Source organism: Spinacia oleracea, chromosome 2 (assembly GCF_020520425.1).
Source record: "Spinacia oleracea cultivar Varoflay chromosome 2, BTI_SOV_V1, whole genome shotgun sequence".
Classification (NCBI taxonomy): domain Eukaryota; kingdom Viridiplantae; phylum Streptophyta; class Magnoliopsida; order Caryophyllales; family Amaranthaceae; genus Spinacia; species Spinacia oleracea.
In genome coordinates this window covers 111314567-111384377 of record NC_079488.1, presented here as the reverse complement: position 1 = coordinate 111384377, position 69811 = coordinate 111314567, and the positions used below count along the sequence as shown (strand labels likewise).

The window sequence follows — 69811 nt, the reverse complement described above, 5'->3', positions numbered from 1 at the left end:
AAAAAGCAAATATGAAGTGCCTAAATGCAGCCTGAAGTAGATATCTAAGCTCATTTTAGACCCGTTTGATAATCTAATTTAATTTTTACCAAAAGCAAAGCAATTTTACAACTATATAAATCTTGAGTCCCCCTGTGGGATACAAGATAAGATTGACTTAACACCAATTAGGCTAATGGTCAAGCTGTAGAAGGTACAATATTAAAGATAGTAAAATACTGTGCAAGATTGATATACAAGTAGTACGAAACTAGACTTGTTCAATGGGCTGGAGGCCCGTTGACAGCCCGGATCCAGCCTTTTTTAATAAAATGGACGGGCCCGGCCCGGCCCGTTTAACCTTATTCATTGAAATACATACAAACTCAAATTAAGCCTAGTTTGTTACAGCCCGTTTAATATCCGACCCGGTTCGGTCCGACAATATTGTAAGCTCGACCCGACCCGGCCTGTTTAATTTTGACCCGGCCCGGTGAACAGGTCTAGTACGAAACTCAGCCACTCAAACAGTCAAGAAGTTAATAAGCCTGCACTATTCATGAATAAATCAAAGAGATAGTGATGTTTAATTCACCACCATGGTTACATTGATATTATTGAGACAACGTCTCTTACATGAGAAAAATATAAGAACCTTTTGCCAACAAGAAATAAAACATCACAACAAGTGTAGGGTTTTGTGAAAACAGGGAAACTAACCTGAAAACCTTTCCCATCCAATTCGATAACCTCAACATTGCAAAACCTCTTCAATAATTTATCAACCTCGTGAATGATTTCGGAAGACCTAATGCAGACTTTGCAAAGAGATGAAACATCAACCACTTGTAGACGTGGCTTGGAGTAGAAAATAATATTCAAAATCTTTAGGTTGGGACAATCAAGCAACAAATCACTTTCAACCGTTATAGATAACTTCTCAATGTTGGGAACAGAAAAGCGCAGCTCCTTTAGTCCATATATATCCGCTAGAGCCAACACTTGCAATGAAGGGCAACCGGATATAATTTTATTCAACACCTCTTTCTCCACTTTAACATATTCAAGTGATAATTTCTTTAGTGATCTCATTTGTACTCGACTGAGCTGTCCGATTACACAACTAACTAGTTTCAGCTTTACAAGAAACCGACTTGTGAAAATACAACGAGGCAAAGTAGAATCAGAATCTATAAATACAAATTCAACATCTAGTTCCTTTGACATCCCTATCAATCGCAAATCTTATCCATAATCTTATATCTGTGATTAATGACTCATCACCAAGCACATCAATATCATAGAAATGAAGCAGGAATTTATCAATGGAAACCCTTTTGTGAAACATTAGCACATTGCGCATTAAACTAGCAATGTGACGAAGTCTTCCCCTGTAATCTATTTTGCCACTAGGCCAATTTTCAGTGTCCTTAAAATTAAGGGAGGGAAGCAAAGTCCAAAGATTATCAAGTCTGCGAATCACTACGGTTCTAACAACATCTAGAATGGGAAGAAAAGATAGGATGTGCACCAAAATGTCATCAGGTAATTCACTCAACCTATCTCTGCCATCGTTTGTCTTAGAATTCATACTCTTTTTTGAAGTAGAGCCCATGGTTATTGACTTATTGAGGTCATAATCTAGCAGCAAACAAAATGTAAAAGCTTAATTCACAATATGTACAAAATAGGATAACAAATTAGGTTGAAATTAGTGGTACAATTGGAGAATAACAAAAACAAAAGGTCTTGCGCGCAAAAGGTATACAATAAATTTATTGTACATCAAGATAACTTTTACCCATGTTTTCGTAACTTTAACCTAGTTTTGATTAACTTTTATATTAGTAAAAAAAAGTTGATAGAAATGATTAAATGATTAATTTTATAGATTATTAGTGGTTTTGAAAAAATATGTTTTTACTGAAATGAAAAAATTTATCACTAAAAAATAGATAACTTTTACATATATAAGCTTAACTTTTAAACATTTTGAGTTAACTTTTACTCCGGTGTATAATATACAATATTTATTGTACACCCTTTGTAAATAAGAATTTGTGTAACAAAAATGAAAAGCTTAATTTGGAGCTTAAAATTAGGTCAGAAATAGGGGAGCAATTCAAAAGAATAACAAAGTTTAAATAGCAAAATTCAGAGAATAATTACATCAATAATAAAATTAGGTCAAAATGAGTGGAGCAATTGAAGAGAGTAACAAAATTGAAAACGTTGTTATACTTTGAAGCATATGCCATGATGTTTCACACTTTCACGTCATACCAGTGGAATCTAACAGCAAAATTAAATTGAAAAAATTGAATCAGAAAAAAATATATGGTGTTGAATTTACGGCTTAATAATGAAACTTAAGATAAATATTTACCTGGGTAATTCAGAGAAAGGGAAGGCTGAATGGTTACAGACTAACAGCTCACAGAGTAACATGTAATATTTTTGAGCATAACATGGAATTGAAATAGTTTATGCTACGCCTTCTGAATTCTAATTTCTTTTTATATCCTACACTATGTAGGTTTCCTAGGTCATATAGACTACTATCTCCTTAACACCTATTTCCCTCCTCTTCCTTTCCCTTCTATCTTATCCAAACACACCGTACACGCTAACTAAAAAACTAGGAGTCTATTTAATTTGAATTGACTGCAACCGAGTGAAATTTACATTCACCTTAATCCAAACATTTTGAGTCGGGATGCAATCAAATGCAGAAATCATTGTACACTATCGTTACTAGAAGTATTTAGAATTGAGTCATTACCAGTAGTTAACAGAGTATGACCAACCACCATCACTGATGCAAACGCCGAAATCAAGATTGAGATGATACTGTGCAACTTCTTCCCCTAGTATATTTCAGAACCAAAGATTACCCTTGCATTTGTTGAGGCCCTTGGAAAACTTAATAATTGCTGCACAAACATAAACTCCTCTACTGCTACTGGTTGATTCATTCTGGGAAAAATTACCATATTTTCCATGTTGACAGAATTTTTAAGCAAAAATTCTGCAAGTCGAAGCAGCCCTTGAGAAGGTAACTTGTGTCCACTGATGGTGACAGTTTTGAGTTGCAGCATCACACAAGGAGAGAACTCTAAGGAGAGCACACTGCAAACACGTGTTACACGCCTTCCCTGTACATCATTAGACGAAAGCACTGTTACATGGAACTATGGAAGTTAGCTAATAATTGACCTTAGATAAACTTGATACACAAAATACACCTACCAAATCCCAACTATTATCACTTCTTGAATCTGTGTATATTATGAGTTCTTCCAATTGAGGCGAACTTCTCAAAATTGTACAAACGCTTAAGAAACGATCTTCACTAAGTCGTGATTTAATATGTAAACGCTTCCATCTAGTTTGTGGGAAATCTTGCTCCTGAAAATATGCTGGCTGGACGAGAATAAAAGGTAAGTCAATAACCTCTCTTTCTACTTTCTCCTATGACAACACAGCAATAAACAACTAGAACACCAATAAGAGATCAATTTAAAGCACCTTATGACCCGTTTGGTAGCCGGTAATAAATGGTGGGAATGAGAATAATCGAAGTGTTATTTGACAAGAAAAATACAGAGTAACATCATAACGTCAATGGTAAAACATATCTCAAACTTGGTGTCTTTCTTCCTAAATCTGCAGTCCCACCCAATATCACTCCCCAAGTGGTAATGATATTCATGAAGACAAAATAGATAGTTTTGAATTAACTAGCACTACCACGGACGACGTGATTGAATGTTGCTTTTCGTTACAATTTATATACAAATCCATTCCCATTGACACCATTTATGACCGGCTACCAAAAGGACTGTCATTGTCCATTAGTAATAAATGGACCGTCATGTCCATCTATATACAAATTCATTCCCATTGACACCATTTGGCTACCAAAAGGACCGTCATTGTCAATTACCAAAAACCTTGAGTGGATCTCTAAGCTAATTTAGTAATAAATGTCAAAGCAAGTTATATATTTTCAGCCCTTGGATGTTAATATGTAAATTGAGTCCCCATGTGGGATACAAGATAACAAGATTGACACCGGTTCACTAATGGTCTAGTTGTAGAAGGTATGGTATAAAAAAAAGATGCCCAGGATCCCACATGGGGACTCGATTTACATATTAACATCCAAGGGCTTAGGGTTATTAACATCCAAGCTATGAGGAGGTAATTGAACAAATTAGCAATCATCACATAAATCTCGACTTCAACAGCAAAAACAATAAATCAACCATCACATGTCTCTACCCAAGTAAACAATGCATTACAACCAATTATATCAAAGTGACAAATTCACCTCCTTTATTTACCTACTACTTCGTACTAAAAATATTGGGTTAATTTGAATGCAAAATGACTTTCCATTCCAAACCCCCACGAACAAATACTTCAAGCTAGAAAAATTCTAATCATAAATTACAAAATAAAGACCATATAGTTGCATCGATCATTATCAAGACAACACCCCTATATGATAAGAATTTGGACATATGTTGCCAATAGAACAGAACATAACAAATCAAACAAGTGTAGGGTTCTTGTGGAAACAGGGAAGCTAACCTGAAAAGCTACATCAGAAAATTTGAAGACTTCAACATTGTGAAACGTCTTCAATAATTTATCAATCTCGTCAATGATTGTGTAAGCCGAAATGTTGACTTCACGAACAGATGAAACATCAACTATTTCTAGACGTGAATTGTGGCGATTCTGGCGAATATTAATATTTAAAATCTTCAGGTTGGGGCAATCAAGCAAGAAAAATACCACAAAAGTTAGATCTAACTTTTCAATGCTAGGAGCAGAAAAGCGCAGCTCTTCCAATCCACGTACATACTCTAGAGCCAACTCTTGTAAAGAAGGGCATCCGGATATAATTTTCTTCAACACCTCATCCTTCAACTCAACATGGGAAAGTGATAATTTTCTTAGTGATCTCATCTGGAATCCACTTAGCTGCTTGATTCCACAGTTTGTAAGTTTCAGCTTAACAAGAAACTGACTTGTGAAAACACAACGAGGCAATATTAGACCAGCATTACAACGGAGTTTGATTTTTAGTTCCTTCACTTCTCTATCTACTGCAAGTCTTATCCATGTTTCCATTTCTGTAACAAATGATTTATGTTTACCACCATACAGATCCATAAGGTGGAATTGAAGCCGGAATTTATCAACAGGGATCCTTTTAAGAAGAATTAGCACATTGCGTATAAAACTAGTGATAGCCGACATATATGCTTTTGTATTTATGTAAATTATTCTATTAATTATGTATAGCTTGACTTAGTCCAAAACCCTAAACCTAATGTATCATGTATATATGCATTTACGGTTAATGAACAAAACACACAATTGAATTCTCTCATGGTATCAGAGCCCAGAGAAAATAAATAGCCGTCACATCTCTTTCTTCTTCCTCCTTGCTTTTCTTCTTCTTCCATGGCTGAAACAACCAAGTTTCACCCGGCCCTTGCCGTCAACAATGTTAAAAACTTCATCCCTGTAACCCTAGACATGGAAAGCTCCCAGTACAACTCGTGGGCTACCTTGTTCAAAATTCATACACGAGCCTATCAAGTGCTCGACCACATCATCCCAAGCAAGAACCAGACGGCTAATACCGAAACCGATGAAGCGGATCAAGGCCTTTGGGATCGCCTTGATGCGATCGTGTTACAGTGGATATATGGAACCATATCCAACGATGTCCTTCACACCATTCTCGAGCCTGACCTCACCGCCATGGACGCGTGGAATCGACTTGCTGACCTTTTCCATGACAACCAAACCACAAGGGCCGTCCAACTTGAGAACCAACTGTCACATGTTCATCTCGACGATTTTCCAAGCGTCACCACCTATTGTCAGCGTATCAAGATGCTCGCCGATCAACTTGGCAATGTCGGAGCTCCGGTGTCCGATCAACGTAAGGTACTAACACTTGTTGCAGGTTTGAATGAAGCTTATGGTGGTGTTGCAACCCTCATCCAACACAGCAACCCCTTGGTATCGTTCTCTAAGGCTCGTTCCATGCTTGTCTTGGAAGAGTCTAACCTTGGTAAGCGAGCAGCACGAGAGGCTGCCTTGATTGTTGGGGCGAATCCACCGGATGATCCTGCGGCTCCGGCTCGTGCCCCTGCCACCAACAACAACAACCGAAACAACAACAACAACAGGCGCAATGGTGGTGGTCGCGGACGTGGAAACAACAACAATTATAAGGGCCGTGGTGGAGGTGGCCGCGGTCGTGGCTCCAATTCTTCTCAGCAGCAGGCGCAAACTCAGCCACCACAATGGCCCCCTGGCTGGCAGTATCCACCGTGGGCTGGGTGGTCCCCTCAGCCCTGGGCCACCCCGCCTTGTCCCTACCCCACAACATGGCAGCCACGCCCTCCACACAACAAGCAGCCGGGTATCTTAGGTGCTCGACCTCCGCAAGCATACCAAACATCAGTCTCTCAAGGCAATGGTTATGCGCCAACTGACATTGAGGCAGCATTACACACACTCTCCCTCAACCCACCGGATGACAACTGGTACATGGATACCGGCGCCACGTCTCACATGACCTCCAATCCAGGTACTCTCACGTCTTATTTTAATTTGAGCACTAATCGTGAAATTGTTGTTGGAAATGGCCATTCAATTCCTATTTGTGGTTATGGAAGCACTTCCCTTACCCCCCCCTAACCCTCCTTTGCACTTAAACAATATCTTGCATGCCCCTAAACTCATTAAAAACCTTGTATCGGTTCGAAAATTCACTAGTGATAATGCTTGCTCTATTGAATTTGATCCTTTTGGGTTTTCTGTGAAGGATTTACGGACGGGGAAGCCACTAATGAGGTGTGAGAGCTCGGGCGATCTCTACCCAATCACAAAAAATCGGGACATCTCTCCTTCTGCATTTACTGCTTTATCACCTAGCTTATGGCATAGCCGCTTAGGGCATCCCGGGGACGCTATTTTAAGCTCTCTTCGTCGTAGTAATCTCATTCAATGTAATAAGGGCCATGATTTTTTCTGTTCTTCTTGCCCTCTTGGGAAGCATGTCAAACTGCCATTTAAGAATTCCAAGTCATTTACTTATTTTCCGTTTGAAATCATTCACAGTGATTTATGGACTTCACCTATATTAAGCTCATCGGGCCATAGATATTATGTTTTATTTCTGGACAACTACTCAAATTATTTGTGGACATTCCCCATCTCTAATAAATCCCAAGTATTCTCTATTTTCCAGAAATTTAAAACGTATATCCACACTCAATTTGAAAGGGACATTAAAAATTTCCAATGTGATAACGGGCGGGAATTTGACAATGGTCCCTTTGCTAAATTTTGTGAAAATAATGGAATGCAATTCCGTTTCTCATGCCCACATACTTCCCCTCAAAACGGAAAATCCGAACGCAAAATCAAGTCCATAAATAACATCGTTCGGACCCTTCTAGCTCACTCTTCCATGCCTCCTACGTTTTGGCATCACGCCCTTCAAATGGCCACATACCTTATCAACATCACTCCTACCAAGGTTTTGGGGTATAAATCACCCACACAAATTCTTTACCAAAAAGATCCTTCATACTCTCATCTACGTGTCTTTGGGTGTCTTTGCTATCCCTTATTCCCCTCAACCTCTATTCATAAGCTACAAGCTCGATCCACACCATGTGTATTCTTGGGCTATCCTTCCAATCATCGGGGTTACAAATGTTACGACTTATCAAACCGGAAAATTATTATATCCAGGCATGTACTCTTTGAAGAAAATAGTTTTCCATTCTCTAAGCCTCATACAGCCCATCCATCCTCGTATGACTTTCTTGACACTGGTCCATCTCCCTATTTGGTGTCTAAAATGCTCCAATCGGCCCAATCTGATGACCCCAATCAACCACTCTCACTTACTCGTGCAACGGACCAGCCCACTTCCCCTACTGCTCAACAACACGCCAACCCGCCTTCTCCCTCCACTGTTTCCCAGCAGGCCCAACACGGGAACTCGTCCAGCTCGACCAGCTCACCCACACCTGCTACGGCCAATCCACCTACAGCCCACCCTCTCACCCGAATGTCCACAAGAAGTCAGCATGGCATTTATAAGCCCAAAAAGGTTTTTAATTTGCAAACTTCATCCGCTCCGTCCATTTCCCCAATCCCAAAAAATCCCTTAAGTGCTTTAAAAGACCCAAATTGGAAAATGGCTATGATGGATGAATTTAATGCTCTAATTGAAAATGAGACGTGGGAGTTGGTCCCACCCCCGGCTGATGTGAATATTATTCGTTCTTTGTGGATCTTTCGTCATAAAAAGAAATCTGACGGTTCTTTTGAGCGCCATAAAGCTCGTCTTGTAGGTGATGGCCAATCTCAACAAGTGGGCGTTGATTGTTTTGAGACCTTTAGTCCGGTAGTAAAACCAGCTACCATTCGATCAGTTCTGAGCATCGCATTATCTCATTCTTGGTCTATCCATCAGTTGGATGTCAAGAATGCCTTTCTCCATGGTAATCTTACTGAAACTGTTTATATGCATCAGCCCATGGGATTTCGAGATCCTAACCACCCTGATTATGTATGCTTGCTACGGAAATCTCTTTACGGTCTTAAACAAGCTCCCCGGGCGTGGTATCAACGGTTTGCAGATTATGTTGCCTCTATTGGTTTTGTTCACAGCAAATCTGATCACTCTTTATTTATTTATCATCATGGAGCTGACACTGCATATATTTTGTTGTATGTTGATGACATCATTATTACTGCTTCTACTGATGCTCTTCGCAAATCGATAATGTCTCTCCTCAGTTCTGAATTTGCTATGAAGGACTTGGGTCCTCTCAGTTATTTTTTGGGAATTGCAGTCACTCAACATGCAGGCGGTCTTTTCCTCTCTCAGAAGAAATATGCTGAAGAGATCATTGAACGAGCTGGGATGACCTCTTGCAAACCATCTCCCACACCCGTCGACACTGGCTCCAAACTCAGTTCTGGTGCAGGTTCTCCTTATGAAGATCCTACCCATTATCGCAGCCTTGCCGGTGCCTTACAATACCTCACATTCACCAGACCTGACATTTCTTATGATGTACAACAGGTGTGCCTTCACATGCATGATCCGAAGACCGAGCATATGAGCGCGCTTAAGCGCATATTGCGGTACATTCAAGGTACCCTTACATTTGGTTTGCATCTTTACAAATCTTCTGTTGCCTCTCTTGTCACATACACAGATGCAGATTGGGGTGGTTGCCCAGACACCAGACGGTCCACTTCCGGTTATTGTGTTTTTCTAGGCGACAACCTGATTTCGTGGTCTTCTAAACGCCAACCTACCTTATCGAGGTCTAGTGCAGAAGCTGAATATAGGGGGGTGGCAAATGTCGTCTCTGAGTCTTGTTGGATCCGTAACCTTCTCTTGGAACTCTCTTGCCCAATCCGCAAGGCTACATTGGTTTATTGTGATAATGTCAGTGCGATATACCTCACCGGCAACCCTGTGCAACATCAACGCACCAAGCACATTGAAATGGACATTCACTTCGTTCGTGAGAAAGTTAACAAGGGTGAAGTCCGTGTTCTTCATGTTCCTTCTCGCTATCAGATAGCCGATATATTCACTAAAGGGCTTCCGCGCATACTCTTCAATGATTTTCGGGACAGTCTAAGCGTTCGTGAACCTCCCCCTTTGACTGCGGGGGTGTGATAGCCGACATATATGCTTTTGTATTTATGTAAATTATTCTATTAATTATGTATAGCTTGACTTAGTCCAAAACCCTAAACCTAATGTATCATGTATATATGCATTTACGGTTAATGAACAAAACACACAATTGAATTCTCTCAACTAGCAAAGGAATTACTTCCTCATGACTTATCATGTCACTAGAACTTACAACTTTGATAAACTCAGTGTCTTTGAAATTAAGGCAGGGAAGCAAAGTCCAAAGATCACCAAATCTGCGAACTGATACGGTTTGAACAGCATCTAAAATGGGCAGAAAAGACAGGATGTGCACCAAAACTTCATCAGGTAATTCACTCAACCTATCTCTGCCATCGTTTGTCTTAGAATTCTTACGCTTCTTTGAAGTAGAGCCCATGGTTATTGAGGTCATAATCTAGCGGCAAAACAAAATTGAAAAGCTTAATTCACAATATGTACATCAAAAGCATAACAAAATTAGGTTGAAATTAGTGGTACAACTGGAGAATAACAAAAATGAAAAGCTTAATTTGAAGTAAGTACATCAAAAAGGGAGCAATGGAAAATAATAACAAAGTTTAAATACGAAGTAGCTAAATTCAGAGAATAATTACATCAATAATAAAAATTAGGTCAAAATTAGTGGAGCAATTGAAGAGAATAACAAAATTGAAAACATTATTTCATGGAGTATTAACATACACAATAAAATTAGGGAAGAAATTGAAAAGAATAACAAAAAAAATGAGATCGACGAAGGGAGAAATCACCTGAGTATGAGAGAAAGGGGTTTAATAGGAAGTCTTGAACAGCTCAAGTTCTTCAGAAACACGCGAATTCTGGATTCGAATTTGCAGTATTTCTGCAAAAGAACGAAGTGAATGGATTTCCAAAGAGGCAAATGCAGACTGACTGAACTTCAAACTCGGTCTTTGCACAACTGTGAATTTGAGAACCGGAATAGAATCCCTTGGTCCGTTTCGGATTCGGTCCATTCTGTCCCAACGACCCGGAAAATGAGTAGTAGCCTATTTATTAAGATTTATTTATTAATAATAAATAGGCCAAAATATCATTCGGTTATAATCGCACCAATGATATTTTGGCCTAATTATTAAGATTTATTAATAGCCTGTATATGATAGGTCACGGGTTTGAATCCCTCATTTCTATTTGTTTTTGGTACAAATGTTTGAGTCACAAAGGGGAATAGAAAATACAAACGGGAAATGGAGAAACCGAGATCTATCATACACAAGCCATTTCATTAGTCTTTACCGGTCACTAGACCAATACCTCATTGGTCCTCAATCTTCATTTGTAGTTTGTATTTTCCGTATAATTCATTTACGCTAGAAAGAAAATAATGTGATACATGTAAGCTTTGGTTATCCAAAAAAAAGGAGGGTAACAAAACTACAATTGCTTAAATTTGGGGTACAATCATACATAGTTCAAGCTACATAATCCCTCTACAAAACATGCAACAATAATCTGAAATGATTCTTACACTTAATATGTAATTGAACATTTAATATGTAAGAAACTAAGAATCATCATGAATTAGTTTACACAAACAAGTTTAATTGAATGAAAGTGAACTAATTATATGGCGATTTCCCCTTCATTGCCTTACGTACGCCCACCACTTGTACAACCCAAAGCTGTAAACTATAGCGTAGATCACGGTTCTGATCGGGTAAAACCGAAACCTGCATGTTTTTACCATCAAATCATAACGAAAGGTTGAAAAATGTAGTGAAAATGTTCTTAAACTTAAGAAAAACAAATTACAACAAACCACCAAAAACTATTACAAAAATATGCCATTTCATATTTGTTGATGGAGACCCTATATGAAAATAAAAAGCCATCAATCTTGATATAGAAAAGAGGGAAAAATTCTTGAGAAACTACAAATCTATCTCAAATTTCAAATTGTTTTTACTTTTTATTTTTTGACATGAGCTTAAAGAAATTTCAAATTGTAAGAACACTTATATAGCAAACATAAACCCCATTATTCCCAAAAAAAAAATCCATCAACATAAAACAAAAATTTACAAGTACACAAACATATGAAAAGTCAAATCATTGTCTAGCATATAGAACAAATGCTTTCTATATACGATTCACATTACTAACAGAGAAAAATCTTAGACACTTTTACAAAGGGGGACAGTAAAAGAATTAAGCAATATCATATGCAATTTATACAATTATCCACAAAAGTTTAGGAGGCGTAATTAAAAATAGACTACCACAATTTTCCGTCAGTAGGGCAGGCCAACCCGAGTCATATAGAACATCTGCCCATATTATTACTAATAATGTGACAACTAATTTCGAACAAGGTAGTAAAATTCATTGATTCAAGAACACAATACATAAGTTAATGGCACACTAACCTTGTAGATCCGGCCCTAAGAACATCGGAACGTGTAATTTCATCAACACTAACAGGCTGAGTCCACTGAGAAAAATCTCTATCAAAGAAATCCCAATCCGGCAAAAGAACACCACCTATACCACCAAGTCCAACAAAATATGTAACCATCATTTTCCTAAAAGAATGAGTGTAAAATCCCACCACCACTATCACCACCGCTAGCCACACCAAACACCGCCTAAGAGCCGCGTCTTCCGCCATCATTCTAGCTTTCCGGCCACCTAGTTTGGTTGAGAGAAAAGGAAAGAGCTAGTATTGCAATATTTTTATTAGTAGAATGGCATGAAATGCATGAGGTTGAAATAATGAAATGTCATTTGCATTGGTAATGGTAGTTTGATTTTTTGTTTTTTGTTTTTTGTTTTTTTACTTTTTTAAAATGGGGAGTATTTTCTTTTGTTGTTGTACCAATTTAATGAGTTTCTTTTAAGTCTCAACTGTCCCCTAATCTAAACTTTAATGCACTTGGTGTAGTGTAGTGAAGGAAGTTAATTAGGGAGGGATCTTGGAATTGAATATAGGGATAGGAATGGTGGGTGTGGGTCATACAAAGGGGCACGAAAAAGTTTATCTTTTTTTTTTTTTTACGGGGAAGAACAATTTCATTAATAATCAGCCATACGGTATCTACAATAATAAAATAGATCTGCATACCACAGATTCAAAGAAAATACATAACTGTTACAATCAAAACAATTACTATTCTGCATCCTAAAGCACATCTCGTACTCCACCGCTTCTAGCTTAACGCGAGCAGTGATTTTCGATGTTTTCGCATCTTTCCAAGTAGGGCCCTTCGCAATATGCGCACGGATTGTTCTGATTGACGAGTTGATAATAAACCCTAAACCTGTATGAATCCAAATCTCCTTCCCAATTATTGAAACCCTAAAAACCCTAAAAAAATTCTATCCATGGATGAGAATCAAGAACCTAGAAAATTCTAGGAAAAATCCAAATAAATTGGGAACAACCCAAGAAGAAATTGGGAACAACACAACGGATAAAACAAAACAAGACAATACATAAAGAGAAAACAATGAAAAAACAAGAATAAGGGTCGAAAATAGTCTAATTTCCGAAGAAATTAGACTATTTCCGGCCTAAACGGCAAAGAAAATTGAAACCCTAAAAATGAGAGAGAAGAGAGAAAAGGGGGAGAGAGAGGAGCGGCGTCATCACAATTTAGTTAAATGATCAGATAATGATCAGATACGAAAAAAGTTTATCACTTTATCCCTAATTCCCAGTTTTTTTTAACAAAAGGTCTTGCGCGCACAAGGTGCACAATAAATTTATTGTACACCAAGATAACTTTTACCCCTTTTCTCGTAACTTTAACCTAGTTTTGATTAACTTTTATATTAGTAAAAAAAGTTGATAGAAATGATTAAATGATTAATTTTATACATTATAAGTGATTTTGAAGAAATAAGTTTTACTAAAATGAAAAAATTAATCACTTAAAAATAGACAACTTTTACATATATAAGCTTAACTTTTAAGCATTTTGAGTTAACTTTTACTTCGGTGTACAATATTTATTGTACACCCATTGTAAATAAGAATTTGTGTTTTTTTAATAAAAGATACAACAAAAGTTAGAATAGTACTCTCTCAATACTGTATCATAACTTAACGGAAGATAAAAAAATAAAAAAATAATAAAAAATTATTAACTATATATGGATCATTTTCTTGGTGGACCCCAATTTCCCATTTAACTTATGAAGAATCTTCTAGAAAGGCTCTATCAATATCTACATTGCGTACATGTAGAGTTTTTAGACAATACACACAACTTACTTGTACAACTTAGAAGATTCTGAACAATTAAGGCGTCTGCCTATATATAGGCTTAAATATTCATCATTTGTTAAGGCATCCGACACTAATAAACTCCCTTCAAGCAAAACAACTCTTTGTTCTCTAATTCTTCTTACACACAAAGTATTAGAGTGTAAAACTACGTTACTAGGCTTTATGTTCGACTTGTTACAAAGAGTCATCATGTTACTTATCCTCTACTTAAGATTATTACCTGCAAACTGTGGGTAGAGAAGAGTGTGGGCGAAAAAGTTTTAATATCTTGTTAATGTCGTTAGAATCAGACAAAATATAATAATAACAATCACAATTTAAAACCTTATTAAACTATGTTAAAATAAACTTTGAATTTATCTGTGTTGAACACTAAGTTCATCATTGTAACTTTTCCTTATTGTATTTGAGATAAGAAACAAATCACTATTGATGCAAAAAACACGAACATATTCAATAACAAGGCTGATCTACCCAAGTGGTTAAGGGAGAATACTTAAGATCTTATGCACATAAATTGGCTTGTTGATAAAGAAAAGAGATAAGCGTACCAAGGGTAATGGCATTGCAATTAACCTTAATTACTTTTTTAATCAAGTTTTAAAAATCAATTCTTAATTGCTGAAATTAGAGGAAATTTCGTTAGAATTTTGTTGAAATTAGCTTTCTAGTTCCAAGAGGTATGTTAGACTCAGTTGCGTTGAATAGTTGTGCTTTAGAACTCGAGTGCATGTTGGATAGACAATGAGTAATACCCATCTTATGAAATGATCAATAATTCCTTTTTATTCTTTCTCGGTTAGAATTCTCCTAAAATTCTATTTCTATTTTTTGTTGAATACGAAGTATATATATCTAAACAACACCATAAGTTTTTAGATATTGTTTAAGCTTTCTCCAAGCCTCCCATACATAAAATTATATAACATCAATAAGGCGATCTTTTCGGTAAGGCGGTCTTACACAAAAGTTACCGCATAAATTTAGTACATTAAATGCTTAGAGTTTGATGGATTAATATGTAACCAAAGTCGGTTACCTCTCATTTTCTGTTGCGCTAAGCTAACAAACAAAAAATGTACTCATTAAACTCGGTGCACCGTGCATCTCCTCGCCTGATATATAGGAATCATCAATGGGCATAAAAATATCCTTGAGTGTACACGGTGCCTCCGAATTTTTCTTGTTAGTACTTAGAGTACTAGTAGGACTCTAATTCATAATGTGTACAAACGATTATATAATACGGTTTTATACAAAATACCACATTGGTGTCGCATAAGTTAAGCAATGGAATCAATTAGTTAAGCATTGAAACTAATTAGTTAAGCAATAAAACTAAGTAGATAAGCACTATAACTAACTAGTGAACCTTAGAGTGGTCTTTGCTGTAAGCCGGCATTACACAAAAGTTGTCGCATAATGTATGCACTCTAAGAGTCTAACACCCACAATTCTAACTAGACATGGCAAACTCGAAACCCGAAAAATAATCCAACCCGAAAAACCCGATCCGATATGAACCGATCTGATAAAATCCGATCCGATATTGACCCGAACTAGACCCGACCCAATTATAAAAAAACCAAAGTTATTCGAAAATCGAATGGACCAGACCCATACCCGAAACCGACCTAAAATAAAAATAACCCGAAATAATCCAATTAGAATGAATCTGAACCGAATCTGATCCAAACGATCCGCTTGCCGGGTCTAATTCTAACTACTAACGTTGTATTCTACTCATATTAGAAAACTATTTACTTTGTAATCTATCGCATCAACCACGGTCTACCAGGGGCGGCGCTTGGGGGGTGCGAGCGGGCCGACCGCACAGGGCCCCCCAAAAAAAGGCCCCTAAAATATATATATATATACATATATATGTATATATTATTTAAGAAACAAAAATAACAAATGGGCTATCGATGGAGTAGTGGTAATGAGAGTGTTACTCCTTGCAGGGGTCCAGAGTTCGAATCCTGTTTTGTTTTTGAAAGTTTTGATTTTAATGTTTTGTTTTACTTTGACTTTGTAATACTTCGTGTTATTCTTGTATCCCGTGCTTATATTTCAAAACTTATACTTAGTAGGATTTTTTGTCATTTAACACCTTAACAAAATTAGTTTTTGTAATTAAACACCTTACTTATTTTATATTATATTTAAACACCTTAAAAATCTAAAAATTTATAAATCAACACCGCTTAACGATTTTCATAAGAAAAAAACGTTGATTTTTAATCATGCTATAAATTCCAAAGCATAATTTGATGGTAGAAGGAGTTGTTTACCACCATATCATGCCTAGGGAACTTTAGCATAGTTAAAAACTAATGTTTTTCTAAAAAAAATTGTCAAGTGGTGTTGATTTCTAATTTTTTTTTGTTTTTTAAGGTGTTTATAAACAATAAAAAATAAGTAAGGTGTTAAATTACAAAAACTAGTTTTTTTAAGGTGTTAAATGACAAAAAATCCTACTTAGTAATACTCCGTATATTTTTGCCCAGCGAGTATGTATATTACAATTATACCAGATGTTATACTTTCTAGTCAAATAGTTACACATAATAAATAAATATATTGGACTATTTTTTATGTTGACTCAGTACGTATGTATTTAAAACAAAACACATGCCATTTTAGCCAACCGATAAGGTCCATTTAATTAAAGAGACACCAGCCCTTACGGTTAAGATTATTCCCGTTAATCTAGACCCGAGATTGTTTTAAGAAAATTGATTAAAGTGAATTTTTAAATCAAAATTTCCTTTTAATTTTCGAAAAGGGCCCAATTTTCGAGTTCGCACAGGGCCCCCATTTCCTTTGCCACGCCCCTGCGGTCTACTGAAGTGTACCAGAAGAAACAAAACCGAGCAAAAAGTTCTACAGCAAGGTTGAGAGAAATTGACACAGTAATGAGGTTGTTAACCCACAACATGCTATCCTCCACCATCAAGGGTGTTTCCAACGGCTTTCCGTTAACAATTGAGGCGGCGAAAGTGGTGGAGAAACAGGTGGACATGAACTCCGATTTTCTCAAGAACATCTTCAGCAAGATCGAATGGAAGCCCTTTGTTGAAGCTGCTAAAACCTTGGGATTCTCCGAATTACCTGAAGAAGATGTTCAACCTAGTTTACTCGATTCCCATGAATTTCTTACCAAGTTTCACCATGCTCTCCTTGAGATTCACCTCGAAGAAGGCGCCCTTGTTTGCCCTGAAACTGGGCGCAAATTCCCTGTTAATAAGGGTATTCCTAATATGCTTCTTCTTGAAGATGAAGTATGATTTTGTTAGAGCTTGAAATTATGGATTGTAATTCTTAGTTTTTGTATTTTGATTTGATTTGATTGGAAAAGGATGCATATTAGGTGTTCGACAAAATGTTTCAATGAAAGGTGTTATTTTGATCTAAGTTGAATGTTGGTTTTAACTTCGCCTTAAATCACGTTTTTTTTATTCAAACACGGAGAATATATTATATTAATCGAGTTTGTTATAAAACGGGCATTAAAACTAAAACTTTGCTACCCGACATAATGCTTAAATCACTTAAACATGCATAACAGTACGATATAATGCTTAAATCACTTGATTATCGTACATTTACATTGTTTTTGTTCCTTGATTGTCATTCATTATAATGTTGAGACGAAACAATGGTTTGAAGATTGAGAATGAGCATAAAATTTGATAATACATCCGTTCCTTTAGTAAAGAAACTTACTATTTTCCATATATTATACTCCCTTCGTCCCTTAATATTTGACCTGTTTTTCTTATCGGACCGTCCCTTAATACTTGACATGTTTATAAAAAGGGAAATATTTAACAATATTATATTATTTCTCACTCCCCTATTAACCCACATACCCCCTACTCCATACAAAAAATAATAAAAAATTCAACCCATGCGCATACTCTACCCCTTTACACATTTCCCAATAACTACATTCAAATAATACCCCAATATCTATTAAACTAATAAGTCAATTCAAGTCCATTAAACTCTGTGCCGGTCAAACCGGGTCGAGTATTAAGGGGAGGGAGTAATGTAATAGTTGACCACTAATTTTTTCAATTCTGTATGAATTTTTTAATAAATAGTCGATATACCGAAAAACTAATAGAATTTTATACGACAATATTTTGATGTAATACGTATATAATAGTGGAATTTACATTCAAAGTTCTCATACTTTGGACACATATTTCAAAAGTAAAGAAGTTTCAGGAACAGAAGTAGTACATACCAATACTTGAATGACGGTTATAACTTACAACTTGATGGCAGTATAACTTAATCTACAACTAATGACCTATTGCTAATAATGTGGCTAGTACCATATTGTTGTATTGATGGCTCTCTAGTGAATTTGGAAGGAAAACTTGTAGAGTTGTAGGGGAGAAAAAATGGTAATTCTCTAATGCCTCAAATATACTCTGTCTACTTGTTTTTATTGCGTGGAGTGTAGCAAGGTGGTGGAGGCACGCCAAACACCCAATCGAAAACATTTAGGTACTTAAATAAAATCAGATCATATCAGATCAGTTCATATCATATCATATAAGAAAAAATAAGGTGAACTAAATGGGGCCTAAGGCGCCTGCCTATATATAGACTTAGATATTCATTATTTCTAAAGACATCTTTAAATTTTAGTCTATATATAGTCTTAAACATATAAACTAATCAAACTTAATTACACAGATTGTTGAGTAATTTATCAGCATTACTAAGTTAATTAATTACTAGCGGACACACTAATCATGCCCATTTACCCATTTCGCAAGCCATCACGAATACAACCCGAACAATGACATGAATCATATGTTATTTGGGTCGTAATCCACTAAAATTTTTCAAACCAACACTTAACTCAAGACGGGCGGGCGATTAATGACGGCCCAAGTAAATACAAGGCGAGACAACTATAATAGTAAAACGTCTTACTTTCGACTTGGTATTATTTCTACTCCCGTAGTTGTTTTCTTGACGAGATAATTGGTATTATTATTTCATTACAATAAATTGTTAAAAAATATTATACTAATATAGTTTAATTTTACATAAAGTATATTATTATCTATCAATTAGTATATACGAAAAGACACACTAGAAATGACACGTGTCACGTCCTGGCGAGTTCTTAGTTATTTTTTTTTTCTTTTTTTTGCCGAAAATGTTTCACTATATTTTTAAGAATCTTATCATTCATTTATTTTTGGATAGAAAGTCAATTGGTGTTGATGAACTCATTTACGAAATATATTTTATTTTATTAACCTTTCTGTAAATAATTATTAAATGATGAAAAATATTACATAAAAATATTTACGGAATACTAATAATCGTGCGTTACGTTGCATGAGTACTAAACTAATATTACCTAAATTACACTTTTCTAATATTACCTAAAAATATTTACGGAGTACTAATAATCGTGCGTTGCATGAGTACTAAACTAATATTACCTAAATTACACTTTTCTATCGTAAAAATATAGTTAACTAATAAAGTATATTACCTAATTTATACCGAGTGCTTAGTACTATATACTAATATACTCGCAGTTCATATTACACAAAGAATATTATTGCTTCGTATTACAATTATTTCATACTAAAATTCTCATTTTAATCAAATTTCTTATTATCTGAAAATTCGTAGTAAATTTGATTCATGAAAACACTGTAATTATGTACAGTATTATTGTTATATTTGGAACATATTGATATGTATAGTTGAATACACTCCTATGTGATGTATATATATATTGGCCGATCGGGTGAATATTATTCAAGTTTTTCTCAATTATATTGTTTTCCCTAAAAAAAAACTTTGTTTTAAAAATGCAACACTATCATCAATTGTATGTGGTAGATGCGGTTGTAACCGGGCTATCATCGTCAAAAAATCCATTTCGAGTATGCTAGTAATAATTCAACAATATGATGATCTTAAACTATATTTTAAGGTATTTTATAGAAAAAATGAAATTAATAAAAGTGTTATAATTCGCATTCTACTAAATTGTCTTTTGTTTCTTTAATAAATTTAGTAATTTTCCCTCTAAAAAAAATGGAGTAATTTAAATTTTCTTTTAAATTTTGAATGTCCATATATCATTATATCCCATATGGAGTATTCTAGAAACGTTTTATATGGGCGATACCCCGGTTACAATGTTGTCTAATATACGAAATGTTTACGCATTATTTACATGTGTTGCGAATGCGAGTTTGACCTTTTTTTAATAACTATTCGGAGATCGTTTATTTGATTTGGATGTGATGTATTGTATGTAGTACATATCAATTTTCAGTAGTAATAGTTTTCTTCCCTTTTTGGGTTGTTAATATCGGTAAGTCATGTACTCCGTACAATATCTAATAATTTTTTTGTGTATATGTTATGATCCACATATGCTAACACAATTATTGACTAAAATTAAAAAACATGTTCTATTATATGTAGAAAATGGACAAATTAAAAATGCAGTCATTATTCAAAACCATTTTCAATAATGGTAACAAAATAAAATTTTCTTGCAATCACTAATGTGGTGAAATTAGAAAATTAATAACATAAACCATGTGAAAAAATAGTATAAATACCCTTGCACTAATCCTATCCCACTTAAATATATTTAAATAGAGTTAAAAGACATAAATAATAGTATACTTAAGATGGTAAGCTTTCTAATATATTTCTTGTTGGTTCCATGTTCGAACCTTAACAAAAATATTTTGTGTATCAATATAGCAAAAGCACATCCTCCATGTCATTGTTGATATGACGCCTTGTAATATTTAGAGAGGGTGACACATGGCGGCGTGACATGAACTGCCTAAAAGATTTAATAACTGTATAGATTAGGTACAAGTACAACAGTACATGTCTCTACTCTTTACTTTTGCTATCGAGTATTCTTTCCTCTAATGTTTGCACCATATCATTATTTTTGATTCAAAAGTTAAACTGTTTGACAAATAATTCCCATTAAACTATAAAAGATAATAAATAATATAGTCACGAGGAAACTTGTTAGAATTGGTTTAATGCATATTTTAGAATATCAACATTTTACAATTTTACATGTGCGACTAAAATTATAGATTCAAATTGCGTTTCAAAAATCGTAGAAAGTTAAATAAGCAGACAAAAAGGACATAAAGGTATGTTGCTAAATCACACTCCCACTCACATTTTATTTAAATCGCATACACTAGAAGATCGGCTACGAAGCCTACAACGACGCACATACTTCACAATTCATCTTTGCATGCATGAGTCATGACCATATCATATTTTATGCAATTGATTAATTATTTATCAAATTTCATTCCAAACATGCTAATTCATTCGTGTAGAATCGATTAAATCTTGAATCGATGGTAATATTCGGTAAGTTTACTGGTTAGTGGAACGCATGCAATCGGTTAGCTAGGTCATTTATTCTCCATATATATTATCTATCCATCAAAAAAGTTAATTAAAGTACAAATTCCATACGAAAACTTTCTAATACAACATACAATATAACAATATGCATGTAATAATACTACGTTTTAAGTGACACGTTTCTAGCTAGTCAGCGACCAATGATTTCTTGGCCTGATGGTTAAAACTAAGGGTCTGGCTGTGTAATAAACATTTCAAGGTAGCTTGCTAGATCCCTGTAAAACCCACCAACTTTGTCAACCCAAAAGTGACCCCCATGGCTACCCATCCTCCTACCAACACTCTTACCGATGACCTAAAAGGCGGAGCCTTCCCTAGGATAGCCCCTATCCATCCGAAGGCGAATAGCGCTACGGTCACCGTGACAAGCACTGCCGCTAGCCTTGCGTTGTACGGTTTTATGAATGCGGCCGCCAAGAGTGGGACCCCTCCCCCGCCTGCAAATGCTGCGGCGGAGGCCAACGCCGCACACATCGGGCTTGGTAGGGCCCTCTTTCGATCCTCCAAGGCACGGGCCGGGCTAGGATGAGCCTCGTAGTCACGGAGGAGTTGGGCTAGCTCAGCATCACGTTGGGCCCACACCGATACGAGCTCGCCTAGGGCCATGCTGCATGCACCACCAAACAAGCCCGCAAGCCCGGTCAACGCCATCGTGCCCGGGTCGGGCCGAACCGCCCCGACCCCAATCATAAGAGAGGCAACAGAAAGGAGTCCATCATTCGCCCCGAGTACCGCAGCCCGGAGCCATTGGCCCCGTTTAGAATAATTCGTACCCTCGGGCTCTAGTTCGATATCAACAACGCTCGTAGAAACGCTAGGCGTCACTTGGTTGAAGGAGGGTTTGTTATTGTTACTTGAGAGATCACAAGCCATAACTAGCTAGGATAAGTTTTTGTTTTTGTAAGGAGGGAAAAATGATTAGAATTGAAGTAAGAAAATGAGGAAAGACTCAATAGAGTGTGGAGGGCACATCTAGGTTGTTAAGGGTATATATATAACTATATAAGGTATGACAATTAGCGTGTGGAGGGCACACTTCTTTTCCCCCTACTTTTGAGAAAACTATTTCTAAATTCTTTTCATGTGTGTACGTAAAAAAAGATAGCACAAATATATATTCTCTTTAAATAAAGTATTTACAAAGATAAAATAAAAAAAAGTATATAAAAAGATGCTTGTTGAGTTGTTGTGTTGGAAAATTGACGCCACTATAGGAGATTATAAGGCGGTGTTTGCATTTGCATGCATGAGAGAAAATATATGAAGTAGAATCTCGAGTGTGTTCACACATAAAATTTAAAGGATTAATTAATTGAATAAACCAATCAATCACATTTTAATTACCACCAAAGTTTTATTTCTACTTTTAGTAGTGCTACTAACACGTTTTTTGCCTATGGAAAATCATAGCTAAAAAAATGGGGTCAGGGTTTGAAACTCGATCAACTTCTTGTTCGATATAAGTACTCTCAAATACCATTTTTGTAAGTAAAAAAATATTATAGAGCACTACCGACTACGCTCATCTTATAGAGATCTTTTCGGTTACTATTTGCATAAATATTAAAATAAAAATAGGAAAGTTGGTTGAATATAATTAAAAAAATATGGATAAAGTAAGAGAAATGTAAAAATGTGGGTAGCTGTAAGAAAAAATGAATAAAGTAAGAGAAAGTGAGTGAAAAATCGTAAATATTGTAGGATTAGATTAGATCCCGTGCACGCACGGATTTTGATCATTTTTTTTACAAAATACTTAAATGAATATCTCCGAAACTACTGCATAGTTATAACATTTTTAGCATACTCGTTTAAATTTATTTATCTAATATGCATATTTAAAATCCTAATATGTTAATTTGACTAAAATATTGAGTGATATATTTTCCAGTATTAATACAACGATTTGACTAAAATATGTACTAATTTAGAATAATTATTATTACGTCGTATCTATTATTGCCATAATTTATAAACTAAATTTTATTTCCATACATAAATAATTTATAAAAAAAGGTAGAGAATAAAAATAAAATAAAACAGATACACGTTTTTGGGAAAGTGATTTTTGGCGGGAAAAAATCGCACCAGTAATTGATACGTGTCATTCCTGGCGTCTCTTTTAGTATATAGTAATAGAAATAATAGATAAGAACGGTAAAGTAGTAAATATTCATGTCTAAAAATAGAATAAATTAAAATGTAAATAACATTATGAAATGGATTAAAACGAAAAGTCGAAAATTGAACAAATTATTTTGAACGGATGTAGTAATAATTAGAAAAAAGTACTGAAAAATAATTAGAGTTCAGGTTCCGATGGATCAGCTGAAGTGAAAAATCCTCTCATGCTTCTTTTCATTAAAAACTAGTTTTTGGGCCCGGGCGATGTCCCGGGTTACTACATTAATAACATTCACTCCTAGTTATATGTGTTTTTTTTTCAATAATAACATGAAACATGTAATTGCTTAGTGGTAAAGAGTTTTATTGTTTAAACTCTAGGTCAAGGGTTCAAACCTTAGCAAACTATATTTGATTTTATTTTTAATGTATATGAAGATTACATGGAGCGAACTATCCATAAGCAGAACGCCACGTGTTATGTATACTTTCTCATAGACGCCTTTTAATATATAGTATAGATTAATGCCTTTTTTAATTTTATTAATACATGGTGACACCTTGACATTTTGGATGACAGGATGAATAAAGAGCTTAACAAAGGAGTACTCCGTATTGTGTACGTCTCTATTATTTTCTGTTTGGCTTAATTATGTTTGGGATTAATTTCGGTTACATGATGGCGTAACTCTATTTGTTTTTGTCTTATAAAACTTTGGTTTTCTTTCTTTCTTTCTTATGTACTTGGTAAAGCGTTTTTTATTTGTTTTTTATGTTTTTTTTTTTCTATTTGATATAAAAGAAATTAAAAATCTTCAAATTTTAATATTCGTACTATTAAGAAATTCAAATTGGATACACCTGATTAACTCTTGTTGGTTCTAGGGATTGGCATCATTTTCTTAACCAAAAGTATCACGTAAGCTTAATTTCTTTATGTTTTTAAGATTTATAATATGCATAGTACAACGTATGCCATAGCATTCGGAATTGAAATATTAAAATTGACGGGAGAATCAAGGAGGAAACAAAATCGAAGCTCACTAACACAATCTAAGTGAGGTTTCATACTAAAATCAATTGACAATAGTCAGAAGGAGTAGTGTGAAGCTTATGATGTTGCCATATAGACGATTGTCTAGAAATTTGTTACAACAAACTTTATGTAAGTGAAACATTTACATTTTAACTCAAACTCTACTATACATTGACAGCTGTCCAGAAGTTGAATATTGGTTTCAACTTCGTCTTAAATAACTTTGTTTAACTCAAACACGGAGAATATAGTAAACTGTAAATACTATTCGAGTTTGTTACAAAATGGGCATTGAAACCAAAATTTGCTACTCGAGTATCAACAAGCATAACTAACATTTCGATATTATGCTTAAATCACTTGATTATATAGTACATTACATTGTTTTTGTTTTTTAATTGTCATTCATCATAATGTTGAGCAGAAACAATGGTTTGAAGAAGACGAATGAACCTAAAATTTGATACTACATCCGTTCCGTTAGTTAAAAACTTACTTCGTATTATTATGCACGTATTCCAACGTAATAGTTGATCACTAATGTTTCCAATTCTGTATGAATTCTTTTAATAAAAAGTTGATATTTTGAAAATACATACCGAAAAAAACTAATAGGATTTTACGTGATAACGTTTTAATGTGTAAAACAATGAGAATTTACGGTCAAAGTTCTCATACTTTTTGACACATATTTCATAACGTGTAAAAAAATTTCAGGAACAGAAGTAGTACATAATAATACTTGAATGAAGGTTATAACTTACAATTTGATGGCAGTATAACTTAATCTACAACTAATTAATTACATGTTGCTAATAATGTGACTACTACTAGTACAGAATTGTTGTACAGATGGCTCCCTAAGTGAACTTGAACAAAAGCTTGTAGATGAGCAAAAATGGCAATTCCATGATACCTCAAATGTAGTACCCTGTCTACTTGTTGTTTTTATAGCGTGGAGTGTAGCAAGGTGGCGGTGGCACGCCAAACACCCAATCGAGAACGTTTAGGTACTTAGATCTGAACACTTCCCTTTCTTGTGAATAACAATGCATAATAATAGCTGTTGATAAACTAAACACAACCACATCAGCTCTCTTGACGTTCACTAACGATTGAGGGAGATATCCAACATCGGCCATACACGTGAAGAAGCTCTCGATCGCACGAGCTAGGCAATATAACGATATTTCAATCCGTCTGCTCTTCTTTTCAATGGCTAATGCAAGCCCGGTTGGAAACTGTTTGTAAGAGTCAAATAGAGTTTTCAGAAAACATGGATTTGTTTTTTCTTTCTTCGAGGGTTTGTTGGGTAGAAAGGAATTGGAAGGGAAAGAAAAATATGGTTTCCTGTGTTTGTTTGCAAAAATTATACTATGAGATTTGATGGGAAAGAAAAGGAAATGGATAGAAAACATCATTAATAAATTCATTTTCCTTTCCTCCCAAAAGTAGGGGAATTTGGAAGGAAAGAGAAAATTAAAAGCTATCAAGCCATTTTCCTTTCTTTTCCCCTCAGTTCCTTCCATCAAACCAAACAACGGAAAATAAACCAAACAAGCCTGAGCGGAGAAGGGGATGGGTGATAATGGCAAAGGAATGAATAAGTGAAGAAAAAATACCGTTCCCATTGCCACCATTGGAATGTTGCATCTCTTGAAAATTCTAAAAAGAATGCATGTCCACATCCTGAAACAATTATAAGTTGACTGTTACTGCAGCTGTACCTATGCCTTAAATAAACTAATTGCAAGATCCCTAAAACTCAACCAAGGATCTTGTTCACAACTACGATATAAGCGATAACGAATTCAGAACAAAAAGCTGATGGGCTGAATTCCTAATTTAGCACAATATGCAACCTAAAGACAATTACTAATTCTTTACTGCACAGCCAATACAGATTTATAGAAGTAGCCTCTCTGTTTTCAGAGGTGAGGCAGCAAAATACTTTCTTAGCTATAGTTGGTAGGAACCTATATTGTTTTTAAATTTTAATCTTCGAATCACCCTACTATTTTCCCTGGTTTACTAAACAAACATAAATACCAAAGTCTTCAGACGCGTACATGTAGAATATTCAAGACTTCAATTCCTACATGAGCTAGCTCTGACTGTCTGACAGTTTATCCCATTGTTACCTGATTCGCTATTATGAGAACGGGTATGGGTTCGCAGTTCCCTAGCTAATTTGCTAAATTAGACTAAAATGTATCATTTTCACGTTATGATTTGCTTTTACGGTTCGTGGGGGTGATTAGGGAGAATTAGGTAACACTGGTTTATCCCCCAGCATGTTATAAAATTATCCTTTTGCAACCATGTGGCAGTCAAAGAAATTTCTCGTTGCTGACGATCCAAGACTTACAGATGCGAGTTAATGAGCCAATTACAACTCAGTGTAATAGACAGAAGAATACTTACCAGGCAGAAGCGCAATATGAAGACAGGAACAAGCTTGACCGTACAATCCCAAAAACACTCTTCCCCAAAATCGTGTAACGTCTGTACAACAAAAGGCGGAAAACATAAGAAAATATCTCCAGAAAAACACACAAGGATTAGCATGTATTACAAGGGTTTAAGCGCATACTCAGCTTTTTACGGAAAATATAAGGTGCACCCCTGAGGCAGAGATAATCAGATATATCCTGTTGTAGACTAATCCTTATAGATCATTTTAAAACACAAGTTCTACTAAGAAACACAGAAATTAAACTCCTGTTGCATACTTGTATTGACAAAATCAAATTTGTACTGCTTCAATCAATGTGTTACATCACTTATAGGGTGCGTTCTCTTCACCTTATTTAAATAAGTTTCAGGTCTAATAAGTTTCAGGTGTTATAAGATGATGAGAATGCACCCTTAGTCTTTCAAGAAACAAAGATTAGAACAGAAGAATGGATTTGGACCATTTGGTCACATCACATGGGATATTTCATCACACTGAGGCGTGGGCCTCACTCTATGAAGCACAAAACACCGTTTCTCTCTCTAAGCCTCCTAATTCAAAACTAAGCCTTACAAGGCGCAGGAAACAAAGTGCGTAGTGAGTCGCAGAGAAATAAGCAAGGTATAATTCAAACAATGTGTTGACTTTACTATTAAGAACCACATCTAGACATCTAGTGATGAAGAAAAGGACAATTTTTTACATATTTGAAAAGCTACTGGTCTCTTTTGTATTATAATTCGTGCAAAGAGTAGCAACCGAGTCACAAGGATTATGATTTGCAACAACTACCTGTACTTGAGGCCAATCAACATATTTCATCAATTGGCAGAAGGATAGATTGATTTACCTTTTCAATAGGTCTTGACGATGAACTATAAGTGCAGGAACCAAATATACCGGAAGATACACTGGTAGTGCTCTTTTATACGCTTGAATGAGAAACGTGATGACATGATTCACACATGATTGATTCCCATGTACAATCTGGATTATCCATTGAGATCAATAGTTAGGCATTGCCAGCAAAACTAATTCTGTTTGAAAAACATTAATTATAAAGCCTCTTTTAATCCACCACGGTGCATTGTGCTAGATCCATAACAATATGGCCTAAACGCGATATATCAGACAAGAATGATTAAATAATGGACACTTTTTTCTCAAGCTGTGACCAATTAACCCCATACTAAGCAAACTTTCCCAGAAATTTCGAATAATTGTGGAGCTACATGCGCCCAACAAAACGACTTAATTTTTTTTCTCAACTACCTAAGAAAGTAAATATTATAAAAGCAAAGTGGTCAAATATCCATACCGAGCAGGGGACTTTCATTTCTGGATCTAATTTGATGTTTACTCCCATTGATTTGTAAATCTTCTCAATTGCCCCAAGATTAGAAAAAGGTATGCTACACGCAATCTCTTTCACACCCTGCAGGATGGATGGATCCTTTCCTCCGTGTTTATTGAGGAACAACTTGTATGATGAAGGCAGTGATTCTGGCTTCAATATGTAGGCAGACCTGAAAAGGCAAGTCCTTACTCAATCATATAGCTTATGGAAACGAAGAAACTCTATATCAGCACAAGTTTAAGTGGTATTGTTGGAGCATATTTCAAGAAGTTATTAACATAGACCCGTGACAAACCATTGGAGGACCTGCCTTGCTTATAAACCAATTACAGACAATTGAACGGTAATTCTAACACTCCAAAAGAGAACCACTGTGGAGACTTCTATTAGAAGGATGTTTACTCTATGTTACTTAGACTCTTTATTTTACTTCACGTACCCGTGTCAAACCCTCGACACTCGAACATGGGTATGGACACCAGACACTTCATTTTGGACCAAAATCACAAATGTCTTTCACAAAATAGCCGACTCGGACACTTGGACATGTACCCGTGTCAGACATGGACATCTGAGTCCAAGTAACATAGTGTTTACTGCAACTAATGTGACTCTGCAAACAGAGCCAAACTAGCAAGACCGATGTACAACGAATCAGATGCAACAGAAGAACATCTGATGGCGTAATAGGGAATGCATGGACTACCACCCACTAACCTATGTCATTCATTAACTCCGGTAAAATTGTAGTTGGACCACTTAAACATCAAAAAGTTAATACCTTTTTTACAAATTGTAATATATTGTGATGTCTGTGCAGAAAATGTGCAAATACATCATATTAAAAGTTAGTGATAGATATACTTACAAAATTTGGGAGGAGGAAAGACACATGAGGAAGATATCTCCATGAGCCCAAGTTAAAGGTTTACAAATGCGACCAAATCGTTTGCTCTTGATTCCACAGCGAGATGCCAACACAGCTGCTCGCATGAGTATGTATATAGCTAAGCTATTATGTTGTGTATTCAACCCAGTTAATAGCATAGAAGGCCCAGCAATTCCACCTGCCAATAATGCCCTCCATTTCGCAGTCCTGAATCACACAATGTATCTAACTCAATACACCAACACAAAAATTACCACTGTACCAGAAGATTGAATTTTTCAGAATGCAATCCCGCAAAAATCACAGACATTGGGGAAGCATTAGGGTGTATATGGTTATGAAAAGTCAGAATTTTAGTAACACCCTTCCGTAACTTTACAAGTAGCTCCGGAATTCCCTTTCGTTTTAGTGAATTATACCAGATGTGTCACTTATGTCTGCTATTTCTATATGGAAAAACAGAAACTAAACTCTGCATTTCTACGAAGGATCTAGCAAGATCAACCACTTCGATTAGCAAGTGTACTAACTAAATAAATTTGACTTCTAATCCACAACCCCCACCCTAGGGAGGGGGCATAAAAGACAAAATGGATAGATGGGAATATGGGATTGATTCAAATCACAATTCACAAGGCATTTCCGAGTACACCTTTTTCGGGTTCCCTGAGGGACCGAGGCCAATACAACTGATATATTTCCACTGTTAGGGATATGTCCGGAAAAGGTAGTTACATTTCGGCTCCGTTTGGTTTGGCTTAGAACGTTTTCTATGGAAAAAAAGTTCCAAAGAAAACACAATTCCAAACTAGTTTTCCTCAGTTTGGTTCCTTACAAGAAAATTAATAAAAAAGGAAAATGGGAGAAGATGAGAGAAGATTGATGGAAAAAAGGAAGAGGATGTAAGGAAGAAAAGTATGAAAGTGGTTTCCCTTCCTTTCAAATGGAAAAAGTCCTTCCACCTTTGAGCCTTTGAGGGAATTATGCATCCTTTGCCAAATCAAACAACGTAAGATGATTGAAAAGGATAAAATTGTTATTGAAAACGTTTACACCAAACCAAAAATGGTTATGATTGGAATTCACGCTAAACCCCTACTTAAAATAAAGCAATGGAGATTACTTGCAACTGACCCAACAATCATATAGATATTTCAATAAATCATGTCATATCCTTAATTACGACTAGTAAGACAGTTTGATAAGACTAACATCTATTCCTGAAGGGACTACTTATAATTGATCACTGTGCGTCCAAGTGTAACCATACATGTCTTATCCAAAAAATCCCCAAGCTAAGATTTCATGCAAACAACAAGATTAAGTTTTGAAATGAGTATAATTCAAGTATTCAACAGAAACTGAGTACAATTAGCCCATTGAACTTTGAAGTTTGATCATTGTTCATTATGATCAAGCTATAACTAAATCAAATGATGGGCTAATCATGCAAATAATTACCAAAAGTATGCATTTGAATTTAACAACAACAACAACAACAACAACAAAAAGGAGATTAAGTTGAGAAATGACTTGCCTACGATGTCCACCAATAGCAGCAACAATCTCATCAACTGATGAAAAAATACCGGCGAAACTACCAAGAAATAGACCGTAACGCAAGGTTTCCTTAATCACCAACAAAATCTCCTCACTGCTGGAAACGCCACTCACTTTCCTGAACAATTAAAATCCCCAAATCTTCAATACGAAAATCAATCAAAAAAACGAAAATCAATCCAAAAAAATTGATGATAACGAACTAACTTGAGAGAATTGGGCGACCTCCGGCGACTCAAACGAGAGAGGAGAGAGAAAATCGAGACTCCACCTTTCAATCCAGCACCGATGGAAAATCCTTTGACAGCGGCGGAGATGATTCGGGTAATTCTATCGGAATTTGACTCGGAAATTGAGTGTGAATACGAGGAAGAAGACGTGGAAGGATCCGATTCCCGGCAATGCGGACAGTTGTTGTGATCGGAATTGAGGTCATCGTCGTCAGCGGCGGAGGAGAGAGATTCGACGGCGAAGCAGCAGGTGGGGCCGTCGTCGGGTGGTGGCATAATGGGCGGCAGGGGGGAAGAGTTGAGTGAGTGAGAGAATATAATACAGGTGGTATGGCCACTTAATGCGGCACACGTTAATGGTAGTTCCGAAGTTCCGAAGTTAAGGAGATAAACACGAAGTTAATGTTTCTTACTCCGTTAATTAGTACAGCTAAACAACGAAAGCAACTGATTTTGTTGTGAAAAATTAAAACGTTAGTATGGAACCATATTAAGCATCTTACACCTATCTCAAATTCTCGATTGAACGTTTTTTTATGTAGGCAATACAAAAACACCTAATTAAACAAGAACTATGAACTATCCATAAAAAAAAATATTGGTACCCCTCATATTAAAGTAAGATATACGAAAATATTAATATAATTACTTACCAAAAATAGAAATATAATATAAAGGGAGTAATATTTCAAAAAAAACAAAACACTTGACACTTGGTTACGCATGTCGGACACAAATTTCTGCGTGTTTGAGGAGTAATACGTGTCAAACATGGGACACGTCACCTGACCTACTTGTATGTGCTTCCTATTATTAACCAAAGAATAAGGGTGTGGAAACTTGTATGGAGTAGTAATGTAGTATTATAATTTTCTAATTTCAATATCAACCGATTAATTACATAGTTCTTCGTGGGTCGTACTATGCAAACTTTTGTTAAGAACACTTTTGTTTTAGTTCTTTGTTAAAGAAATTATTAGACTTACCATGCGGGGGATGGTAAATTGGGGCGCAAAGTTAATACTCCCTCCGTCCCGGAATACTCGACCCGGTTTGACCGGCACATAATTTAAGGAATTTGAATTGACTTATTTAATTTAATAGGTAGTAGTTGATAGTGGGGTATTATTTTAATGTAGTTAGTGGGATGTGGGTTAAGAGGTGGGGTTGGGGGAGAGTAGGGGTTGAATTTTTAATTATTTTTTGTATGGAGTAGGGGGTGGGTGGGTTAATAGGGGTGGAGTGAGAAATGATATAATATTGTTAGAATATTTCCATTTTTAGAAACAGGTCAAGTATTAAGGGACGGCCCGATAAGGAAAACAGGTCAAGTATTCCGGGACGGAGGGAGTACAATATATGGAATTTCTAGAGCGATACAATGATACATAATTTTCTCCCTATAGCTCACATGGGCCAGATCAACACGTGGGTTGTTCGAGCCAAGAACAAAATTCCTAACATCACGAGGGGCATGCGATGTAGAGTCCATGTACATCATTTTTTAAACTGGATACGAGCCTGACACAAATCTCATTTGAGGAAAAAAAGGGTGGGTAATTTTATACAATAAAAGTAACCTTATTTTTATGGAAGACGTCTTTTATCAATAAAGAATCAAATAAGGAGGAAAATTTATTAGACTTATCATACGGGAGATGGTAAATTGGGGCGCAAAGTTAATATGATAAATAGAATTGGCACAACGATATAATGATACATCATTTTCTCCCTAGAGCTCGTCTGAACCAGATAAGCACATGGGTTGTTCAAGCCACAAAATTTCCCACAGCACGATGTAGCGTTCATGTACATCATTTTGAAATTGGACACGAGCCTAGCACGAGCTTAACGAGCCTCATAAAAAAGAGGGGTAATTTTCTCCCATGAAGGGGCTAACCTCATTTTTATGGAAGAAGTCTTTTATCAATAAAAAAACCAAAGAAGAAGGGGAAATTGTGGGGTCTATTTTTTTTTTCCCTTTCCCTTTGTTTTTTTAGCCAAACAAACCCCCTTCAATTTTTCTTCCCACTTTAGAATAATGGGCACAAAAGATAAGCTACAAGTTGAATAATACCCAATAGTTGATGATAAGGGATTAAGGGACCAAACCAGTGTCCACATCCTTACAACTTTCCTCAGATTTTCTAACAGAGAAAAAAAACCATCAAAAACAATGGCAGCTAAACTTCTCTTAAACCACTACCATCTAAAACCCACAACTTCTATACCATCATCATCACTCTCAAAACATCAACCACATCATGGAACTCTAAGCTTCAATCTACATCAAAATAAGAGGCGATTTCCAGTAATGACAGTTTCTGCAGCAATTCAGCCACTTGATATGACAGAGGAGAACATCGAGAAAGTTCTGGGTGATGCTAAGATCGAGTTGGCTCAGTTGTTTGACAAGGAAGTGGGTATAACAGGACAAGTTGAACTTGCAGAGCTTGATGGACCATTTGTTAAGATTAGATTAAGAGGGAAGTTTTGGCATAAGAGAAGTACAGTTGTTGCTAGGCTTGAAAATTACTTGAAACAGAGGATTCCTGAGATTTTGGAGGTTGATATTGAAGATGAGAAGATGTTGGATGATAGTCCTGCCAATTTCTGATGTAGTAGTAATTCAGCTTTTTACAGAATGTTTGTTTGTGCAGTGTACATTATCCATGGTTTTCTGGTTCTTTTGTCTAGGTTTTTCGATTAAAAGTTTAGGCGACTATGTGATAGTTGCCATTACAATTGCTACTGTAAGAACAGATTGATTAAAGGGTAGTTTTTGGAATAAAAGATCCTATTATCAGTTTGAAATGATATAGAGTACTGTATTAATTTTCATCTGAATTTCATCAGTGTATCGTTCTTTCTTCTGAAATGTTAGCATGTCTTGGGTCAACCAATACCAAATACTGAAATACCTTATCTGAACAGAAACAGGCGCCACATTTTCCCGGTCTGAGTAAGGCCGTAACTATGTAACGTACAGTTGGAAATCGTAAAGATAGACGTGGGCTAGGCCGGGCTTCGAACCGAGCCCACGGGCCTGAGCACCAAGCCCATTCTGCATCGTGCCGAGACAAAAGGTTCAAAACAGGCTCGGCTCATGCCCATGGGATTTTGTGTCGGGTCGGGTCGTCGTGCCTAAGTTTACTAAATTTATGTTTTGTCGTGTCGTGCTTTTTCCAAAAAGCGCGCCTCAGGCACAGCCAACGACTTCGTACTCAGGCCGGGCCAGGCTTTTTCGTGTCGGGTTGGGCTCGGGCCGGGCCACAGCCATCTTTAGAAATTTGTGCATCGGCGGTCAGACAAACCAGAGGAAAAAAAATGACACCATAATCAAACATTTTAAAATAGTACTCTGTATCTGACTTAACCCGGACAGAGGGAGTACATTGATTAGAGTTTTCCTGCATTACAATTTACAAACATCACAACACAAACACAAATTGCTGATAGCTCTGCTAAAATGGAGAAGGAAAGGCTCAATTCTTGATTATGCTTTTAGCTGTCACAAATTTAGTGTTTTACAAAAGACAGCAAAGTTTTCCACTAAGCTAAAAAGAATAGTAATATGACCAATATGTCTATAACAGCATTAGAGCAACATGTTCTTTTTACCCACATACAGGTCAAGAATGAAGTAAAAATCCCTTTCTTCCTATCCAAATCGAGGTTCTGAACCTAAAAAATTCATCTACAAGCAGTTCAGGTATCTTGCTCAACTCAGCACTTCACCGACCTCTCCAGTCAACAGTAGCTATGGCCATATTTGATAAGAAAGGAGCACCAGTTTCAAAATAGTATGGCATAACCCTAAATAATTCCCTGAAAGATGACTGAACACTATTTGTAGAGAAAATTTTCCTAGAAGCTGTCAAAATGGAGTGGCTTTACCAATCTCTATACATGACATGCTCGCTCATGGCTCCAGCACCAACAGACTTCAAATGCAGCTTCATCTACCTTTTCATTCAGCTTTGAGAACTATCTTCATGAACTCATATACAAAGTAACTTATTGCCGCTGATGGGAGTACCTGAAAATGTTTGAGGCATAACACCAAAAAGTGTGTTAGGCATACCTCATACAGGTTGTTTCTAGGAGATATCAACATTTATTTAAATGCCTCTAAAGAGACTCCTTCTCAAGCCAAGGTAAGTGGGGTTGGGCAGCAGAGGATGTTCCCATTAGAGCAGATTATAGTCGATCCTTGATTTCAAAATAAGTAGTGTAACAAGTCATTTTGATTCATTCCATAATAAGGGTGCGTTTACCTGATTTTCACTTATTTTTCCTGAACTTATCTGAACTTATTAGAACTTATTTTAGTTATAAACTATACTTGGTCAACCCTTATTTTCCTGAACTTATCTGAACTTATTTTTCCTGAAAAAAGTGTTAATAAGGTGAGCAGAACAGAGCCTAAACCGAAGCTAGAAGAGTTAACCTTTTGCTTCCACCAGAAATGGACAAATGTTCTGTACTCAATAACCTTTTAGGTAATAAACACCACCTTTTTTTCAAATATAAGACCTTGGTAGCATGATAATTTAGGCGACAGACTTGACAAAAGCATCTTCTATCAAACCAGAAGAAAAACTGTACTCAGAAAGTACATACATTGATATTCAGATAATGCAGTTATCAGCATAACTACTCATAAGACTTGTATTAATCAATATGGAGGATGAGGATTCATGATATCCACACTGCATAACGTTCTTGTTCCCACCCAAATACCCATCTGCTCAGAATGTGCAAAGATTAGAAGCACAGAAGAAACTCGCCACCCTTTACCACCTTGGGCTAGTCGGTTCAATGGAAGCAAGCTGGGATAGAAAGGGACAAAGGGATATAACTTTCTTGTGTGGCTAAGTGGCACCAGGCTCCAGCCTTTAAATAGAGGAGTCGTATGGCAAAATACCAGAGAATAAGTCAGAGAACAGAGCATAGCTAATACTTCCTCCGTTCCGCAATAGATGCATCGTTTCTCTTTTCGACACTATTCATTAACTAACTTTGGCAATTCTTCTTTCACATTATGTAAAACAAACATACTCAAGTGAGATCTTGTTAAATTCGTATCAATGTGAGGATTCCAAATATAATTTTTTTGTAATTTTTACTTACACGCAATTAGAGATATTAATGTTCAAAGAAACATGTTGGGATACGTGAAAAAAGAAATGATGCATCTATTGCGAAACGGAGGTAGTAGCTAGTACACGATAAGCAGTTCTCCCATGATTGCTCATTTGGATTATTTTGTTCATAGAACTTTATTTTAAAACCTACTGTTTTCTATCATGATGCTGGTATTTCATTTGTTGGTTTAAGACAATAGAGATAGGAGACTAGGAGCGTGGTTTTAAACTCTAGGATTATACTTGGACTAACGACCCTAAGATACTGAAAGCTTGGACCCTGATTTTAAGTTTCAAAATGAAGCTCTGGGAGTCATTCCACTGCAAGTTGGCAGTGGGCCAGTGCCATTGGTCACCCGCACAGCAGCGAAAGGTTTCTTTTCCCAATCAAGATGTTGATAGAAACTGATGATACAAAGCCATTACTAAGTGTCAGTTATATTGGAACAGATTACAAAGCTAATCAAGATTGAAGATCCTAGTCGTAGGCTTCTTTATCAGAAACTGAAATTCAATTGGGAACACACTTTTTCAAGGACTGGAAGCGAATTACTGTGAATGTGAAGAATGGGCTTAAGTTCCTGCTAGGGTTTTTCAAGAACATAAACCTAGAATTATGATAACGTGAATGACAAAACAAGTGCAGCCTGCAGATCCCACCCGCCCTTAAGACTCTAAGAATTCACACCGTCTTACATCCCAGATGTTGTGTTTTCTCAAGTGGCAACTCCAGTAATGAATGGTTCTGATACTTTTAGCTGGAACATTGGTGCCAGGAAGAGTAGTAGACAAGGGAGATAGGTAAATCCGGCTTCAACCTGCTCACGACATTCCAGATGGGGTCCCTCGACGAGACGACTCTCACTAGTAGTAGGGTTCAAAATCAGAAAGCGCATCATCTTATTATTACCCTAATACAATAATGGTAGAACAGTAGAGCAAGAATTGTCCAGAACCATAAGATTAGGAGAAGGATTGATATTTGCGGTCTAGGCTGCGGCTCAAGATTTTGGTTTACTGCCACATATAACTTCAATTGTGTGAAAAAGAGTATGTAGAAAAAAAAAATCATGAGCATTGAACACTTTGGACTTTGAATAAGAGGAAATGGAGAGAAAGGGACGGATGGGAAGGGAAACGGAGTGGAACAAGTTCCCATGTTTGGATAAGGGGTTGAGGGAAGAAAGGAAGGTAGAGGGAGGGATCCAAACAAAGTGGCGAGATTTGGAGGGGAAATGGACCTCCACCTTTGCCCTTTCTTTCTCCTCTCCTTCATCTTCTTTCCCTCCTCTTCTACCTTGCTACCCAAACAAAGTGCAAATGAAGCACTCTTAGTGAGTGCCAAAGTAGGGACTTCAATTATGTGCTTCATATTGAAAATGGATTGACGGGGCTACAATTATTTGATGATGGATTGAAAGAGCTTAATAGTACAAGATGGGAATGGCCTAGCAAGCATAAACAAGGGACTCCTATCTATAGCAAGATTGACAGGATCTAAAGAATACGGAAAGGATGCAAGAGTTCGGAGATGTTAAAGCTAATCTCCTAAACCCAACAATCCCGATATCAAGGTATAACAGCCACCTTTCCACACTATTGATGTCAAAGGTTGGTGCCAAATTGTGTCAGGAAAGACAATCGCTTCACTTCGGAAGACTGAAGTTATGGGTGTGGGGGGGCTGTGGGAGGAAATCCTTAGCTAGTGAGGAGGGCATCCTGATACACAAATCCAGGAGTAGCTTAAGTTGAGTTATTCCAACTAAAATTTCATTTTTGCTTCAACTAAATGAAAGCAGGCTAGGAACTGTATCCCAGTACAATATGTACCAAACTCACTATCCATGCGATACTCAAGCAAAAATTAATTCTTATTGCGAGAAGTTGCAGGGATCTGCAGCCCATGAACTTCCTGACAGTAATATTCCGTTGATGAGAAAAGCCAAGAATTTGAGGTAAGATTCGAATAAGATGCTGCATAATCCACTCCATAGACAGAAGCAGAGGATACGAGGGCCTACTGTAAATCACAGACGAGAAGTCTCCAGGTAAAAAAAGTTTTAAAAGAATCTGTATGATTGTTTTTGAGTTCTGTCATTGAGATAGTGTGCAAAGTGTGACCAAGTAAATTATAACCTTGACCCAGATTTCTAATATTGCTACTCTTTCCACAATTAGGAAACACGCCTTCAGACCAATTCCTTGCTGCAGTATTTTATATTTTTATATGAACTCAATAGACAAATTTGGCTTGTAGAGTGTGTTAGGTCATTGATTCCCTCAAAGATAGGTGTCATATTTTATTGCTAGGAAGTTTATCAGTAATGATGTATTTTTTACATAGATCAAATATTTAAGTAGGAAAAATGCGTCACCAGAGAACTCCATGTGGACCTCAATAAAGCCTAAACCAAAGATTCATTAGCTCTGGTTGCTTGTGAGAAAGTGTTTTAGAAATTTAGCCAAAGCCAGAGACTGGTCTCACGGGTCTCAGTGTCATCACCTATAGAGTATTACAGTTGTGATAAAGCTACAAATTCTGTATGCCCTTTGATTTAAACAGGGTAAACTATGGGTTACCTGCACTCATAACTATATAAGAGTCGGAATTTGGGCAAATGGGGGTCTTGCCTACTCTTGCATGGTGTAAACAGTATATGTAATAATTCAAATGCAGAGAAGTGAAGACAGGAGGCTGGCAAAACATGGCTAACAGAAAATATTGAACAAAAAAGCTATACCAGCCTCAAGGGCTACCATGAGAAAGTGGAATGGAGATAACTTATTAGAATAAACTATGTTCATTATTTATTGTCAGAAACACAGGAAGAGTTTTACTAAAAACTTCTGTTATTTTATAATAAAGGGATTGAGTGTTAATCCTTTGTGTGTCTTTTGCGAAAAACAGAATAAAAATGTTTAATGTTCACTTTTTTAATGTGAATTTCCTGATCAAATGAGGTGCAGCACTTTGAGTCTTTGAGAAGATCATCAAAGATCAAACTCAGTCCTTAGTGTGAGTTTTTGTTCTTATATAAAACAAAAAAGGGGTTGAGTGTTAATCCTTTGTATATTTTGTGAAAAACAGAATATAAGTGCTCAGCATTCACTTTTTTAATTTAAAATTTCTGATCATATGAGGTGCAACACTTTGAGAAGATCAAAGTCAGTCGACTCAGTCCTTAGAGTGAGATTTTGTTATTTTATAATAAAAGTGATTGTGTGTTAATCTATTTCTATATTTTGAGAAAACAGATTAAAACCGCTTAGTATTCACTTTTTTAATTGGAATTTTTTGATCAAATGAGGAGCAGAACTTTGAGAAGATCAAAGTAAACCCTTAGTTTGCGTTTTTACAAACGAAAATGAAACTTCATCAAATGTTATTCCACATAAATTTCCAACACATTCTTGTGCGGCTTTTCAGGAGTGAAGGATTAAACTAAAACAAAAAGGTTGCGACCTAGGTCAAGGAATAACAGGGGTTTGTCAAGTTTTGCAAAGTCATAAAACTAAAGGGCTGACTATACAGAGATTTCTTGGCTGAAGCTATCTACGAAATATAGAAGGAAAGAAATGAGAGTTTCAACACCAGAAAGTCGTCCTGTAATTGAAATTGCAACTTCAAGCTGAAAACTGTTTTGTGACACTATTCAATTGATTAGTGTTTGTTGTTTTCTATGGTTGATTGGTTGTTCATATGATACTCACTCCGTAGTCTATGCAATCCTTCCTATGGGTATGCAACTATGGCGTCAAACACAATGTAGCTTAGGACCACGGGAATTCTGTAAAACTCGGGTTCTTACTGCTTATATGCATTTAGATAAATTAAATATGACTTATTAATTACCAAAAAAATCAGCCTTTCACAAGCATTTCCCTTCTTCTAATACTTTCAAGGTAAGCTGCTCAACAAAGGGGTTTTTTCTTGGAGCCCCCTCCACCACCCACCCAAAAAAAAAAAGTTCTGCCTTCCCCTTTCATGGGGATGGGTACTAACACTAATAAATTCCCATCAAAGCCCTTTTTATCATCTGATATGATTCCAGAAAGGAAGTGTAAATACTACCAAGTTCCATGATTCCCATTATGACTTCATACTTCATAGCTCCCGAAATTAAATATGTAATACCTCTTTCCAATATCTAGCTTCAGATGTTTATAACAGAATACTATCAGTTAGCAGTCGGGAAGAACATATTTACCTGAAGTACGCTGGGAAGCAGTCCAGCATATAGAGCCGGAATCCCTCCTTGCTCGACTATTTTAATAAAAGTTGCTGGAGTACTCAATCTTGCTCCATGAACTTGCATTTGAAGCTGTCTCCTAACCACTTCAAATGGATAGGTAGCAGTTTCGGCACAAGCACCAGAAATTGCCCCATATAGTAACGTTCTTAGAGGTCCCAGTTCCAGTTGACCAAAGGCTGTTATATCCTTCCCTTGAAGCTTCGTTTTCTGTATCCTTTCCTTTCCTTCAGGGGAATTCAGATAAGCTGTTTTAAGTATATCATACACCCCATAGAAAACTGCACTTGAAGGTGCAATACTAAGAATGGAGGGAAGCAAGCCTTTGTAAAGGGAAAAGAATCCTTCTGTGTGGATCATATAGCGGAAAGCACCAACAACACCACCCAAACTTTCCCCACCACGTGCAACTATTCTGGTTCGAATCTGGTGAATAAAAACCAGTTGAGAGTTAGAATTTAGAAGGCAGTACCTTGTCAAGAGCTTTGCAAAAATAAACACAAAGAACAACTGAAAAGGTAAATCCAACAGAGTACTTATGAGCCACTCTAAATTGAATTTGAACCTTCAGATGCAGTTTAAAACTTTACCTCGCACAAATCAATTAATTATAAGTTTATATAACCATTCAGTGTTACTATTTCACTAATACCACCACGACCTAGTACAATGGAGTACTTTGGGACTAATTTAACAAAAATAGGTAGTGAATTGCAATCCCATACCCATTCTGTGTGACAAAGCATACGCAAATAAGGTTACATTGTAACTTATAAGACACCCCAGTTATGCTAAGATAAAAAGTAAGGAGCTCAAATGCAGTTTCATACTTTCATCAACTAATATTTCTCTCTTGCAAACATACTAGCCAAAAAATTTCAACTCCACCTCCTTGCTAGAGTAACAATCTTAATGCATCTTATCTACTTCATAAGCTAACTCTAAAATGGTAAGGCAGTTCCAGTTTGTTACATACTGTGTCTAAAGGCAAACAGAGAACAGAAGCAGTGATTCCAGCAGCAGCTCCAGCAATGAACCTTTCCAAATTTGCCGTTCCGTCCATGAGATGTAATTTGTGTAGTTGCTTTCTATAAGTATCATAAGCACAAAAATTGATTGCCTTAAATGGAGCTGTGCGTAGAATATTAAGCAAGTTCCCCTTCCAAAAGCCCCTCACGCCCTGAGTAACAGCAATTGTCCTGACGAGGTCCGAGATGTTTTTCTGCTCACCACGAACTATATATTCTAGCTTCAGTCTCTCGAGTGGGGCAACGACAGTTCTGAAACAGTGAAATCACTCATAAACTGATGAAGTCGAGAAACTGTAGACCCAAAGAAAAAGGCACAGGTTAAGAGTTAAAATCTGAACCATTTCCATTTGTATTAGCAAAGGGAAGTGAATCAGAATACTCAGAAAGGATCTAACACAGCTGATAGTCTCAAGCTGTCAAGTGTCAACAGCACATCAGATCATAGGACCACTAGACTAGCACCTGGCGTCTTATGGACCATTAGAGCATCTCCGATGGTGGTAGCTACTAGCTTGCATTTTATAAAAATTTCAAGCTAAAGACCATCGGAATGAAAAATGACAAAAAATTAGCTCTCAAAAGTTGCCAAATAATTAATTGACAAGTGGGACCAATTTAAATAGCAACCTAGTTGCTAGTCATTTAAGTATAAATTAGCTAGAAAATAAAATAGCTTGAAATCTTATGTGCATAACAAGCTAATTGTCAAATTAGCTTGCCATTGGAGTTGCTCTTAGATGAACTTTTTTAGGTAGCTAGGATTGAAGAAGACAAGACCTTAACAAGCTAATACAGACACACATATAAAAGTGCAAGGAGAAGGTGACTCGTGCAACCATAACATTGTAGTAAAAGGTAAATGAAATAATAAAACCAAATAAAAATCTGCAACAAAAACCACATAATAAGGATCACACAATTAGCATGTATCATTAATGGACCTCCTTCAATTAATAATGCACACAACACTACCCTCATGTATCATGCGACCAGCACAAAAGGGGGGTTGGTGTCACAAAAAGACAACGAAAAGCCTAGTAGTTTATGCAACATTCATTATTCACTCAAATGAATCGCAAGAAACACGAAAATCTTTCCCATGGTTTACTGAAAAGGAGTAAGATCTCACCAAATAAACAACCTGGAATGAAAACAAAGAATACATACTGTAGTTCTCCTATTAGCCATACATACAGGACGCAACAACAGCAGGCTATGGACACTAGAACTAGCATTGGCCTGCTCTACATAACCCGGGCAACCCGGCATAACTAACGATAAAGCATAACCATAGCAAGTCCATAGATATGGTAATTACAGCCATTTCCCACACCATTTGCAATCATGCAACATACCCATGTCAGTGATTTCACTACATAACGATTCAAGAAACGTAACACTATCCTCAATTCGAGGCTTATTCATAAAGTACATGGGTTTTACACTTTCCAGGCGATGTCATACATAAAAATCAAAATTCTAAAAAATTGTTCATATCAAATTCACAATTAATTGGATTAATTGAAACCCAAATTGGAAAAATGAACCTGTACAAACCTTCAATTATTAACACGGAAGATCAAATAATATAGAAATTAAAAAACAATTGCAACAAAAGGTAGGGAGGGCACCTGGCGACCATGGCGGCAACAGCGCCAGACCAGAAATGTTTACTAGAGTTCACGGCGGCAGCACCGCGTCCTGAAGGCACAACTTTCTCTTTGTCCAACAACACGTTCTTAATCCCCAAATCCCCTTCTTCTTCTCCTCCATTAACACTTGAAGTGATAGTAGTAGTAGTAATAGCAGTACAATCCTTCAAACTAATCGATGAAAAACCACCCTTGAATGATACCGATACCGAAGAAACTGCTCGCTTCGATTTAATCGAAACGGCGGAATTTCGAGAAGGTGAATTTGAAATGCAATTGAGGAAGGAAGGTGGGATAATGGGGTCGAGAAAGAGGCCGCCGGCGAAGATATACGGCGGGTATGGCGGGGTTGCGGTGTACTGTAGGGCCAAGGTGTCGGAGGTGGGCATTGAGTGAGATTTGTGGAGGTGGAGATTGATGAAGGTTGTTTGGGGATTTTTCGCAGATTTTGAAAGTGAGGTTGAATCAAAAACCAGGGAAAATCTGCAAATGGCGTTTTGCTCACTCGGTCACTCACTTTTGTTTCGGATTTAGATTTCCCAAATTGAGTTTTAACTCGTGTAACACGTCAGCAGGAAGTCGGTAGGATCGTAAATGGGCTGGGCCAATTCACCAAATTCGTAAAAAAACAGTAACCCAAAATTGAGCTTCGACAACAACTAGCCCAACTTTTTCTATAATTTATTTGATCAACACTCTCTCTTTAAGCTTTACAATTTGATGCTCTAGAAAGGTATATTCCCTCCGTCCTTTAATACTCGCACTGGCAAATTTATAGGTGGATTAGTAGGTAAATATGAGAAATAGTATAATATTGCTAAAAAAAATACATTTGATCTTCCAGGTGCAAGTATTAAGGGACGACCTAAAAAAAAAAGCGGTGCAAGTATTGAAAGACGGATGAAGTATCTCCAGACTTGATTGTATATAGTGTTATTATTGATGGTTCTCTAAAGAATGAGAAATTAGAAGAAGGCCATCGCCTTTTTACTAAGGCTTTAAAGAAGGGTATCAAGTTGGATGTTGTTGTGTTTGGCTCAATTACGGATTCATATGTTAGAGTAGGAAATATAGGCAAAGTATTGAAGTTGTTATAGATGCAAAGAAATATAATATAACGTAAATGAAGAAAGCGGAGATTTAACGTGGTTCACTAATAATGTGTTAGCTACATCCAGAGGCAGAGGGGAGGAAAGTTTATTGGTCTTGAGGAGTACAAATTACATAATACAACTAGGTTATGACCTAGAGAGTTTTTATAGTACTCTCTAAAGAGATGCGGAAAAGCCCAAAAATATGACCAAAACAGATAACCCTGGTCCATAATAACAGATATCATAAGGGGAGTTGCAGTAAGGGGCTTGACCGATTCAAGACATTATTCTAACAGAAGTATATAGAAGAATGTTTAGGGAAGGAATCTCACCTAGCACAGTTATTAATGGCATTCATATGGTACAAGAAGATGTTGGAATGTGGACATGTTACAGATCCTTGTTGTATATGATGTACTTAATAATGGGCTTAGCAAACAAGGTTATATGAATGAAGTTTTTCAGCTTTATTTTCAAGCCTTAATGAAGGGTATACAGCCTAATGTATATATATTCAACTCCTTACTAGATGGCTATTGTAGATTGAATCAGATAAAAGGATATGATGAAGGTAAATAGTTTAAGATCAATGATGAACATAGTTCCTGATTCTGTAACTCAAACTTTGCTTCTGAAATCACTGGTTGTTCAGAAGAGAAGCAACAAGGCACTGATTCTCTTCTTCCAAAGATGTTATCACATAGTATTGCACACTGATTCATGGGTTTTGTGAGCAGAAAAACTTAAAAGGCTTTCTTATATCTTTTTCAGCACATGCAACAAATTACACTGAATCTGAATCCTGATATTGCCATTTACAATGTTATTCTCAGAAGTCTCTTCAATGGTTTCCAGGTTGAAGATGAAACAAATACCTTCAGGAAACTTCTTTCTCACGGGCCAGAACCCGACATTGTGACATACTCCGTATAACACAATTGCCTTTCACGTATTAGCTCATGGTTGTCTGTGTATTAGCTGCCCCTGTATATTTTCCCATTTCAATCGCCTTTCACATAACGGATCCTTGGCAAGAAATTGATGAACATGCAGTAGACTAAAATTGGTGACATCAGACCAAAACTATATTCAGGAGGAAGTACTAACCCTCATGAAAGTGTGAAGTTTTTTCTTAAAAAATGCAAGCCAAGTCCACAACTTCTTCATATTCCTTCATCTGCCTCTGCCTTTTCTTGGACAACCTCGTAGCAATATCAATTGCCAAACTCACGATTTCTCCACTAACTTCTCAACACTTGCAAGACTTTGGCCGAATATACAGGATGAGATGCCATTCGATTGAGTAATATCAAGCCTCTCGAATGAGTAAAGTTCTGTATTTCATTCCCAAAGAAGATAAATAAATCATAAAAATTTGAACAATGTGCACAAGATAAAGTAGGAAGGACTTTAAGAGAGGCAAGCAAGACATATACTTACTCTGTTCTTATTTACATGACGCAATTAGCTGAATGAAGGCTTTCCACAAGTGAAGTATATACTGTGGTGTCTGGAGTAAGGCCTGCGTGTATCATTTGATCATACAATTTGAAAGCTTCATCGGATTTTCCTACCTTTGACAGGCCTGCAATCAATGCTGTATAAGTAACTACATTTGGAACTAAACCCCTACTACTTGACATCTCTTTAAACAATGTCATCGCGTAATCTATGTTTCCATTTATAGATTCACCATGTATTATTGACGTGTATGAGTAGACATCAGGCGTCACTCCCTTTTCCTCCATCTCATTCTTGAGTTCATGAGCCTCCTTCATCCTACCTTTCTTACAGTATCCATCAATCAAAGCATTGTATGTCACAACATTAGGCCCTTCCCCTTTCCCTTTCCTCTCCATCTCTTTAAGCAGTCTATTGGCTTCCGCAAATTCACCTTCTTTACAATGTATGTCGATCAAAGTTGTATAATTGACAGTATTCATTGACAATCCATTGTCTAACATTGAGTACAAGAATGACTTTGCTTCCTCATTTCGATTCAACTTATGCAATCCACTTGCCATAATGTTATACATGTATACATCAGGCACCAATCCTTTCTTTTCCGTGGTATTCTTCAGCCTCAATGCCTCATCAATTCTTCCTTTTCTGCAATAACCATCTAACAAAGTGTTAAAAATCACATGGTTTATCTCAACCCCTTTTCTCTGCATCTCATTCACAAGCATTTCTGCAGCCTCCAATTGCCCAGTCTTGCATAATCCATGTATCATAGCTCCGTAAGTGTGAATATTCGGTGGAAGGCCTTTCTCTGTCATTTCATCGAAAAGATGGCAAGCCTTCTTCATGTCCTGTTTCCTGCAACACAAATTGATCATCACGGTGTACAAATGCATATCTGCCTCAACACCCCGCTCACACATTTCCTGGTACTTTTTCTCTGCTTCTTCGATCTTCCCATTACTTGCATATCCATCGATTATGAGTGTATATGTGGCTACGTTAGGCTCCACATTTGTCTTCTCCATTAGCCTAATTACTTCATCAACTTCCTCAAAGTCCTTTTTCTTTATGTAAAAAACTATCAGTGAGTTGTAAGGATATGAATTCTGTTCAACCCCTCTCCTACACATTTCACCGATCAACTCTTTAGCCTTCTCAATCTCCCCACTCTTACACAGACAATCAATCACAAGCGACATCGAATACACTGTTACTTTCACACCCGAAACAACCATCTTAGTGAAAAACCTGATCAAGGACTCAAATTCCCTATTTTTCTTCAGAGAAACCAATAAAACCATACAACTTCTCTCCTCAACCTGAAACCCTCTCTCAGTCATATTATCAAACACTTTAAAGGCATCATCAAACTGCTTATTATCCGCACAAACCCTCAATAAAAGATCATAAAATTTCGCCCTATAATCACTTTTACTACCACATTCTTCCACAACAGACACTATATCCAAAACTGGGCATCTAAGATTTCCATCAACAGACACAGAATTCAACAAATTTTTCGCAACAGCGAATTTTTGAGCTTCCAACAATCTAAAAATGAGGGTAACATAAGCCCGAAGATCAGGTGTTCGCGAATATGGGGATGGTAAACTTCTCAATAAATCGAAGTATCGTAAGCAAGAATTGACAGGAACGTGTGAGTCTGAGAGAACAATTTGAGTTACGTGTGAATTGACATTACCAAAAACAGGTGATTTCTGGAGGTTTACAAAGTTTGAGGAGATTAGAAATTGGGAAATACCCTTAGCAATTTCATGATTTCTGAACACATTAGATAACTTATGCTGGGACATTTTTTCAGTTTAATGGCTCAACCAAACACCCGAGCAGTGAACCCTAATAATTAATAGACTTTTAAGAACAATTATAGATTTATATATACTGGATTACTGGGTAATCAACAATCTTCACTAAAAGAAAAGAAACCTGCTGTATAATACGGTTTATCACGGTTGAAGACACGGCTACTGAAGCCCACTTGCCGTAACGTAGAACTCGTCGGAAAAAAACCCTCAACCTGCCGGTCAGTTGGGGCGCCACCCAGGAATGGCCGCTGCCGGAAATCCCAACCGCCGTATCGCCTCCATTGTCGCCCTTAATTGAATGAGGAGTGATAAAGGTGCACAACCGATCGAAGAGAGTTGTAGAGGTTGCAGGGATGATTGATGAAGCAGAGGTTGAAGAAGGAACTGTGAGGGAGGGAGAACCGGAGAAGTGGAAAATACCACATTGGTGTCATATGAGTTAAGCAATGATACTAATTAGTTAAGTATTACAATCAATTAGTTCAACAACGGACCTAATTATTTAATCACTAGAACGAATTAGTTAAGCAACAAAATCAATTAGTTAAGCAATTAAAGTGGTCTTTTTGGTAAGGCGGTCTTACACAAAAGTTGACCCTTTTTTTCGGATGGGTCTATAGAATATTGCACTTAATATTGTAAAATATGGATAAAATTAATTGGATATTTAAATTTTATTCCATAATATTATTGTATATTGGATGTGTGCAAAAACTTTTACTTTTGAAGTAGGGGAGTACAAAAAATCCGATCTGAAAATTGGATGATCAATTTTGAATAAAAAGTTTTACGGTATTGGATATTTCGCATAGGATATCCTGGGAATAAATCGAATTTAATTCATTTATGCACATACTCCCCCCTTCCGTAAAAGATTATCTCATTGCATTTTTTGTGTCAAACTTTAAAAACTTTGACCATAAATTCTCATTAGTCTATAAGAAATAATTTAGTCAAGTGGGATCTAGTTAGATTCGTTTCAATGTATATTTTTTTGAATTTTTTTGGTTAATTTAATTTTTCTTTAACAAGATGTGATCATTTAGAGTCTATTCAATTTTTTTATTTTTGGGAAATTCTCATTAGTACACTCTTATTATTGGCTTTTACCAATAGTACACTTGCTTTTAATTATATTGCCAATGATACACTTAAACTATTAAATTTCTTATTGTCTTGAACCTTTTTCCACTAAATAATTTAACCGTAGTTAATTACTGGGATTAAACAGAAAAAAATAAAAAAAATAAAACATAACATTGATGAGATTAACGCATAAACCTAAAAAGTAAAAACCTCATCTTCCTCTCTTCTCCCCCTGCCATCCAAAAACCTAATTAAAACTACACAGTCTACAATATTTGGAATTCTAAAACTTTAACAACAAAATCATCGAGAAATTATTCAATTTCACCTCAATTGTTGATACCAGTTGCTATTAGACATGCACAAAGTCTGAATCGGAGCACTGCATTTCAGTTTGCTGGAAGGGTGAAGGAGATGACAGGTCGTGCTTGAAGTGTGATGTTATTATTGCTTTGGTATCTCACTGTTCATACTCGAGCTTTTTAACTTGAAGATTTAAGTTATTGCTTTGGTACATTTAATTAAGATTGTCTTCTGAGATGAGTATACACTATTATTGTATGTAATTAGGTAATATGATTTTGGTGCTCAAAGTGTAAAAAATATACTTCGTTGCTTCACGGTATAATTTTTATTTGTAATTCTAATAATTAACTATGGTTAAACTATTTAATGGAGAAAGGCAAGATAATAAGGAATTTAACAGTTTAAGTGTATCATTGGCAATATAATTAAAAGCGAGTGTACCAATGGTCAAAGTCAATAATAAGAGTGTACTAATGAAAATTTTCCTTTATTTTTTTTTCAAAGCGATATCATACTTCCTTTGTCCTCTTCTACTCATTAACATTTTGACTCCTTATGATAGATTTGAGTATGCTAATCAAGGAGTATTTTTATGATTTTTTTCGATACTTATCTCCTTTTGTATAACTTATACTACAATATATTAAAAAAAAGATAGGAAAACATGTAAAAGAAAAACACACTTTATTTATAGATTTCTACCGAATGACAAACGTAAACATCTTCATCGGCAAACATCACATAACTTAAAATTATGTGGAAAAGCAAGATACATAATGTCATAGAGTAGTACGTAGTAGTAATGATCTTAATTAAGCAAATCAATTACGGAATATTGCTCTTGCATTAAGTCCATTAATCTCAGCTGAGGTTGTGCCTCCAAGAGCTGGGTCAGTATACTCGCTTTTGTTTCCAGACATACCCAATTTAACCTCAATAACGTTCCAGTCGACTGGACCTATTGGTCCAGCTTCAGCATAAGCCTTCAAAAAAAAATTATGAAACAAATAAATGAGAATGCTCATCAGTCATCACAAGCTAATAATGGTCGACTAATATGAAACGAATAAAAATAGTACTCCTTCCGTTCCTAAATACGTGTCCAGTTCCCATTTATGTGTTCACTTTCCATTTTTGGACATACACCTTTCCCACTTTTCTATACACTTTTTCTACTTTTCTATACACTTTTCTCACTTTTCTATACATCATTATTATTTTTTCTTACACATTCTACACTTTTCACACTTTTCAATCACCACCTCCACTTTTATTTATACTTTATCAATAAACAATTATTTACTTTTTCCTTTCCCAAAAAAAAAAACATTCCCAATCATTATCTATTACACACCATTCAATTTTATTAATTACCGTGTACATGTCCAAAGTGGACACGTATTTAGGAACGGAGGGAGTACTTCTTATATATATTTAGTAAAGTAAGAAACATAATATACTAGATTAGGTCTAGTGCACAAACTGATATTCTAAAATTATCTGATTTTATATAAAATATTTTTTACTGGGAATTTTTTCTCTTTAAAGTTATTGCATAATTAAGAAATATTGAAAATACTTATTTAATCATCTACGTAGTACTGTGCAATTTTCTATCTACTCTTATTAGATACGTAATATTTTATATGCTTAATACGCTTTGTCAATATTCGATATAATAATATACTAATTAATTTGGCCAAATATTGAGTAAATATATTGTTCCATTATATTATTCCGACTTGACTACAATATTAAAAATAAGTTTATCAAATTATTATTATTATATGCCGTCTATAATTTCCATAATCTACATAAACAATTATAAAAAGATATGATTGAAAATTTTAAAAGTAAATAAAGTAGATTTTAGGATAAACGTTTATGGCGGAAAATTTTACACCAGCTAGGAAGTAACATGTGTCTTTCTAATGTCTATTTTAGTATAAAGTAAAGTACTCGTAATAGATAGGATATGTTACCTACTCGGCTACTTAGTCTATAAATTTACATACCTGGCCGGTAGCGGTATCAAAAGCCGCAACCCACTTACGGGCAGTAGTGTCATCACCATCAGCATAGACGATCCCCCATTTGACACCTTGAGGAAGAGTGCCTTGCTGGCTAGGAACAGCATAATAACCCTGATGAAGAGCAGGGAAGTTTGTAAGTGCACGACCAGACCAAAAGTGCCTATCAATTGTATGCAATCGTGCACTTTTGCTGAAGTTTGCGGTAGTTGTACGCAACACCACTTGACCTGAGGCTGAAGACCTTAGTTGGATGCTGTCGCCATTCTCGTTGGCCGAATTGCTCTCCAACTCCAATATCAACTTCTCATTACCAACTGCCGCTTGGATTTCAATCTCAGACATGTTAATTTCCTCAAATAAAATTCTTAAAAATATATGTGGCTTTTGGTTGAGCTTAACACTTATTTTGAATGAGTATGAAGAGCTTAATACTTGTCTATTTATAGATAGGAAACGATACCCTTTGTTTTGTTTAAATTATAATGTATAGATGGGATATATGCCTATACAACTTGTTAATGTTCCTTTTTTCCTTTTTGGGGTATTGATAAGGATAAACATACGTTCCCCATCACCAAAGGATGCGAGAATAATATATATTTGAAGCAATAATATGGATTTGATTCCATTTTATTTTTCTAATATGTGAGAATTTTAGGGTTTTTTCGGTGTCAGAAACAAAAACAGCAATGGATTTTCCATTCCTTACTCGGAAAGATATGTGGCCATGAAAGGGGGATTAAGTGGATCAGAATTGATCGGGTGGTAGAGTCGTGGAAACACTTGTTTTTCCATATTTCGGACCTTAGCTCTGTCAGTTTTTGGTTTTTTGATTTTGTAAGTCATATAATATATATTGAATAATGAACTGAAAAATAATCTTACTTGCAGTAATCACGTTGATTTTGAAAACGGGCAACAAAAAACTGGAAGCTACTTTTTGTTGTTTTCACATTTTGGATTTTAATTTTGTAAAAAACAGAAAACTGAAAACAAAAAACGATACCAAACGGGCCCTTAATTAATGGATTAGAGTAGACAATAGGACTTATGCGCAATCGTTGTATAATAAATTTATCGTACACACTACAAAAATTTATATCTTTTATAACAACCTAACAACGACGGGTAAAAATCTCGTCGCAAAAGGGCTTTTGCGACTGGATAACAACCCAACAAAGATGGGAATAACTGTCGCAAATGTCTTTTACGACGGGTTAACGACGAGATTTTCCATTAACGACGGCCCCCTTTTATGACGGGTTCGCAACGAAAAATCCCGTCGTTAATCAACCATTATTGACCTTTAGCGACGGCCGTCATTAATAACTAGCGACGAGTCATTAATAACCATTATTGACCTTTAGCGACGCGGGATTTTCCGTCATTAATATATAGGACCATTTCTTGTAGTGACATTTGGATAAATTTTAACTGGTTTTGTAACTTTTTACATGCTTTATTAACATTTTATATCGTGAAATAATTTTTGATGGATAAATATTTTAAATGGTTACATGGTTAACTCGATCTACATATTATGAGCGGTTTTTAAGGGATACATTTAAAAAAAAAAAAAAAAACTTAAATTATATCCAAGTAACTTTTAAGTGTTTTGGCATAACGATACATCCGCCCTATAATATTTTTTGTACACCGGACACTACAAGAATTTGTATCTTTAACGACAACCTAATTACGACGGGATAAAAATCTCGTCGCAAAAGCCTTTTGCGACGGGGCTAACAACCAAACGGAGACGGAAATAACCGTCGCAAATGTATTTTACGACGGGTTAACGACGGGATTTTCCATTAATGACGACCCCCTTTTATGACGGGTTCGCGACAGGAAATCCCGTCATTAATCAACGTTTATTGGCCTTTAACGACGGGATAATGGTACAATTTTTTATAGTGGAATATAATTAAAAGTTTATATATTGTGCAGTAGACAGTACTCTTATTCTCAAACGTAAAGATATAGCACATGAGATTCCTTATTGTTAAATACAATTTTTTTAAGCGAGAATCATAAGATCTATATTACTATATATAGTGGGAATATGTTTCTTATCTCTTACCTAATTTTGTTTTTTACCTAATATCTTTCTTGAGCATAAACACCATTTCATTTTTTTATTTTTTTAATATAATTAACATCTTTCCATATTATTGCAAATTTGCAATGCATGTATTGCACCCTTTCTTGTAAAAGATGCTAACTTATCTACTATTGAGCGCAAAAACTACTTGAAATCATCAACTGTTACTCCTTCCGATCCTTAGAGCATCGTTACTCAAAAACAAAACTAAGTTGTCCATGACTCATTCTCTAACTTTATCATTATTCACATCATCTCCGTGAACAACTTCTAGATTGTTCTTTAATTATGAACTTAAGGAGAATTTTTCAATTACCACCTACTCTCTCTGTTCCATAATGTTCTTCATGTTTACTATTTATATGGTTAATTAAAGTTTAAATTTTTTGACCGTAATTAATAGTATGATTCAGAGTATAAATGTTAACTTGTGGGATATCATTGGATTCGTTTCAATATATTTTTTCTAAATATCATTTTTTTTATAATTTTTATTAATACGAAATTAAAACCATAACGGTCAAAGTAGTGCATTGGAGACCGCGCATAATGGAAAACTGAGGAACATTATGGAACGGAGGGAGTAGGTCTTTAAGGACTTTGTGAATTACTAGCTAACTTGTTAAAGCTGTCAATTAATGCCTAGGTGTTTAGTGATTGTTGCCAATTGCAACCTTATTCCAATTAGTCCAATAATTACTTTATAAATAACACTTAATCATATTTTAATTATTTTGATTAATTAATAAAAATTAAAATCAACAAAAAAAACAAAAATTAAATCCCAAAATTACACAAAATTAAAAATATCCAAAAAATCGATATTTGTTTTTTGAACTTTTTTCTCAGGGATAGATGCTTTGGATCTTTAAAATAAAAATTAGAATTTCGGGAAAAAAAAAAATCAAAACGATAAATCCCGAAAAAAATATTCCCAAAAAAAAAATCCCAAATACTTTCGAGAATTTCAGAAACTTTTTTTGTGGAGCTAAGTTTAATCCTTTTGGGGGTTTTTTTGGGTATTTTTCGGATTTCCTGATTTAATTAGTTTTGGAACTTTTAAATTTTTATTAATTAATTAAAATAATTAAAGTATAATTAACGATTGATTATGATATGATTTGTGACTAACTGGCCAAAATATTGGCTAAAATAGCAATTGACCACGAAAACTAAACACTTAATTAGGTAGTACTGACTACTACGTAATTGATATAACAAGTTAGGTAGTAATTTAGTTCGCAAAGTCACTAAATACCTAGGTAATAATTGACAAATTTTTCCTTAACTTAAACATTAAAGTTTATTCATATTTTTCTTGTCTTTTTTCTATTTCATATAAAATAGTAGTTGTCACGCATAATGGGTTTATATTTGTAGAGGTTGAAATAATAAATATTTTAGTATTTATAGGCAATAATCCCCTTTGGCCCAAATACCATGCTAAATTATCAGATTTGATGCACAATAAATTCATTATACAACAAATACGTGCAAGATCTGTTGAGAGCACAAATTCTAATTTAAAGATTACAATTTGGAGTCATTTCAGTTTTTTTTAACTTTTTTTCGTGAAAAGCAATATCATACTTCCTTTGTGCTCTCTTACTTATAACACTTTGATCGACTCTTTATGTTTGACGATACATAAGTTTAATAATTAATATCTTCACTTATTCAGTAAGTAAAAATTAATTAAAAAATGATATTTTAAAATATATGAAGTACATTGAAAATAATCTAACAATAACGCACATGATTATAATTTTTCTTACATATGAAAAAATAATCACAAAAATATTAAAGAAAAAAATATGAAAAAAATATGAATTTATAGGTGTGTATTTTTTATATTACTGAAATATGGTTGTGCACTACGACGGTGGTATTGGTTGCGGCAATGGTGCTCCATTGATTGGAGTATGCTAATTAAGGAGTACTCCATTTTTTATGAACTTTTTCGATATTATATTTATCTCTTTTTGTATAACTTATTACTTATAGTATAAAAATAGATAGGAAAACATGTAAAAGAAAAACACACTTTATTTATAGATTTCTACCGAATGACAAATGAAAACATTTTCACCGGGAAACATCACATAACATAAAATTATGTGGAAAAGCAAGATACATAATGTCATAGAGTAGTACGTAGTAGTAATGATCTTAATTAAGCAAATCAATTACGGAATATTGCTCTTGCATTAAGTCCATTAATCTCAGCTGAGGTCGTGCCTCCGAGAGCTGGGTCAGTGTACTCGCTTTTGCTTCCAGACATACCCAATTTAACCTCAACAACGTTCCAGTCGACTGGGCCTATTGGTCCAGCTTCAGCATAAGCCTTCAAAAAAAATTATGAAACAAATAAATCAGAACGTTCATCACAAGCTAATAATGGTCGACTAATATGAAACGAATAAAAGGAGTACTTAAGAAACATAATATTCTAGATTAGGTTTCGTACACACTGATATTCTAAAATTATCTAATTTTATTTAAACTATTTTTTAATGGATTCTTTTTTTCTCTTTAAAGGTATTGCATAATTAAGAAATATTGAAAATGCTAATTTAATCATCTGCGTAGTAGCATGCAATTTTCTACCTACTCTTAGTAGATACGTAGTATTTTATATGCTTAATACGCTTTGTCAATATTCGATATACTAATATGCTAATTTGACCAAAATATTGAGTAGTCCGTAAATATATTGTTCCATTACATTATTTCGACTTGACTAGAATATTATCAAAAATTAATTTTAGCAAATTATTATTATATGGCGTCTATAATTCCATAATCTACATAAACAATTATAAAAAGATATGATTGAAAATTTTAAAAGTAAATAAAGTAGATTTTAGGATAAAAGTTTATGAAGGGTAAATTTTGGTACCAGGAAGTGACATGTGTCATTTCTAAATTAATAAATTTACATACCTTGCCGGTAGCGGTATCAAAAGCCACAACCCACTTACGAGCAGTGGTGTCATCACCATCAGCATAGACGATGCCCCATTTGACACCTTGAGGAAGAGTACCTTGTTGCCTAGGAACGGCATAGTACCCTTTTGGAAGAGCAGGGAAGTTTGTAAGTGCACGACCAGACCAAAAGTGCCTATCAATTGTATGTAATCGGGCACTTTTGCTATAGTTTGCGGTGGTTGTGTACAACACCACTTGACTTGAGTCTGACGACCTTAGTTGGATGCTGTCACTCTCGTTGGCCGCATTGTTCTCCAACTCCAATATCAACTTCTCATCACCAACTTGAGCTTGGATTTCCATCTCAGACATGTTTCCTCGAAGAAAAAACTTAAATATATATATGGGTTTTGGTTGTTTTTGCAAAGAAGGGGTAAACACTTATTTTTGAATGAGTATGAAGAGCTTAGTACTTGTCTATTTATAGATAGGAAATGATACCCTTTGTTTTGGTTTGTTTAGATTGTAATGTAAAAGATGGGATATATGCTTATATAACTAATTAATGCCCATCACCAAAGGATGCAAGAATAATCTTTGAAGCAAGAATATGGATATGGTCCCATTGTTTTTCCTAATGTGCGAGAATTTGGTGAGTGGATTAGAGGAGCCAATAGTAGGGATGTCGATGGATCGGATTCGGGTCGGATGTAGTAAACTCCAAATCAGATCCATTTAAAATTCGGAATCCAAAATTGCATCCATATCCAAATCCATTTAAAATCCGGACTCCAAAATTGCATCCATATCCATATCCATTTAAAATTCGAACTCAAAAAATTGCATCCATATCCAAATCCGAATCCATATCCATATCCATATCCAAATCCGAATCCATAACCATATCCATATCCAAATCCGAATCATGCGTTAACTTTACTTACATAGAACTTGTATTTCTTAATTTAAAATAAATTATAAATCATATTTCCCATTTACCAAAATCTAATGAGTTTCTAATTAATTAATAAATTACAAATATATGCGCTTTAATTGAATATATTCGATTAAATTAGGAACTTTCTTTTTAAAAAAGTTATCTACGAAAAATAATACACTTTGAAATAATTCCGGTCAGATTTGGACTCGAATTCGGACTCGGGTCGGATTCGGGTCGGAGTCTCTGCAGACTCCATATCCAATTCATATCCATTCGGATTCGGATGTTTTTAATCGGATTCGGATTCAGACTTTTTTTCTCGGATTTAGATCGGATATTTTCCTTCGGACCGGCTCGGACTCGGTTCGGATTCGATTGTGATTGTCATCCCTAGCCAATAGGTCTTGTGCGCACCCATTGTACAATAAATTTATCGTACATTGGGTATATTTTAACCAGTTTTTTTATAACTTTTTGCATGCTAATAATCTTTTATATTGTAAAATAAGTTTTGATGGATAAACTTTTTAAATAGTTACATGGTTATCTTTACATATTATAAGTGGTTTTGAAAGAATATTTTCTATTTTTCTTTAATTAATTTTTATTAATAAAAAAATAATATTACATTTTATCGGGACAATTTTTAAAATATCGACATAAATTTATACCGGTCTTATAATACTTTTATCTGTACACCGAATATAATTAAGATCTTATTGAGTTATTGCGTAGTGGACAACTGGACACTACTCTTATTCTCAAGCATGAGTATATAGCACGTGGGATTCTTTTAATTATTAAATATACAATTTTTTGAAGCTGAGAATCACAATATCTCTGGTACGTGGTACTCCCTCCGTTCCTAAATAAGTGTCCAGTTCCCATAAATAGCGTTCCCTTATAAGTGTCCAGTTTCCATTTTTGGACATACACTTTTCCCACTTTTCTATATACTTTTCCACACACTTTTCCCACTTTTCTATATACTTTTCCACACACTTTTCCCACTTTTCTAAAATCATTATTACTTCTTCTTACACATTCTACACTTTTACCACTTTTCAATCACCACATCCACTTTTATATATACTTTATCAATAAACAATTATCTACTTTTTCTTTCCCAAAAAAAAAAAACATTCACAATCATTACCTCTTACACACAATTCAGTTTTATTAAATCCCGCGTCATTGTCCAAAATGGACACGTATTTAGGAACGGAGGGAGTAATATGTTCATTCTCGCTCACAGAGTACTTCCTCAATCCGTCTTCCTCAGGTCTTATATATGACCAGTTACACTATCAACTTAATGGTGTGGCATGTTCACACTTATAAATAAGCTCAACGTGTTTAACGTTTAGAAAATTAATAAAGCAACACCAGCAGAAGATATAAAGTAACATCAGCATAGAAAATAGAGTAACGTCAGTATATAGAAAGAACCTTTAACATGAAATTGAAGAAAATGCAATAACATAAGAAAAGTAACAGCGTAAACAATGTAAGTAACACTAGCATAGAAAGTCAAGTAACATCAGTTATACAGAAACCTCTAACATGAAATTGAATAAATTACAATAACTAAAAGGTAACACCAGCATAAAAAGTCAAGTAACATCAGTCTATATAAGGAACCTCGAACATGTGAAATTCAAGAAATAGTAATAAAACAAGAAAATAACAACGAATACAACGTATAAGTAACATTATCATAGAAAGTCAAGTAACATCGGTCTATATACAAGGAACTTCTAACATGAAACTGCAATAAAACAAGAAAAGTAACAACGAATACAATGTATAGGTCACAACAACATAGAAAATCAAGTAATACCAGTCTATACAAGGAACCTCTAACATTAAATTCAAGAAACTGCAGAAGAACAAGAAAAGTAACAACGTATATAATAAATAGTAACACCAGCATGGAAAGTCAAGTACCACCCGTCAATAACTTTCTCCATATTAGCTACGCGCGTCACACCATTAAGTTGATGGTGTGGCTGGTCACACATGAGACGTGCTGATCCGTTTTTGTTCTCGTTTGATATCATATGTACAATTTAACGATTGATTAATTTGGATTGAGATTTCTTCTATTTTCTATTTAACTGATGCAAATTAAGTTTATTTATAATATTTTCACTTTTATTCAAAATCCGACATTGGAAACCGCTCGGATATTCAGCAAACTCTTGCCCAGATCCTCAAACCACAAGAGTTTGGAAACCTTAAGTATCAGGAATTGCCCTCGAGCAACCGAATTTCACCCGCTTGGATCAAAGAAAGTCTCTTAACAAATCTATGGATTTGAAAGAACTTGGATAAAAGCAAGTCTCCGAAAAAATCTACGGATTTGAAAGAACTTGGATCAAAGCAAGTTTCTGAACAATCTACGAATTTGAAAGAACTTGGATGAAAGCAAGTCTCCGAACAAATCTACGGATTTGAAAGAACTTGGATCAAAGCAAGTCTCCGAACAAATCTACGGATTTGAAAGAACTTGGATCAAAGCAAGTCTCCGAACAAATCTACGGATTTGAAAGAACTTGGATCAAAGCAAGTCTCCGAACAAAACTACGAATTTGAAAGAACTTGGATGAAAGCAAGTCTCCGAACAAAACTACGGATTTGAAAGAACTTGGATCAAAGCAAGTCTCCGAACAAACCTACGGTTTTGAAAGAACTTGGATCAAAGCAAGTCTCCGAACAAATCTACGGATTTGAAAGAACTTGGATCAAAGCAAGTCTCTGAACAAATCTACGGATTTGAAGAACTTGGATAAAAGAAAGTCTCTGAACAAATCTTCGGATTTAAAGAGCTTGGATAAAAACAAGTCTCTGAACAAATCTTCGGATTTAAAGAGCTTGGACAAAAACCTTGCCGAAGTAAAAATTCGAGCCAAAGGATAAATCCGAGCCGAATCAAAAATTCGAGCCGAAGGATAAATCCGAGCCGAGGTTAAAAACTGAGCCGAGATTAAAATTCGAGCCGATGTTAAAATCCGAGCCGAGGTTAAAAACCGAGCCGAGATTAAAATTCGAGCCGATATTAAAATCCGAGCCGAGGTTAAAAATTGAGCCGAGATTAAAATTCGAGTCGATGTTAAAATCCGAGCCGAGGTTAAAATTCAAGCCGAGGTTAAAAATCGAGGCGGGGTTAAAATTCCAAGCTGAAATCGACTTTCACTTGGACATGATCAAAATCAAAACCCAACCCATTTTTCAAATAAAATTGGGCCTGGGGGCATTTTTTGGGGTGTTAAAATGGGCACACCATTTTAACCCAAAAGGCAATAAAACTCACTCAAGCCCAATATCACTTACAAGGTCTCAAATGCTCAACAAGGCACTATATATATATCCCTCAAGGGGTAAGGTAAAAGGGGTCATTCTCTAACCCTAGAGAAGCCACCATATTCTCTCTCTCCCCTAAACACTCTCATTTTATACATCAACTAGTGTGTAGCCCGGGCGATGTCCCGGTTGCTACTTTGAATAATTAAAATTCGGTTTTTTTTTTCAACTCAATATTTGACTAAGATACATGTAGACCATAAAAGTGAAAAGATTCATTAAATTCATCAACTACACATGTACATTACCTTCATCATGCAAAGTAATTTTTCTAATATTTTAATTGTTTAATTCACGACTTTCATAATATTGTAAGTATTCTTTTTATTCTAATATAACCCATACGAAATAAGAAGTAACATAAAAATGTAGTTGTTTTAGACTTCATGTTAACATGTATTATAAATTAACGTACATGGATAAACAATAATTAGTAGTTGGTTAAGATGGTATCCCAAACTTGAGGTCTTGTGTTCGAACCTCATGATATTGATTTTTGGTTGTCAGTAACATCACATAACCTTGGTGAGTGGATGATGTGGCGTAAGCAAGAAAGTTCTATGTGACACATAAACATTTTTCACAACGCCTTTTAATATATTAGTATAAATTGTACTGACTTGAGCGTCGGAGACTCCGCCTCGGGGACCCCCCTTGGCCCGGAGTTCATCTTACAGACACCGTACGTGATCGAAACTCAAGATATCAAGGACGCTCCTACCATCATTTCAACACCGGAACACCACCTTTGTCCCTTAGAGCATCATTACTCAAAAACAAAAACAAAAACAAAAAATTATTCATCACTCACTCTCCAACTTTATCACTCTTCACATTATTTCCGTGAAAATTTTACCATATTGTTCTTTAATCATGAACTTCAATTAATAAATAGTTCTATCACAATGGGTGCGATTTGTAGAGTTTGAATAAATCTTTTAATACTTTCAGAAAATAATCTTCTAGGCTTTGATATAATGTTAAATTATCAGACCACGATATATAATAAAGTGAGTGCATACCGAATGGCGAATATATGCGTGTAAGTTCTTTTGAGGTGAGTGCATACCGAATGGCGAATATATGCGTGTAAGTTCTTTTGAAAGAAGACGGGATTATTAGCTCTAAAAATTGTACCTTGCTGTTTCAAAAAAAAAAAAAAACACGGAGTAAAAACAAGGTAAATTTGTAAAAAATGACATTTTAAAATTTAAATTTTGCGAGGTCAACTTAAATTTCGCGAGAAAAAACCTTATATATATAAATATTTTTGCGAGAAAGGACGTAAGGGAAGTTTCCGGCATTGACGGAGATTTCCTAGCCATTGACTTGCACGTGAGCAGCACGTGACACGTGTGGCTTAAGTTGGCTAAAGACACTAATTTTCCCGAGTCTTGAATTTTCAAACTTGATTTTATTTCGATTTTTTTTTTCAACTTTAGGTTTTAAAACTTAGAATTTTGGAGGAAAATTGGGTGTGGTTAGCAAAATAAAGCACACGTGATTCTCACGTTTAAGTCAATGGCCGGAAAATCTCAGTCAATGCCGGAAACTTACTTTTGGTTGTCTTTGGAAAAAAATTACATTAAGGTGTGATTTCACATAAAAAAAAATTATACTACCTCCGTTCCTAAAAGTTCTTTACGCTTTCCGTTTTAGTCCGTTCCTGAAAGTTCTTTACACTTCTACTTTATTCCATTTTTACTCTTATTTGGCCCACCATAACTTACCCACTCACAATACTTTAATATTAGTTTCCACCCACTCACATTGTTGAACAATTTATAGCCACTCATTTTCCATTTGTTACCCCACCATCACATGTTCACCAAAATTCCTTAATTACCGTGCAAATAGTAACCGTAAAGATCATTTAGGAACGGAGATAGTATAAGGGTTCTCACAAAATTTTTTTACATTAACGTATGATTTCACAAAAAAAAGTTATATAAGTTTCTTTCTCGTAAAATTTTAATTATAAAATATATTTTTTTAGCAAATTTGCCTAAAAATAATAATAAGTGAACTTATTTCTTTCCGCGGCTCCCCTTCCTTCATTTACGACGAAAATAAGTAACACCATCCCTTCGCACACGTCGCTCCTCCACTGCCTCCGTCTACCCGGTGCACATACCACCACGTACACCACTACCAGATACACCGCCGCCGTATTGAAATCTTCCCCTCATACGGCGTCTCTATCCTGCGCGGTCGCACCAGTTACGACTTACGAGGTAAGCTCTAATTTATATATTTACACACTTGGCCGAAGAATTTCTCCATTCTTTCAGGGGAAAATAAAAACTAGGGTTCGCTTTCTTCGTTAATTTTAACTTTGCAATTTCATTCATTTTCCTATGCCAGAGTCTTATCCCAATTTCGTTTTACAGATTAAGAAATTGAGATTTATTCAACTCTTCTAGGTTTTTCCGCTTTTGAAATATACATGAATTAATTCTATCATTTTATTAAGTTCTTCAGATTAAGTTCTAGATTGCTTGAATTCGTGCTTTATATTTTACTTACAATTCCTTAATAATTGGTTAAATTTTCATTCTCGATCTTGATTAGAAAATGAACAATTGCTGTTAATCAGCTCAAATTTGTGTATTTTCTGTATGATTGACAGAAACTCGGTGTACCATTTCAGGGTTGTGGGATCATGGCGAGGTCATTATCTAGTATGCTGTTGAGGAACATGACTAATTTTTCTGCTGCTCGTATGAGCACCCAAGTAAGGATCTTGTTGCCAGTTTCATATTGTTTTTCTTTTCGATATTTTGGGTGCAATTTCCTCATTTTCTTGGGAAGAGGATGGAATTTATAAAGGGACATAGATTGTAATGGTAATTGTAATTTTGGAATGATGAATGAAAGTATAATAATTCAAATTTTGATCATTTATTTGTTGTCTGATTGTATTCACTTCCAACCCCATAAGCTGATTATAGCCGTGGTTGTGGATCGAGCTCATCCTCTTTTTGGCAGTGCCTTGTTAACTTGGCTTAGTGCTTTGGTAATTTTTATTGAACAGAAGGTGAAGAAGCAAAAATAATCAATTTGTCATTTTTTTTCCTTTCTTAAATTTGAAATTAGAATTTCTAGGATTGAAAGGGTTGGTTCTTTCGGTCCCAACCAGCCATAAAGAGTCTTTGGAGTACTAAGTTTTCAGACTAATTGATTTAATTAGTTCAATTAATCTGTCTTATGTAGTGAGGATCTTTTCATTTTGTTATTTTAATGAATTTTGGAATCAGGATCATCTCGTCATCCTAAAGATGAACAAAACAGTCTCGTGGTCTATAAATTTCTATGGCTCCGTTCTATTCGACTTATTTTGTCTGAACTTATATTATCTGAACTTATCTGAACTCATTTTATCTGAATATAACTTAATTTTTCTGAAATAAACTTATTTGCTTGTAAAATGTCTCGAAAAAACACATTTTATCTGAACTTTATTGATTTTTTCTTAACTTTTCTTAACTAATTTTGTTTGAAATAAGTCAACATAAGTCGAACCGAACAGAGCGTTATGTGTTTATTTGGTGGGCCTCTTGGGACCCCTAATACTGTCTTCTCTTCTATCTCGTTTTTATTTATTTTACAGCATTTTACTGTTTTCTTTAGTTGTTCCTGCTCTGCAATGTGTCAGGTAGTAGATAGCTAGCATATTTAGTTATTGGACTTCCAAGCATGGATATACTATGCTGCTTGATTGCAAAGAATCTCTTTCGAGCAGGATGAGATTTTATTACTGTGATATTGTAGTTTCTTTTGGCTAGCAGTGTTACGGGTGTGTAGTTATTGAAGATAGCACATTTGTTTAATGTGTTGTGATACTTTATGGCATTTGCCTCAAAAAGATTTCTTAAAGGAAAGTTAAGGCATATTATGATGTCCCAGAGAGGGTAATTGAGTGACATTACTTGACACTTTCTTGATTAGTTCTGGAAATGCCTTTTCCCTTCTGTATGTCAAGGTGGAGTTGGCGAACATCGTAGTTTGATTGGGTATATTTTCAACAATGAGAAATATGTCTATTTTCTACCTTTCTTAGGGGAGGGGCCAATTTTCATATTGTTCAGGTACAAGTTTTTTCAGTTCACGTCTCAGGTTAGACTTGTGAGAGTTATTCCCTGACAGTTCGTTTGTAATAGGTATCTGGGTTGTCCTACCAGAACGCAATGAAGTATTCAACTACTCCATCAAACGATCCTGACACACATGATGATTTTAGGCCAACCAGTAAGGTCAAGAGTGATCTTTCTGTCAAAGATATTGTTGAGCAGGTGATGTTTTTTTTCTTTATCCATGGTTATTTATACAATGACTTTGGCCCATATGCCCTCCTCTTTAGCTCGGGATTGTATCTTTTTGCTTATGAATCTTATTGTGAATGCATCTTCAATCTTGATATCTTCAGGATGTGAAGGAAAATCCAGTTATGATGTATATAAAGGGGATTCCCGAAATGCCTAGATGTGGTTTCAGCTCTCTTGCAGTGAGGGTACTCAAGGAGTATCGTAAGTTTTTCAGTTTTGGTTGATTATTTGACTTTATCTGTTAGCAATTGAGGCTCTATCAAATGTTGGTAGAATTTTTTGTAAGGTTAACTTATCAACACACCTGAGAGCTAGTCGTATGTATGTATAGACCTTGAGTAAAACTCCCCCTTTCTTATATATAAGTATTGACTGAGTTTTGGGTATTCTGTAAAAATTCTTGGCTTGAATGGTCCCTTGTCATCAGGTCTAAGCTGAGATTCCGATTGTTCAATTCGCAATCTATGTGGGATCCTGTTGTGGTGTGCTTTATTTTTAAATTTCTGTTATTGCATCTCTTGATAATTCTCAACTTCTCAGTCTTCTCACATGTATTGTCATACTTAGATTTTTATGTTGGCCTCTTCTTGTGTCAGATGGAATGATGGCCCTAATCTTCTATTTCTTAAGTTTAATTTCCCAATTATTGTTTTTTTCTTTAATTTTCTCGCGTACCTTCTATTATTCTAGCTCTTGGAAGGGAAAAATCTCTTAGTAGCAATCCCCTGAAGTAGTCGTTTAGGTATTCTACAATTCAATCCCTATAAAGTTTTCTCCTCAATGAATACTTTCTTGTAGAAAGAGCTTTGATTGGTTCCATTTACGTTTAGTAGTTCTTTATTTAATGTTGGTATAAGGCCAAAGTCCAAAGAGTGCAGACTAGCCACAGAGCTTGGATAGGGTTCCAAAGTCAACGTTGGCAACTCAACACGAGGGTTGCGCTCATTGCGGGACTTAACCCAACACCTTACGGCACGAGATCAACAGCCATGCACCACTTGATAGGAATTATCTTGTTAAGACCCTATGAATCGCTTTAACCCCCAGATTCATACTAGAACCATAAGGATTCAATAAAACCCTAAGCACAAAGAATTCCTTGAGTAAGAATCATTGTATTATTTCTTATTTAATCAATAGGATACATAATACAAAAAAAGCTTTCACTGTCGACACTTCCTGAGTGGTGGTAGCCCAATGGGTAATGTAGTGAGGACATACTTTCTGAGTGCAAAGGCTCTACTTTTTATTTAGTATACCCTATTCTGGTATGTGCTTATGCTGTTCATCCGTCCTTGTCATAAAATTTATCTAATTTCCATCCAATTTGAAAAAAAAAGCCCATTTAAAAATACTCATTGTTGTCTTGCGTTCGTAAAAGCTATACCATTTTTCTATCTGCCATTAGCCATTGTGGAGTGTGGACTATTAAAAGATGGCTAAAGAAGTAAAGAGGTTGCGGGGCTTATTTGTATTTCTTGAAATGTTCAATAAATTATCAGTGTAGTTATTCCTTTGTATGGTTCTTCTTGGATGTTGCTGTTGGTTTCTGTGACCTTTTGTGTTACCATGAGAACAGGTTAGTAAGCTGGTTACTTTATCCTGTTCATAAATGTGTTCCTTGCAGGTGTTCCTATTAGTTCGAGAAATATTTTGGAAGACTTGGAGTTGAAGGATGCTGTCAAAGCCTACAGGTGCGTTGCTAATTGTTTTTTTTTTTTTTTACTATAACGTGCTTCGTCTTGTGAATTCATTAGGATACATGATTTAGCTTGATTTTTTTTTTTAAATAGTGAACTGTTTCCGGTTTCCCTGACATATTCTCGTCTTAGTGGGAGTTAACGTCATGTATGATGGCCTTTGTACTAGCAGTCTTCTGATTAAACCGGTGGCTGCTTGACTTGCTATCTCTGAGTTTTATATTGAGCTAAACAAGTTATCCCAAAATATTAAACCGCTGTAGCCATCAGTGCCCATCATTCTTTACTGTTTTTAGGATGCCGCGATCCTTGTTTTTTTTTACAACTTGGTGGTGGATCAGCTTTTTGTCTGGTTTTGCTACCGACCTATCATCAACCTTAAAATCACTGCGTTATAGTCCCACCTGTAATTGCCGACGTAGTAATTGGTTGTTGGCAGATAATCAGTACGGCATAAAGTCATAAACTGATTGACAATATCAACTGTTACAGAGGATTGAGAATAGTTATCATCTACAGTTATTCAGCAGACATTGACTGGTTTTCGAAAATTTTCTCCTAATCTGTTACAATGTAGTTTTTATGACTTACAATTATGTGAAGACAATACCACTGTCACATTGTATCATCAGTTACCCCACAATGATAATATATCGGTTGCTTCCTAGTGTCCTCACACCGCTGATAGGGTTCCTGCTTTCCTCATCACACCCTCACGCACCATCTGTTCACATATTTTTTGAGGCTCGTCCGTTTATAACTTGTAAGGAACACATGCGGCGTGAATAAATCATTTACCAGTGCGAAAGCTTCGCATTATGTCAATTACATATTGTGCTCATGTGGAGATGAGTATACTCGCCAGTCTCCACACCATCATCCTCCAATGGAATATTGGCAAAAACCCTCAATGCATGCAAGGTGTCACCCTTAGCATGTCCTAGTGTCGCATTCACTTTTGGGCATGCTGAAACTCTCATATCGACTCGTGCTGGTCAGCCATTGTCTAATGTCATAGTTCCTCCCTTCACCCTTCCTCTTACTAAGATAGAACCCTTTTGCTCTCATGCAGTCAGCAGACGCAAATTTCATCATTAAAAACCAGATTTCTTCTTGGTGCTAACCTGCAACAGATTGTGATGGTTTGCAGCATATTTTGCCAATTTAAGAGAGAGGTCAATGTAAACTAGCAACAGAGCTGAACTATTATCTTCCGGTGATTGTTTTTTTATTGGGTTTACTGATTTTTCTAGACTGCTATGGTTGCCTAGACGTTTTCCTTCTTTCTTGTGTGTGGAAGACTAAGCTGTATTTAAAATCTTAGAGGCTGCTGGGCTTGGAGATCCTACTTCGACAGACTTCGACAGACTTCGACTTTGACTTTTGACTTCTGTTAAATGATGTAGAAAGGGTTAAACGGTTCGGCTATTGCCACATTAATAAGAAACAAATGTTTATTGAGATCTGTTACCTAGTGCATTTGATATGTAGCCATGGGAACTTGGAACGTACTGGTAGTTAAGGGAAAGAAGACAACTCTGGTTAGAGTGTATTAATATTTAATAGTAGGAAGGGTCAGAACCAATTTCATGAATAAGGTCATCAGCCTTAAATGGTTGAGTTGTTGATTGGCTCAGGTATTCAGTGCTTCATGGCCTCATAAATGATTGCCTTTTTTGTAGTAAAGGTTGAAATATCCATTGAACCATTTGCACCTGATTCTGCTGCTTCAGTGGATAGTTGAATACTCCGCCGTATGATATAGAGTCTATCTACTAAGTATTAATTTGCAACTGAATGAAGTGGCAATCATATTTGCGATTATTGTGGTCTCCATCTTATTTTACTTGCCCCATTTGACCCACTCAAAAAACTCGCACAAAAAAGTGAAAAACAGTCAAACGGTGTAAGTAAAATGAGACGGGATGCTTCAGTGGGTTCTTACTAGTACTTTCAAAAACTTGAGCATGTAAAGGTGTATCTTGTGTGTCGTCGTATGAATCTGCTTTTTGCATTCTACTTTTCAGCCTTTGCAACAATTAAAGTAGTTTTCGTGATCCTGCTTTATTTTTCTAAACCTGATCAAACTAGTGTCTTTTTAGATAACCTTCTAGAAACAAAATATTCTAATTAGCTTCCTCCTTTTTGGTGTTCCTCGTGTTTATGATACAGCTCACTGTCTTATCATAGTAACATGACATGGCTGCGTATATGTCATTTCTGGACATTAATTCTTAGGCATGAGGTTACCAATCCTTGTACAGTTAGTTGTACATTATTAACATCTGTTTTTGGCTTTCTGGGATTGTTGCTTTTCTGGAATTATTGTACACTATAGATGTTTCACATAGTAATTTATCGTTTTGTTGAACCTTTTCCTTCCTCCGCAGCCACTGGCCTACCTTTCCGCAGATCTTTATAAACGGAGAATTTATTGGAGGATCGGATATTATCCTCAATATGCACCAGGTAACATCCTCATCGTATCAAGTCTGCTATAACGCTATTGTGAATGAATGAATGAAATTGTGTTTTGACATTTTCTTCCTTTGCAGACTGGTGAATTGGAGAAAAAGCTCAAAGAAATTGTTCCTAGCCAGAAGAAACCAGAATGAGTATGTAGCTGCTTGATTCAAGCTCAAATATGAAACGAAGGATTGTTTTTTTTGTTTTCTTTCTTTTTCGAGGTGACTTTAGAAGCGGAGTATGTGTAATATTAATTCTGTTTTTGCGTTGAAAGATGAGTAGATCCTAGTCGAACAATTTGCAAATAGCAATCAATTAGTTTACTTGAATAATGGGAAGCAAAGTGAATTATAGGCATCCCAATCTACATACATAATGGAAAGTTCCATTTTCTTTTGTGTTATGAACCACTTCTGTTTTCAGAGATGTAATTCCGATTTTGTATCTTTTTCCTTTTAGTATACTCTCAGTTATTTGATCACCTCTCGTTCTTGCTGGTTTAGAAAATGCTGCGAGAAGGTTCACGTCGTATCTTCTCACGTCGTATAATAGGACTTGAAGGGGTGGTGATTCGGGGTCAATGGGTCATGTTCGGATTTGGTTTTGGATCGATTTTGAGTTTTGCCGAAAAATATCATAAATAATGTAAGATTTAATGTTATTAGTTTATTACAAAATACGATGAATTAGTCAAATGAGGTTGAATTGAGGTCATTCGGGTTCGGTTTAGGATGGGTCTGGTTGTATGGGTTTCTCTCAGTAACTCCAGGTCGGGTTGTAGATTGCCAGCTCTAGGAGTACCATAAAATGTCCTACTAGTAATGGAGAGAGAACAAAATAAAAAGAACTATTTAAGTATTCTACAGACGTTATAGTGAATTCTTAATTACACGAAGACGAAACAACGTACCAAGCTATGTTTCTCCTAGTGGGAATGGAAAACACCTTCCAACTTACCACTTTGGTTTACTTTGGATGAGG

At 35.6% G+C, this 69811-nt stretch overlaps 11 protein-coding genes across 17 annotated transcripts in view; 3 read left to right on the top strand and 8 right to left on the bottom strand.

The window, feature by feature from the left end:
* Positions 1-10876, bottom strand: part of LOC110776967 (probable F-box protein At1g60180) — a 12045-nt gene extending 1169 nt beyond the window's left edge. The window contains exons 1-7 of one of the 5 annotated variants that reach the window (XM_056837846.1): positions 10498-10876; positions 9918-10142; positions 4576-5013; positions 3229-3402; positions 2970-3134; positions 2762-2846; positions 700-797 (exon numbers count right to left, since the gene is read on the bottom strand). In XM_056837846.1, coding sequence (XP_056693824.1) covers positions 700-797; positions 2762-2846; positions 2970-3134; positions 3229-3402; positions 4576-5013; positions 9918-10139 — 1182 coding nt within the window. In that variant the 5' untranslated portion in view covers positions 10140-10142; positions 10498-10876. Of the gene's footprint in view, positions 1-699; positions 798-2761; positions 2847-2969; positions 3135-3228; positions 3403-4575; positions 5479-9917; positions 10143-10497 lie in introns of those variants that run through there. The other 4 variants (XM_056837847.1, XM_056837849.1, XM_056837848.1 and 1 more) reach the window with 4 other exon arrangements.
* Positions 10877-11135: 259 nt separating this feature from the next.
* On the bottom strand, positions 11136-12571 carry LOC110779642 (signal peptidase complex-like protein DTM1). The gene is made up of 2 exons (XM_021984367.2): positions 12136-12571; positions 11136-11439 (listed from the first exon to the last, which is right to left on the bottom strand). The coding sequence occupies exons 1-2, from the start codon at positions 12378-12380 to the stop codon at positions 11352-11354; spliced, it is 333 nt and encodes a 110-aa protein (XP_021840059.1). The 5' UTR covers positions 12381-12571; the 3' UTR covers positions 11136-11351.
* A 3773-nt stretch (positions 12572-16344) lies between these two features.
* Positions 16345-17414, top strand: LOC110780471 (multifunctional methyltransferase subunit TRM112 homolog A). The gene has a single exon (XM_021985074.2). The coding sequence runs from the start codon at positions 16916-16918 to the stop codon at positions 17285-17287; it is 372 nt and encodes a 123-aa protein (XP_021840766.1). The 5' UTR covers positions 16345-16915; the 3' UTR covers positions 17288-17414.
* A 4077-nt stretch (positions 17415-21491) lies between these two features.
* On the bottom strand, positions 21492-22444 carry LOC110781303 (vacuolar iron transporter homolog 2-like). Its single transcript, XM_021985729.2, has one exon. It carries the CDS (start codon positions 22335-22337, stop codon positions 21672-21674), a length of 666 nt encoding a protein of 221 aa, XP_021841421.2. The 5' UTR covers positions 22338-22444; the 3' UTR covers positions 21492-21671.
* Positions 22445-25350: 2906 nt separating this feature from the next.
* LOC110777300 (uncharacterized) lies at positions 25351-31506 on the bottom strand. Of its 2 annotated transcripts, none has more exons than XM_021981935.2 (8): positions 31093-31506; positions 30863-31003; positions 29305-29532; positions 28398-28605; positions 27930-28066; positions 27049-27129; positions 26247-26313; positions 25351-25865 (listed from the first exon to the last, which is right to left on the bottom strand). In XM_021981935.2, exons 1-8 carry the CDS (start codon positions 31389-31391, stop codon positions 25560-25562), a joined length of 1467 nt encoding a protein of 488 aa, XP_021837627.2. In that variant the 5' UTR covers positions 31392-31506; the 3' UTR covers positions 25351-25559. The 2 variants fall into 2 exon arrangements, with proteins under 2 accessions (XP_021837627.2, XP_021837677.2); XM_021981985.2 differs by having other exon boundaries at positions 31111-31506.
* A 1651-nt stretch (positions 31507-33157) lies between these two features.
* On the top strand, positions 33158-33962 carry LOC110777445 (uncharacterized). Its single transcript, XM_021982079.2, has one exon. It carries the CDS (start codon positions 33292-33294, stop codon positions 33730-33732), a length of 441 nt encoding a protein of 146 aa, XP_021837771.2. The 5' UTR covers positions 33158-33291; the 3' UTR covers positions 33733-33962.
* A 623-nt stretch (positions 33963-34585) lies between these two features.
* Positions 34586-43726, bottom strand: LOC110777523 (probable mitochondrial adenine nucleotide transporter BTL3). Its single transcript, XM_021982158.2, has 4 exons — positions 43175-43726; positions 41489-41792; positions 40471-40938; positions 34586-35154 (listed from the first exon to the last, which is right to left on the bottom strand). Exons 1-4 carry the CDS (start codon positions 43582-43584, stop codon positions 35086-35088), a joined length of 1251 nt encoding a protein of 416 aa, XP_021837850.1. The 5' UTR covers positions 43585-43726; the 3' UTR covers positions 34586-35085.
* A 1288-nt stretch (positions 43727-45014) lies between these two features.
* On the bottom strand, positions 45015-48022 carry LOC110777616 (pentatricopeptide repeat-containing protein At2g32630-like). 2 transcript variants are annotated; one of them, XR_002530548.2, is made up of 3 exons: positions 45730-48022; positions 45397-45623; positions 45015-45273 (listed from the first exon to the last, which is right to left on the bottom strand). XR_002530548.2 is itself a non-coding variant. In XM_021982231.2 (2 exons), the coding sequence occupies exon 1, from the start codon at positions 47565-47567 to the stop codon at positions 45741-45743; it is 1827 nt and encodes a 608-aa protein (XP_021837923.2). In that variant the 5' UTR covers positions 47568-48022; the 3' UTR covers positions 45015-45623; positions 45730-45740. The 2 variants fall into 2 exon arrangements, 1 of the variants encoding a protein (XP_021837923.2); XM_021982231.2 differs by having other exon boundaries at positions 45015-45623.
* A 1616-nt stretch (positions 48023-49638) lies between these two features.
* LOC110777716 (uncharacterized) lies at positions 49639-51447 on the bottom strand. The gene is made up of 2 exons (XM_056837844.1): positions 50987-51447; positions 49639-49954 (listed from the first exon to the last, which is right to left on the bottom strand). Exons 1-2 carry the CDS (start codon positions 51344-51346, stop codon positions 49793-49795), a joined length of 522 nt encoding a protein of 173 aa, XP_056693822.1. The 5' UTR covers positions 51347-51447; the 3' UTR covers positions 49639-49792.
* Positions 51448-55136: 3689 nt separating this feature from the next.
* Positions 55137-56551, bottom strand: LOC110777773 (uncharacterized). The gene is made up of 2 exons (XM_021982391.2): positions 56052-56551; positions 55137-55452 (listed from the first exon to the last, which is right to left on the bottom strand). Exons 1-2 carry the CDS (start codon positions 56406-56408, stop codon positions 55291-55293), a joined length of 519 nt encoding a protein of 172 aa, XP_021838083.1. The 5' UTR covers positions 56409-56551; the 3' UTR covers positions 55137-55290.
* Positions 56552-62382: 5831 nt separating this feature from the next.
* Positions 62383-69237, top strand: LOC110777858 (monothiol glutaredoxin-S15, mitochondrial). Its single transcript, XM_021982467.2, has 7 exons — positions 62383-62573; positions 62990-63073; positions 64500-64631; positions 64766-64865; positions 66292-66358; positions 68755-68833; positions 68920-69237. Exons 2-7 carry the CDS (start codon positions 63002-63004, stop codon positions 68977-68979), a joined length of 510 nt encoding a protein of 169 aa, XP_021838159.1. The 5' UTR covers positions 62383-62573; positions 62990-63001; the 3' UTR covers positions 68980-69237.
* The last annotated feature ends 574 nt before the right edge of the window (positions 69238-69811 follow it).

What these genes read in the sequence shown, in the direction of transcription:
- LOC110779642 (XM_021984367.2), bottom strand. Translation starts at nt 12,380, where the DNA reads ATGATGGCGGAAGACGCGGCTCTTAGGCGGTGTTTGGTGTGGCTAGCG. An exon ending in CTTAGGGCCGGATCTACAAG is followed by an intron (nt 11,440 to 12,135) that starts GTTAGTGTGCCA and finishes AAAAACATGCAG; the next exon opens with GTTTCGGTTTTACCCGATCA.
- LOC110780471 (XM_021985074.2), top strand. Translation starts at nt 16,916, where the DNA reads ATGAGGTTGTTAACCCACAACATGCTATCCTCCACCATCAAGGGTGTT.
- LOC110781303 (XM_021985729.2), bottom strand. Translation starts at nt 22,337, where the DNA reads ATGGCTTGTGATCTCTCAAGTAACAATAACAAACCCTCCTTCAACCAA.
- LOC110777300 (XM_021981935.2), bottom strand. Translation starts at nt 31,391, where the DNA reads ATGCCACCACCCGACGACGGCCCCACCTGCTGCTTCGCCGTCGAATCT. An exon ending in AAATGAAAGTCCCCTGCTCG is followed by an intron (nt 28,067 to 28,397) that starts GTATGGATATTT and finishes TGGATAATCCAG; the next exon opens with ATTGTACATGGGAATCAATC. An exon ending in TCATATTGCGCTTCTGCCTG is followed by an intron (nt 26,314 to 27,048) that starts GTAAGTATTCTT and finishes TAATTGTTTCAG; the next exon opens with GATGTGGACATGCATTCTTT.
- LOC110777445 (XM_021982079.2), top strand. Translation starts at nt 33,292, where the DNA reads ATGGCAGCTAAACTTCTCTTAAACCACTACCATCTAAAACCCACAACT.
- LOC110777523 (XM_021982158.2), bottom strand. Translation starts at nt 43,584, where the DNA reads ATGCCCACCTCCGACACCTTGGCCCTACAGTACACCGCAACCCCGCCA. An exon ending in GTTGCCGCCATGGTCGCCAG is followed by an intron (nt 41,793 to 43,174) that starts GTGCCCTCCCTA and finishes TCACTGTTTCAG; the next exon opens with AACTGTCGTTGCCCCACTCG. An exon ending in TGCTTCCCAGCGTACTTCAG is followed by an intron (nt 35,155 to 40,470) that starts GTAAATATGTTC and finishes AAACATTTTCAG; the next exon opens with GTACTCCCATCAGCGGCAAT.
- LOC110777616 (XM_021982231.2), bottom strand. Translation starts at nt 47,567, where the DNA reads ATGTCCCAGCATAAGTTATCTAATGTGTTCAGAAATCATGAAATTGCT.
- LOC110777716 (XM_056837844.1), bottom strand. Translation starts at nt 51,346, where the DNA reads ATGTCTGAGATTGAAATCCAAGCGGCAGTTGGTAATGAGAAGTTGATA. An exon ending in TTGATACCGCTACCGGCCAG is followed by an intron (nt 49,955 to 50,986) that starts GTATGTAAATTT and finishes TTTTTTTTGAAG; the next exon opens with GCTTATGCTGAAGCTGGACC.
- LOC110777773 (XM_021982391.2), bottom strand. Translation starts at nt 56,408, where the DNA reads ATGTCTGAGATGGAAATCCAAGCTCAAGTTGGTGATGAGAAGTTGATA. An exon ending in TTGATACCGCTACCGGCAAG is followed by an intron (nt 55,453 to 56,051) that starts GTATGTAAATTT and finishes TTTTTTTTGAAG; the next exon opens with GCTTATGCTGAAGCTGGACC.
- LOC110777858 (XM_021982467.2), top strand. Translation starts at nt 63,002, where the DNA reads ATGGCGAGGTCATTATCTAGTATGCTGTTGAGGAACATGACTAATTTT. An exon ending in GAGGGTACTCAAGGAGTATC is followed by an intron (nt 64,866 to 66,291) that starts GTAAGTTTTTCA and finishes TGTTCCTTGCAG; the next exon opens with GTGTTCCTATTAGTTCGAGA. An exon ending in GATGCTGTCAAAGCCTACAG is followed by an intron (nt 66,359 to 68,754) that starts GTGCGTTGCTAA and finishes CTTCCTCCGCAG; the next exon opens with CCACTGGCCTACCTTTCCGC.